We start from the raw sequence: 72,089 nt of genomic DNA, 5'->3' as shown, positions 1-72,089 counted from the left end.
TCACCATATGGCCATAAGCGTAAATGCACCACAAAATGTAAGACGTTCCACACGTTGTCATCTCTAGCGATGTAATCGCAAGCGATGTATATGTCATTGCGACGTTCTAGCATGCGTCCCGATAGCATGTGTTATGAAGCCAGCCGCGATGTAAAAGTCACGTTGCGATAGCACCACGAAGCAATACATTCGTTGTAACGGGTGTTCCCCCAAAAAACTATTTGTTAGAACTGGGGGTCTCTAGTTAGCAGCGGTAGGTACCACTGTCCAAATAGGGACCCTTGCTTCTAGTTAGGGTAAGAAGGATACACTCTTTAGATAACTTCTGCTCACCTCCTTGGTAGCTTGGCATGAGCAGTCAGGCTTATCAAAGACAATGTGCTAAGTATTTGTACCAACACTCACAGTAACACAGTGAAAACACCACAAATTGACTCCACAACAGTTTAGAGAAATAAAGGTATTTAATCTAAATTACACAAGACAAAAACGACAAAAATCCAACATACACAGTTCAAGAATATGGTTTCAAATGAATTCTTAAGGTTGCGTTAAAATAATCCACAGTTGCGTCACTTTTTAGCCAACAGTACCTTTAGATGCAACAAAAGTTCCAAGCAAAAGCTGTAGCATTGAAAAGAAAGCGATGCGTCACTCCTGGGACCCTGGGGAGGCGATGCGACAACCCCGCTGGATGTAGCGGGTGTGTTGCGGTGATTCCGGTCTGTATGGGGAAGGATGCGATACCTTGCATGGATTCCGGTGCACAAGTTTCGGTAGAACCGGCTTGCAAAAGGTACGATGCGACGATCTTCGGGACGGCGACGATCTCAGGTGCGGCGGCGATGCGCGGCGCAGCGTCGATCTTCTCCTCTCACGGCCCCTCGATGCGATGGCTCTGCGACGACTCTCACAGCGACGTGATGCGGTCTGTAAGCAAGCAGTGCGACGATCTCACCCAGTGATGGCAGGCTCTGCGACGATACTCGCTGCGATGGTAATCTTCCCGCACCGGACTAGTTTGACCCGCAAACGAAAGATGCGATGACTCTGGCAGCTGCAACAGGTGCTGTGATGATCTTGGCCTTCGTAGCGGCGGGAATTTCCTCGCATTGAAAGGGATGCGCTCCGCAAGCGAGCGATGCGTTGAACTTGCAGAAAGTTCTTAAAATCATGGTTTCCAGCTTCCCAACACAGGTACAACTTCCAGAGGCACCACAACTGGCCCAAGCACTCTAGGAAGGACAGAACTCTCTCAGCAGATTTCAGGGGAGCTGGGGGTGAAGTCCATTTGTTCCTGGGACTTCTTAACAGGGAGCCAGCTCTTCTTCAGGCCCTTGGAGATTCCCTCAAGCAAGGGGACACAGCACAAATAACAGTCCTTCCCCTCCCTTGGAAGCAAAGCAACTGCAGGTCAGTCCAGCAAAGCAACAGCAGGACAATCTTCCTTCTTCAGTCTTCCAGCTTTCTCCCTGGCAGAGGTTCCTTTTTGATTCTAGGATGATCTAATTTTCTGTTGTCTGGGGTCCTGTACTGTTGGAAAGGCGGTCCCTTGGGGCGGCAGAAGATGTCTGACTGACCACCCCGAGACCCACCTCTCCTTCGGGAGATGGCCGAGCAATCACACCACTACAAAGGGACACCACACAAGAGGATAACTTCTTAGGGTCTTTATCAACAATAAAGATTGGTTCTTTCGGCAATATGTACAAGCGGATCGAGGGATCCTTAAAGTCTCGGTAACTGGGGGAAGTGGTAGCGGGACAGTCTTGGTACCAGCCTGGTACAGGGATACCCTACTCACAGCTCTCAATCCTCGAGCTGGGGGGTTCCGCAAGGTCGAGCCGCGGCAGCGCCAGCAGGGCTCCGAAGATGGTTTCAGCGAGGTTGGGCCGCGGCAGCCCCAGCAGGACTCCAAAGGTGGTTTCAGCGAGGTTGGGCCGCGGCAGCGCCAGCAGGACTCCAAAGGTGGTTTCAGTGAGGTTGGGCCGTGGCAGCGCCAGCAGGACTCCAAAGGTGGTTTCAGCGAGGTTGGGCCGCGGCAGCGCCAGCAGGACTCCAAAGGTGGTTTCAGCGAGGTTGGGCCGCGGCAGCGCCAGCAGGCTCCAGAGATCGTTTCAGGGTTCAGAGTAGTGAGTTCTTCTCGGGTCAGCCGCGACAGCGTCAGCAGGGCTCTCGACTCCAGGATACAACTGCCGACCCATTCCAGCGCTGCCCCAGATATAGGTCTGGGGGCCTTTGATGTCCGGACCCTCGCGCCTGGGGATCAGAGGGGCCGGGATGAGGGTGTCCAGACACCCAGCAGGGGGGTGGAGCCAGCGCCCAGGGAGTCCGGAGGGCGATCGAAACCAGGCGTCCGGGGACGGCTGGAGGGCCATCGAAACTCCCCTCCTCCTTGATTTGTCGAGTGGCCGGTTTACCCCCTGGTCGGATCTTGGTGCCTCGATGTCGGGGCTTCGCTGGGGCTGCGGCCGGGGCCACGTGGTCAGGATGTGGCGGGTCCAAGATGGAGTCGGGGCCTGGGATGGCGGCCCGGGCAGGGCCTGGACCAGCAGAGTGGGGCGAGCAGGGGTCGCCGTGTTCTTGAGGGGGAGAGCCGGGGGTCACCAGGGGTGGCGGCTCTTGTTGAGGGTTTGAGAGGCAGGTTCGTCGAGGAGGACAGGGGTAGTTGCTGTCCAGGGCCCGCCATGCGGGGAGGAGCGGGACCACGCCACGAGGCCGGGTCCAACATGTACTTATACCTCTAAAAGTCTTTGTTCCCTTTGTGCAGGAGGGCACTGAGCCTGGTCTGAACCAGTTCTGGGTGTTCCTTGAGCACTTTGTTTTCCTGGCCTCTCATTTCCTTTCAGAGAGAGGGGCAGGGATGTCAGCCGCCCAGCAGGAGGTAGAGCCAGCATTGTGGAAGGCAGGCACAGCCCTATTCAGGCCAGGTGCTACCCCCTCCCACCGCTCTAGATACAGATGGAGCTATTCAGCCCAGGGATGGCCCACTCAGCCTCTGGGAGCCACCCAGGCCCTGCCACTCTCCAACCAGACAGTCAATTCACAAACAGGGCAAGGCACACAGAAAGGTCACGTATTCATAAAGGACCTACAGAGGGAAACAGGACCCTGGTAGCCCTCCACTCAAAGAGTTTAAATACAAAAAAGACCCGGATCCTTGGACTCTGGAGATTCTAATTATATCGTATCTCCTTATTCTAGTCCACTTGAGAGTTTGTAGTATTCTACATAGCCCTCAAAGTACTCAATTCAGTAGTATATATATATATGTATACCATAAAAACCCTCTCTCACACTTTGTTGACAGTTTTTTAGAATATTAGGGACATATACACTAAAATCTTTCAATTATTTCAGTCCCATTCATACATAGATATATGCGAAAAAATGTGAAAGGAGCGAGATGACCCCTCACGGGCGTACCACCAAGCGGGCCACTGATAGGTACTCACCAGATGAGCCCATTGTTATCATCATCGGCGGTCATTACGCTCAAACAGAAAAGTGTCCAAAGGAAAAATGTGAGTGATAAAGGTGCAAAATGTGAAGTGCAAAGATGAGTCACACCTCACAGCGTGGAAAAACAGGTTTAAAATTGAGAGGATTCACTCAATAGACCACAACTTTATTCTTTTTATATTTTTTATTTAAGAGGTTTTATATAGCGCTGGCTGGACCCAGGAGTATCAGAGCGCTTTACAAGGTGTTTCCATACAGGTACAGTGTGTATAAGCACAGACAACGGAATAATAAAAGAACAAGTCCACATAGGATACATGACATCTAGATAAAAAAGTAAAAACAATTGCTAGACACTATGAGTCATACAAAATAGCGGTCACAGTTTGGCGGGAAGCCTCACAGGTATACAAAAACATGCAAGAGAACTGACTGTCATGAGGAGGGGAGGTAAGGTGATCAGATAGAAGGAAAGGGAGTTGGCCAGGCGGGTGGTCACATGTCATATGCAGAGCAGATAGGTGGGGTGATGCAGAGGGGCGAGGCTACCAGGGAGGGATTAGAAACCCCAGTATTTATTAAGGAGAAGAAGTTTGAGTTCTTTTTTGAAGCTGGGGTAGGACTGGTTACAGCGGAGGTCTTTAGTGAGGGCATTCCAAATAAGTGGGGCATTGCCTGAAAAGGAGCGTGACTGAGTGGAATTCTTTTTCTGAAGGGGGGGGGATAAGTAGGAGGGTGTTGGAGCTTCTCAGTGATCGCGTGCAGCCTGCTTTGGTCAGTTTATTGGAGAGGTATGCCGGTGTGTTTTGGTGGAGGATTTTGTGCGTAATGCAGGCGGTTTTATATGTGGATCTACCTTCAATGGGGAGCCGTTTTGTTCGTGTAGCTGTTTCTACTGATGCCAGGGTCATCGACTCATTGAACTATGTCATCCGACTTCTGGTAGGATTTATATTTTTAGAGTTTGCACTTCCTCTGTTTCTTCACTCCATTCTGGTTGCTGTACTACACATGTGTAAGTAGTGTTAGTAGTGTTAGTATGCGTTTATACTAACAAATGCATCATGGTCCTAGGGAGGGCTACCTTTGAGGCACAGCTCATAAAATGTCCTGGGGTGTGCATTCGCTGGACATTTGTGTTTGCTATTAGAGGGTGGTACATGGCTTCTACCCTGTGATAGCAAATACTTGTTCGACTACTTGAAGCGAGAGGAGGAAAACCTTGTATCGCTGTAATAGAGGGGGTGCCGATGGCAAAAATGGAAAGAAAAGAACAAACAAAAAAAAGTGGGGTCTCACCCATTCTTTTAAATGAGGCCCCTGCTGGGTGGATAATGTTCTGTGGCCAATCCAATTATTATATTGCGGGGCGCTGTAAGACTGGGGATCTTAGTGTCACATGTAAATTAGGCGTGGAAGTGCACAGAGATGTTTTGAAGCCTAGGGAGGCGCCACCTTCCCGGGTATTGTTTACTAATTGTTCGGGGGGTTCGAGGCCAACTGAAGTCTTTGGATCGCCACACTCCGGGTCTTTATTTAAATATGCAGGGTGGGCCTCAGCAGTCCCATAAGCCTCGGTGGTCCTAGGCAGTGCCTTACTTGTTCTGCAATCACACAGGCACTACTTATGGTGTTATAAAGTGATACACTCATAGAAATATTGCAGTTGTACAATTACCCAGGCTTTATTTGTCTAATCGTCAGTTAGATTATGTTTGGTAGGTGCACTCTAATATTAAATACTGTTGTCCTTAAAATCTCCTATAAACAGATGATTTTCACAATAAATAATAGACAAGAGTTGTCAGAAAAAGAAGACCTATACACTCAGGTATTTATTTGAAAAAAAAGTAACCTTTATTAAAACAGAAATAAATAGAAATGTAACTTTAATAGCACAGTATAATATAAAGAAATGTGGGTTGGACTCCAGTGGAAGCAGCGTAGGAAACCTGCAAGACAAAAATGAAACATAAGTATGTGTGCTATGTGGAAGCGGTAAAGAAAGGTAGTCCGAATGAAAGGACCATAGTGAGAATGGAAGGGAGAGGGTGGAAGGGAGAAGGGGAGGGAAAGTCAACAGAAGAGAGGGAGGAGGAGACAGAGCGTTGGCCTATTGCACCCAGCCCTTAGTGTTTACCCTCTGTCACCTGCTTTTCTAGTACACTGGGGTCTGCGAGAAAGAGTGTGGTTCAGCAAGTACTTAAAATTAAATACATGAGGCCAGAGATTATGGGCCATATTGCGAAGGAAGGGCAATAACATTATCGCCGTGTTAGCGGCAGGAAACTGCCGCTAAAGCGGCAATAAGGGGTTGATAATATGCCCTTGTGAATTCCCTTAGAAGCCCAGGTTCTGGTGTGAACCTGGGCTTCTATGGGAATTCACAAGGGCATGTTATCAACCCCTTATCATTGCTTTAGCGGCAGTTTCCTGACGCTAAAGTGGTAATAATGTTCTCTCTGTTCTTTGGTAATATAGTCCTACATTATTAGCTACGTAAAAATCGCTTGCATGCACCTGTGCACCCAGGGTGCTACATCCCTACCCCTTTCCTCATACTGTGCTCAATTGTAGGTCTTGCACACTGAGGCTTCACTGCTCACTGCCACCACTGGTGTGTCCCACGACGTGTTGGTGGAAGCTCCTAGTCCGGGATGCCTTTGTACCGTAGGCCAGGTCTCCGGTCGGGGACAGTGTCTGATACCACGATCGAAGGTGTCAGAATGCCAGAGCATCATTGCGGGGTCAGCTCCCGCTCCGCCCTTCTTGTGGCAATCAATGGAATGTCTGAATAGGGAGAAATATTATAATGGTGGAAACGTCTGGAGGTAAATGAAGGTTTATTTCAAGCTTGATAGAAAATAGGAGTTGAGTGCATCCTTCATTTTTGAAGTACGATCTACCAACTGTTAGTGGCAATATTGGTTCAAAGAGGAGTTGGAGTGCAGGAGAATACACAAGGTTAAATAATAATATGTTAGGCCAACGTTCGCATAGAAAGTTACAGAGAGCATGCTAGAAGCATAATGTGCGCTTGTAATGCAGTGGCGGGAGCCTGTGTGCATGTACACTTAGTTAGGAGCTCACTACAGTGTCCTAAAACCCAACGCCACGTGTCTTGCGGGCAGTGCTTCCCGCTGGCTCAGGCTTACAGTACGTCCAGCAGGTCCTTAAAATGAGACTGATGTGACTGAATGAGGTAAGAGATCACATCATTACGCACAGCAACATCGTTTTTTTGCACGTGCGCACTCAGGGTGATGCACCCCACCCCTCCTGCAGAACCACCCTCAACATGTGTCTGTAGGGCAGTGCTGCCCGTAGGCTCAGGCCTACCTTATGGTACAGGTCTTTAAAATGAGACGGAGATGTGACTGAATGATGTCAAAGATCACATCATAACACATGGCAATATCACCTATTTGCACATGCGCAGTCTGGCTGATACATCCCACTACTCCTGCAGCATCGCGCTCAATAGGTGTCTGCAGGGCAGCGATGCCCGCTGGCTCAGGCCTGCAGTACGGTCCAGCGGGTCTTTAAAATGAGACAGAGATGAGACTGAATGAGGTCAGAGATCACATCATTACGCACGGCAATATCGTTTGTTCACACTTGCGCAGCCAGGCTGAAGCACCCCACCCCTCTCGCCGCACCGATCTCAATTGGAGGCCCTGTGCACCCATGTCGCTCTGCTTACCTGCTGTCATTGTTGTGTGAGCAAACACTACGGACAGCAGTGCTCACAATTCGGATAGAGTGTTGATTGCAGGAGAGTGTACACCTCATGGATCCCTTTCGTAGATGACGGGCAGTAGGGCTCACAATTTAGAGCCTGTGTTGATTGCCAGGATGGTGTACACCTCATAGATCCATTTCTTTTTTTATTGTGCATTGTGATATGCGAGGTGGATGCGGCATATCATTTGAGGCAGTGTGGAAGAAGAGGGACGTGTGGTGTCGTGGTTATCCTATTTATGCGTACCCAAAGTGGGCTGGGCTTGCGTACGCCAGGGCAGCATAGGGATGTGACTAATTATTCCAGGGACTTGGGCGTTCAGTTCCTCCCTGGCCAGGAAGTGTACTTAAGTGTGTTTCTTTTGTAGTTTTGACCTCGCAGAGTGTGCAATTTAGATTAGTGTAGCATGTGTCTGGAGGGTGGAAACTATCGTTAATAAGATGACATGTGATCTAGGATGTGCAGTCTGCCTGTGGCTGAAGATACTCCTTAGAGCCACCAATACCCAGGCCGAAAGGCAGCACAATAATGTGCACACACACACACACACACACACCAGGGGCATCGTGTAACACATATTTGTTTTTTGATAGAATGTTTGAGATGCATGGCAATCACATGTGAAAGGCTAATGTACAGAGCATGAAAATTGATCAAGATGATCGTTGGATGTTGTGTGTAGTATAAGATATCTGTATACAGGAAAACACTTTTCAAAAAAGCTTTTTAAGCAGAAGAGGTGTCCCTCATCAAACGCTGTAGAAATAATGAGTAAAATGGGCGGGGTCGTACAACTGTTACAATGGGAAATGTTATGAACCAATCAAATGCTTTTTTTAAGGTCACATGGCAATCGCGCACCAAGCACGCAAGGAGGCTGCACCCAACGTGATTTTGCCAAAATATATTTCTCATATTATAAGTTTATTACAGTTAGAAATATATAAATGTTTAAAATAATTTAGATTTTCGTGTGCTCTCATATACTGCTTAAAGTTCTTTAGATATACTTTTGAGACAAAAAGAAAAAGGGAATGGCATACCCGTCGTGATATCATACATCTGTGACGTAACACAGGGCCTGGCAGCGCGTACTCTTCGAATACGCAACGCGTAGCAGGCGCGACCCCATACGTACATGACGTAGCACGTGGCTTGGTACTGCGTACCCGTTGGATACCAAAGTAGTACCTGGGGTGACTTCATGCCTATATGATGTTACACGGGACGCAGTGTCCTGAGCTTGTCGGATAGGAAATGCGCATCATTTACGAGTTTAGCAATATGGCGGATAGGATTCGTGTGGTGATGGAGCTTGGTCGGTACCTGTATGGGAGTGCAGTTTTCTCCCCCCCAAAAAAATATATACATATTTTTGGGGGAAAATATAAAAAATTACATGATTTTTAAAGTAAAAAAAAAAAAGAAGTATAATAGAGTTCTCAAATATTTAAAAGTATAATAGAAAAAATATTGGTTTTATAAATATTAAAATATGAAATTAACATTTAAAAAACCTTCGAAATTCACTAAAAAAACATTGGTTTTACAGTCATTATAGTTAGGAATTAGCATTTAAAAAACCTTAGAAATTCACAAAAAAAACATAGATTTCATGGACGTTATAGTTAGTTGAACATTTGACTCATATAAAACCAGAGAAATTCGCCTGTTATAGTTAGTTGAGCTAACTATAACTTGTGCGCCCGCAATGCACTGCTAATGATGCCACATATTACATCACTCATGACATGGTCAGTGACATCACTCATGACATCTCAAATAACATCACTCTTGACATCACTCATGACATCATCCACATGACAATCGAATGCACATACTGATGCTCTAATATAAACTTTGATACACCCATTCTAAAATGATGACTACTATTTTTGAAATCATACACAGAAGAATGCCATATATTCATAGCACTCACTATTTGTTAGGTCTACACACACATCCAGTCACTTATACATGTAGTTACTCATCAATAAAGGACTATAATATGCACTCATACATATATACATGCAGTCACACGCTGCCACTCATCCATAGAGTTACTCACACGCCTAGTCAATAATGCAAAGAATGAGTCACATACCCATTTAATCCTGTATACAGGTATACACACCAACTTTGTTATTTTTAGACGTACCACATCACTTATTTATACAGATACTAACACATATTTACTGTCTTATACAATCACTGACCCCTATTGTCAAAGGGTGGAAAAGTTTTCTGTTAAATGTAAGGTCTCTCCCCAAACACCATGTACAACTTTGGGATACCCTACACAGCACTAATCCTGAGATTTGCTTTATCACCGAAACCTGGCTCAAACCCCATACTATCCCTACCATCACCTTAGGGTTACCTTTGGGATACAAAATCCTTCGCCAGGACCGCATTGAAAAGGTAGGAGGCGGCATCGCTATTATTTACAAAGATACTTTGAACATCAGAATTCTAGAACAGGTACTGCTACCTACCATGGAAGTAATTATCTTCCATCTTAAAATTAGCCCCACAGTATACTGGAAAGGTGCACTAGTATACCGTCCACCTGGACCCAATGCTGGGTTTTCCTTAGCCCTAACTGAGCTTCTAGCCCCATACATTAAAGCCAATGAAAATTTCATCTTACTTGGTGACTTTAATTTCCACATTGACATTACAGATCGCTCTGATACAATAGCACTTGTAACCGATCTTGCTTTATTAGGCCTCCACCTCCGTAATAATGGTTCCACCCATACTGGTGGACACACCTTGGATTTAATTTTCACTTCCCTTCCTAAAGTTTACTGTCACCCTCCTAAATACATCCATTGGTCTGACCATAAAATGTTAGAGTTTTCTTTCCTGCACCCCCTTGAACGCACTACTTACCCTACCACTCAGTCTATTCAACGCAGACCATGGCACAAAGTCACTCCTGCCAGATTCATTCAAATCTGGAAAGAACCAGTGCTTCTGAGCTCGGATGACATAGAAACATCTCTTTCCAAATTTAACTCCTCTCTGACATCAGCCATTAATACTCTAGCCCCTCAGAAAACTATTAAACAGCCAACCATGGCCAAAAGGGAAATATGGTACACTGAGGCCCTCAAAATAGAAAAACAAAAATGTAGGAAACTAGAGAAGTGTTGGAGACGGACACGTAAGGAGGAAGATAAGGAACAATATCTGGCAGCTATGAACTCTTATTATAAAAATATTAAAAAGGCGAGGAAAATTGCGATTCTCCTATTTACATGACCAGAGAATCTGGATTTCATTAAAGACACGGAGGCTAACATTATGCATACAACTTTTAATGCAGTCCAAGCATAGCCGCATATGTCACAAAGCAAAAGTTCCAACTTAGAATACATATGAATCAACAATAGCATGAATCACTAGGCAATCAGCCTCTTTTAAATGTGGTGACAATGAAAAAGGAAAAGTCCAAACAAATCCAATGAAACATCAAACTTGAAGAAGGATGACGGAAGAATACACCATCCACGATTGATCCACAGGTGTGAAATCAAGAAGACAAGTTATCTGCAAGGCAAAGAAAGGTTGTTAATAAATCCCAATAAAAGTATTAAGGACAAGAATAATAAACAATCATCTAAATAACAATTCCTGACAAAGGAAAGGATGTAAGTAATCCTGCAAAGGAAAATAATGTTTGTTTGTAAGTAAAAAATTCAAATAAGCATATCATAACATATATTATATATATATTATATCATTTAATCAACCACCCAGGGAACGGTGGGAGGGATAATGTTAGCCTCCGTGTCTTTAATGAAATCCAGATTCTCTGGTCATGTAAATAGGAGAATCGCAATTTCATTACAAGACCGGAGGCTACCATTATGCATGTTGGTAGCCATGTAAATCAACATCAGACATGTGAGAAACAGGTTTGCAATAATGATGAGCAAAGGTTCTAGAATTAGACCAATCAGAAGCCTTTAGAATATCATCTAACTTACCACCTGAGCAGAATGACTTACTGGCCATTGCGCCTCTAATAGAATGTGGTTTAAAAATATTCATATTGATTCCAGGAAGTTTCATGACTGTTTTAACCCATCCAGCAATAGAGCTAGAAGAAATTCCTTTATGAGGTTTAACAAAAGAGAGGAGTAACTGAGATACATTCAAAGGACGAAGAGAGTTCATTCTCACATCATATTCTTTCATACATTGAACAACACAGAGTTTAGTGCAAGTATCAAAACGAGGATAGAAAATAGAATCTGACATGGTTTTAGTTCTTCTATGTATTTCAAATTTGACTCCAAACATATCGTAAGATCTAAAAGAAATATCTAGAGCTTTAACATCAGAGACTCTAATGCATGAAATTAAGCAAAGAAGAGTAGCTAATTTGATAGAAAGATTCTTCCTGCTGAGAAGAGAATTAACTGGCCAAGAACAAAAAAGGTGAAGAATTAAATTAACATCCCAAAGAGATTGATAGTTAGGTTGAGGAGGTCTTCTAAGTCTGATACTTTTAAGTATTCTACAAATATTAGGATTTTTACCTACCGTTTTATTGTTAATTAGAGAATGTCCTGCAGAAATAGCAGATCTAAAACAATTGAGAGATCTGTAACTTGAACCTCTATCGAATTGTTCTCCAAGAAAATTAACTATATCAACAATAGGTGCCTCCACGGGATCCAAGTCCCTTTCCAAGCACCAACGTGACCAGACTTTCCAAATGTTGTTGTACCCGTAATGTGTTCCAGGGGCCCATGACTCTCCAAGGAGAGTTGAAGCTGTTGACGAAAGTCTAGCGAGATCGTTAGACTTGGGATGGCCAAAAAGGAGTTACTAGGACAATTGAGGATCGTTCTTGTCTCACTTTCTGAAGGAGTCTCTGGATCATTGCAAATGGAGGGAAGGCATAAGCGTTGATCCCTACCCAAGGTTGGAGAAAGGCATTCACTGCTAGAGCACCAGGATCGGGCATCCAGCTGAAATAAGATATCAATTGGGTAGTCAATCTGCTCGCAAATAAATCTATTTGGGATGGGCCCCAGAAATGATTGAGGGAGTTGAAAACAGAAGTGTTGAGCTTCCAGTCGTTGTAATCCAAAATGAATCTTGAATTCCAATCTGCGCAAAGATTGGATTTCCCTGAAAGGTATTCTGCTCTCAGAGAGATTTTGTGTCCTAGGCAGAAAAACCAAAGCTTCTTTGCTAGAATGGAGAGGTCTTCTGTCTTGGTCCCTCCTAGACGGTTTATGTAAGCAACGGCAAACATATTGTCCATTTTCAATATGACTGATCTTCCTTGAAGAAAGCGTTTGAAGCTCATTAGAGCATAAAGTCCTGCAGTTAATTCTAGATAATTGATGTGGTGCAGGGACTCATGTTGGGACCAAATTCCTCCAGTGTTCTGGTTCTGTAGACAAGCACCCCAGCCATGAAGGCTGGCATCCGATTCTAGAATAAAATCTGGTGCTGAACAAAAGATCGCTCTCCCATTCCATGCATCTAGATTGTCTAACCACCATGTAAGGTTCTAAGATTGCATCTGGGTTTAAGGAAATTCGATCTCCGTACCAAAGACCTGACCTGAGAGCTCTTGCTTTTATTCTCTGAAGGGCTCGATAATTCAGTGGTCCCGGAAAAATGGCCTGAATGGAGGAAGATAGAAGGCCTAGAAGTCTTGCTAGTTCTCTTAGGGAGAGATTTTCTTGTTTCAATACATGTCTTATCGCCTTTCTTATTTTGGCAATCTTCTTGGGAGGGAGGAGAAAACATTCTGTTGTGTCTACTGAGAAGCCCAGGAACTCCATCTTCTTTGAGGGGACTAGAATGGATTTTTCCCAGTTTATGATAAAACCCAGACTTTCTAAGAGGTCTATAACTATCTTCAGATCTTTGATGATTTGAGCATAGTCTTGAGAAAGAATCAGGATGTCGTCTAAGTAAATGATGAGACAAATCCCTTTTTCTCTTAGACATGAGGCAACTGCTCTCATTACCTTGGTGAAACACCATGGGGCAGAGGAGAGGCCGAAGGGAAGAGCCTGAAATTGAAAGAGATGGTTTTTCCAAATGAACTGAAGAAAGGGTTGGTGTTCCTTTGTCATGGGAATTGTAAATTAGGCGTCCTTCAGATCTAATTTGACTAGCCAGTCTCCTTCTAGTAAGAGGTCTCTGAGAAGATGGATGCCCTCCATCTTGAAATGACGGTAGACAAGGGATTTGTTGAGTTCCATGAGATTTATAACCGGTCTCCAACCCTTGTCTTTCTTTTCCACAAGGAAGAGAGTACTTATGAATGTCATAAATTCCATGGGTACCTCTAGAATTGCTCCTTTTTTTTAGCATTCGAGGAAATTTCTTCTTCTATGATATTTTCTTGATCTAGTGTAAGGGGTATCGGTCTTGGAAGAGAGTACTGTATTGGAGTCTTGGTGAAATCTATACAAAAACCTTGAACGGTGTTCAGAACCCAGGGATCTTGTGTGATAATTTTCCAATTGTGGTAAAAGAATCTTAGTCTGCCACCTACTTTTGGATTCAAAGAAAGGGAAGGGGAAGGAGTACTCACTTGAGGGGTGGAGTCAGCAGGTGCTCCTCGTGCTCGGATTTCTCTGGAGCGGAAACCTCTTCCTCTGGGTGGATAAAACTGTGGTTAGTTGGGTGGTTGGTACCCTCTACCAAAATTGCCTCTGTTTCTTGGGAAGGGGCGTCGATTAAAGCGGCCGGAAGATTGCCCCCTTCTTCCAGCCCTTCAAAAAAGGTTGCTGTTGTAGTTAAAAACTTTTTTCATGTGTTGATGCGCTCTATCTAAAGCGGTAAAGGTTGATACATATTAAAACTTCTCCAAAAAGTAAACCTTTTGGATTAATGGAGGTTTCTTTTTCAGCCATATCGATTAATTTTGGACTAATTTTATTGAGGACTACTCTTCTTCTTTCACAATTAAGTCCTGCGTTGGCATTTCCTAAGAGGACTAGTGCTCTTTGGCTCCATCCTCGAATGGAGTGTGTGTCAAGAGGGGAACCATTAAGGTAACTCTCCACAGCTGCGTCGATTATTTTAGTAAGTGGACCTAGGATGTCGAGAACTTTATCTTGGCAGAGCTTAAGCGACATTTCCAAGCCTTTGCGTGGGTCTCTTCCTAATTTAAAAAGATAAGTAAATAGTTCAGGAACAAGGTTAGGAGTTTGACAGACTTTACTTTCAATTGAAGGTCTGGTGCATTCTGCCCTCAAAAGATTGCAAGTTTCCCTTTCTAAAGGGTTCCTAATCCATTTAGATATGAATTTAGAAACGTGCTCATGTGGAGTCCACTCTGAGCTTCTAGGATGTTTAATGTTAAAAGGGGAGAACATTTCTTCCCCTAAACGGTCCAAGATACTATCTTTAGAAGATGAAGGACCATTGTCGTCATTCAAGAGAAAGGAATCAATATCTTGATCGTCCTCATCTAGGTCAAGAATATATTCGTCAGGAAATTCTGAGCCATCAATATCACTTGGATCATTATCTAGAGCACTTTGGTGAATTGTGCCGCGAGGGACACCCATCAAATTTGTGCCGCTAAGGACACCTTTCAGATTTGTGCCGCTAAGGACACCTTTCAGATTTGTGCCGCGAGGGACACCTGAGGCAAATGAGGTGCGAGGACCTCCTGTAAAATTTGAGGTGCTAGGACCTCCCGTGCTCTCTGGGGTATAATCAATATTATTACTTTTTTTATGCCTCTTACCCCTTTTTTCGGTGAGATCATTAATCTCAGCTATGTCCAAGTCAGATAGGTCATCATTATCATGGATCAAGGGTCTCTTAGATGACATAACTTGGGAGAGAGTAGAAAACATACATGATCTCATCTCCTTGTGGATAAGTTTTTTGATGGCATCATTATTAAAATCAGATTCAACAGTAATACTGTGAATTGAATCAGAATCTGACTCAGACATATTTTGAATTGAAAAAATAAATATATAAGAATGTCTGAAGCTTATATAGAATTCTTAACCTTTCTCTATAAACTTTCTATATATGTACAGCCTTTTTTTTTATATATATATGTTTATAGTAATCTTTTCAATATATATATATATCCTCTCCCTTTTAAAATTGTTTTTTTTTTTTTTTAATATTACCTTCAAATTAGTTTGTAAATATCAATCCTAATAGACTGATTATGTGAGGGAGGCGAGGGTAACACGGATAAATAATTAGATAAATTCACAAAGCGTCGTACCTCACAAGGTTTTGACAAAGTCTAAGGTATTGGGCACAATTATGAATGTCTGGGAGATTGTTCTGAAAATAAAAGCGGGTCACTGTGTTTTTTTAATAATTCGCGCGCGAGAGGAAAGAATTATAACTTTAAAATAAAGACAACTACAGGAAAGGAAAGCAGAAGCCAACCTCCGTAAATTGGAGGTTGAGGGTCTGCATATAAGGAGTAAAAAAGTGTTACTCTACCTTATAAGATGGTATATAAAACAGGTACATTGTATATATATATATATAAATATTACTCCTGTAGGGATTAAGGGGTTAATCAGTATATAGTAACAAATATAGATTAATAATAAAATACAAGTCTTAAACATGAAATTACAATATTATAAAGAGCTAAGTAAGGAGGTGACTTATCTTGCTTGGAGCCGCATTTAAAAGAGGCTGATTGCCTAGTGATTCATGCTATTGTTGATTCATATGTATTCTAAGTTGGAACTTTTGCTTTGTGACATATGCGGCTATGCTTGGACTGCATTAAAAGTTGTATGCATAATGGTAGCCTCCGGTCTTGTAATGAAATCAGCCTCACCTCTCAAATCACTGAGGCAGGCAACTCCACTCGAGAGCTATTCAGAGTCATAAAGGCCTTCACCAATCCAGCAATGTGTGAGACCCCAGATATTTTCTCTCAAGACCTATGCAATAATATCTCCCAGTTCTTTGAAGACAAAATTGAGGGGATATATAAGAAAATCATGCAAGTCGCAGGTCCCCCAAAGAATGTAGTCTCTGAAACTCCCCTTATGACTACCTCTGGGAATATTCTACATGTGATCCCAGAAATAACCTTACAGCAACTGAATATGCTCATTACCAACATGAAGACCGGTTCCCCTAACGATTTGCTCCCTGCTAAAGTGATTCCTCCTTTGACAGAATCCTTAGGCCCATCCATTCATAAACTAATAAACCTCTCCTTTGCCGAAGGAAAACTCCCACAACATTGGAAAGAAGCGGTTGTGAACCCTATTCGTAAAAACACCACTCTACCCTGGTCAGAGCTCTCCAACCTGCGCCCTATCTCCCTCCTCCCTTTTGTTAGCAAACTGGCTGAGAAACACGCTAACACCATCATTTCCAGTTTTATCGAGGCGACAGGGGGCCTGGACCAATCACAATCTGGGTACAGGCCCAACCACAGCACTGAATCTGCCCTCCTCTCGGTGACTGACAAGATCAAAATGTCACAGGATAGAGGAGGCTCCATGATTCTAGTGCTGTTGGACCTGTCTGCGGCCTTTGATACCGTGTCCCACAACATCCTTCTCAGCCGCTTGCAGGGTGTGGGGATAGGAGGCTTAGCACTATCCTGGTTGGAGAGTTTCCTCTCCGGAAGATCGCAATCAGTCAGCCTTGGCCCCTACAGTTCCATCTCGAGGGTGCTCACAAAAGGGGTGCCACAGGGCTCTTGTCTCAGCCCTACATTATTTAATGTTTATGTGGCCCCCCTCGCTGAGATTGTACGAAAATACGGGTTCACACCAGTCTCTTACGCTGATGACACTCAGCTCCTCTACCCTTTCAATTCCCTTGGCCCTAAAGTAAAGGAAAACTTTGCTGAGGGTATGAGGGCAGTGTCACATTGGATGGCAGCAAACTGCCTCCAATGCAACGTGGCAAAAACAGAGATTATGCTCTTCGGCAAAGCGAATCTTCTGTGGTCTCCCGATTGGTGGCCGCTGGACCTGGGTCCAGCTCCAACATCAAAGCCACATGTCAAAAATTTAGGGGTAAAAATTGACCAAAAACTAACCCTCAAGGATCACACTAACCATATTGCAGGACTGTGCTTTCACACCATTGGCCTTTTAAGACGAGTCTTCCCATACCTCCTTGATACCCATAGGAAGACTCTCGTACAGGCCTTGGTTACTAGCCGCCTGGACTACTGCAACGCCCTGCTGACACTTGCTAATGCGGACGCAGTGGGACGTTTGCAGGTAGTCCAGAATACGGCGGCTAGACTGGTCATGAATGTACCACCTAGGACTCCATCCAAGCCCCTGTTGGAAGAACTGCATTGGCTTCCCATACGGCAGCGAATCAGTTTTAAAATTTGTTGCACGGTACATAAAAGCTTATATGGAGATAGCCCCAAATATCTCTCCCAATCACTAGAGCTGTATCAACCTTGTCGGTCACTCCGCTCCTGCAATCAAGCCCTCTTGAAACCACCAATTACCAAAAAATCCAGACAGGGAGACCGAGCATTCTCCTCAATTGGCCCCGCTCTATGGAACAAACTTCCCACTGATCTGAGACTGACTACTAACCATATGTCTTTCAGAAAGTCTCTAAAAACTCTACTCTTCCGAGAAGCATTCCAACCGTAATACTACCTTCACCATATCTGCTAACTGTGACACTCTGGCCCTGATGAGCAAAGCGCGGAGATACCCTCACGGGATTGATTCCTGCGCGATATAAGAATCTAAAATAAATAAATAAATAAATAAATAAACTGATAGAAGCGGACACTTATTTATACACCCACTCTAGAAATAACTTAGTCTCACGTATAGTCATTCATATACTCCAACACTCACATATAGTGGCTTAAAACAAATGTAGTTAGTCACAGAAATACCACTGAGACATTTATTCACTCACCAACACACCCATAGACACACTAACTCACCCATACAGCCCCTTCCAGATGCACTTTTTAATCCATACAACCACTGAATCACCCACTCAGACATCTATGCACAGACTCATATACCCATCTACCCACACAGACACTCAGGGACCCATACAGATACTCAGACAACAAATCAATAACCTATATAGGCACTCATGTAACTATTCAGCAAGCCATACAGTTGCTTACACACCAATGGAGAGACTAATACAGACTTGTACACAGTTTAGTCACTAACCCATGCATTCAGTAAGACACGTTCAATCACTCACTTATACAGTTAGTCACGCACATACAAAATAATTCCTTTAGGCACTTGTAAATGCATTAATTCTTCAATACACCTTGGCATATATATATAAAACATATTTACATTTTATAGAAACGCACATTCACTGGATGATGTCATGAGTGATGTCGTTTGAGATGTCATCAGTGATGTCACTGACCATGTCATGAGTGATGTAATATATAACATCATCAGCAGTGCATTGTGGGCACGCAAGTTATAGTTAGCTCAACTAAGTATAACAGGCACATTTCTCTGGTTTTAAATGAGTCAAATGTTCTACTATCTATAACGTCCTGAAACCTATGTTTATTTTAGTGAATATATATATATGTATATTTATTTTTTTTGAAAGAACACAAAACCCACATATTGCTAAAAACGACTTCCTTCTCTGTGGGTGACAACATTGTGATTGTACAAATTGTTGTCACTCACATGGAAAGGATACAATAGCTCAAGTGGGCTGGCCTATTGCCCATGTTGTGTGCTTTGGTGGGTGGAACAACATGTGAATGACAGCTAAAGAGACGAATGCATGAAGGGGGCTGTCTGACAGGCACTACATATATGTTTATTATTGATACTGGTTTTAGCAAAAGCAAAAGGTCATGGCTAACGCCAGATCTGAAAAAGTATTACGACTCAAAGTCACAGAGATGTCGGTATTTCATCTGATGAGAGAGTTTCACAGCAGAACAGGGAAGATCAGGCATGAGACAAAATCACATTGCACAATATGGAAGTCCAAATGACTGAGGTGGCAAAATTCAGAAATAAACACATTTTCACGAAATCCAACTGTGGGACAGGAAAGTAAATCAGGATATGAAACTGCCGCTTGCTGCGTAAACACATTTCAATGGTTGGCAAATATCACAAAAATGGGTCATGGTTTAAGCGAAAGTTTCTGCCCCTGGTCTAATGTTCTCTAAATCATTATTTTTACTTCCACTCTATCTCTGACTGCGCCCCTTGAACATAATAGAGGCTTTGGCTCCCGCTGCGTTGTTAAATTCACAGAGCCCAGCCAGCAAAGGTAAGAGTGCCATTTTTATTAAACTTTACCAAAATGTTAATTATTAGAAAAACGGCATGCTTTCAAGATAGACTTATTTTAGGTTAGATGCTTTTCATTGTATTTACTGTGTGTGGACAGGGACACTCAAATTGTGTGGTAATGGAGGATATTATGTTCTAGGGTTGACTGCTTTATAATGCAAGAAAATGAACTATGCAGCACAATATGGTATAGTCTGTAGCAGCATTAGTTCATAATTTTTTTAATCATCTCAAATTTTAATAACATAGAAATACATATCAAGCAAGATAACCGTCCATTTTTCTACCACCCTTACCCTGAGTAAACAATTGGGAGATCATCCTAGGGTTTACCATATTTAGAGTCACTGTCTTTTCAATTTTAACTTGCATCAAACTTATGTTCAAGGTAAGAGAATAAAGGACATTATCTTTATCTACAGCAAGGTTGTTTACTCACTTTTTATCATCATTCATAAGCCCATCTTTATACTAAACTTCAGTGGTGGTAATGTATCCATGTAGTCCAGTGATACTCAAAGTGCGGCCCTCTTGACCTTTACACGCAGCCCCCTGGTCAAGAGCAGCACTGGGCTGCTGTTCACTTGAATCAGCACTAACACTAAAAAGATGATGAATAAAAAGGCAAGCCTATATTTAAAGGTTAATTGAAGTTAAAGAAAGAAAGTAACTAGGTTGTCTTGCACCACTTAACTTTAGGTACACTTCAATTTTCAAAGCCATCAAAAGTGTAAAAATATAAGGCCTCTCTAAATTCAAACAATGTCTATTTTCTTAACATGCAGAACCATTTCACTTTAGTACATCAGAATATAAAAGTGCATTGAGAAGTATTTTTAAGTGATAGTTTTCAAATATGAATTTCGAACCATTTATTTACCCCCCTCCACACTGACAACAATGCTAATAGGGAACTAGAAGGCAAGTCAGTTGTTATGTGCCTTCTTTGAGTGGCCTGGGTTTCTATTACTAATGAACAACACTACTGGTTATTAAAATCAAAAACAGGAGGTTTAGCACAACACCTATCCTGACGTCATGTATTTTGAGCACCTCTTAAATGTAATAATGAAGAAAAAAGAGGAGGAACATTGAAATAAAACAATTGCCTAGGATCACACTATTGGGTAAGGTGAGGATGATGGTTTAACCCCAGGTTTTCTGGTTTGACATTGTCAAATTTATCCAGAGATGTATGCTTCGCTTCCCCTATACGCACCTTACCGCCCCCCCCCCCCCGGACCGCCATCCAGCTGGCATCAATGCGGCCCTCGGTCACATCACATCGCGAACTTTGTGGCCCTTGGGTAAATGTTTGCAAGCACCCCTGTTGTAGTGCATAATTTGTGTCGGTGGTAGCAGGTGGTGGGCACCGGCCCACATTTTTGCTGGACTGGGCTTATTCTTCTCCACTAGACTCTGACACCCAAGCAAGAGAGAGAAAGGGGGATACAGGAGAAAGAAGGAGGAAGAGAAATATAGGAAAATAGAGACAAAGGGAGACATTAGAGATTAAAATTAACCTAAAAGAGTGAGATAAAGAGACAGGAAGTTTACTGCAGTGAAAGAAAGAGGCATGAAGTGAAATCAAGACCAAGCAGCAGTGGAATTAGGTAAACACCTCAATTGGCAGCGTTGATGGTGATTTCATAGGAAATACTCTGGGGCCCTCCACTTATTTGTGTGCAATACAATGGAGGGTGATTCATGATTGAAGCATTTTCTATACCTATGCAGATTGAGTTAGTATGTATTAAAGAGTACAGTGTGGGTGCCTTGGGCCAATGCTCCACAACTGAAGCAGCTTAATACATCTGTGTAGCAGGATGCAAAACAACTTTGTTTTTGTAAAATTAATTTGTGCAAATCATATAATTAGCACCAAGAAGGCAATATAAATGTCAATGAAATCAATATAATTATTCACATAACATAGGAGAGGTGCAAGGTGAAGTAAAAAACAGTATTCCAATGATGTATGGCATTTCACAAAAAATACTGTGACCGTAAAATACCGAGATTACCTCAAGAACGTTCAGTAATGTAGAGGCCGCCACTTATCACACAGAATGTTAGTGAGTATGCAGGACTTAATGTTCTGTTTTTTATCTAGTTATTTATACTTTCTGGACTTCTGCTGCTAAAGATATTCATCTCTACTAAAGGTAATTTGTTCATTTCAGTCCAATGCTCAGATAATATGGGGCTTCAACATAAGTTCTTGCTTTGTACAATCTTCTGCTTATGCATTGAGAATGAATGATCAACAAAATAGTTTGAAAAATATAAAAAAAAGACTTAGCAATCAAAGTTAAACTAGCGGCAGACAGAGTTAGGGCCTCATTTTGATGTTGGTCGGAAAGCCTTCGACCTGCGGCGGAGGTTTTCCGACCGACATCTTCAATTTCACTTTCGACTGCCATATTCCGATGACAGTGGTCCGCAGTGAAATCGGACGGCATTCCGTCTGCCTTCCGACGGGCTCATGGAGCCCGTCGGCCAATTGAAACCTGCACATAATCCCTCAAGGACGGCATTTCCACTGTCTGGATTATGATGTCGGTTTCCCACAGGCTTTTCATGTTGGGCTTTCAGATACAAATAGCCTGTTGGAAAGCAACTTTGGGGGCCACTAGCAGGGCCCCCTTCTCCCTGTGGCCTCCGGTTGGGGGCCGAAGGGGTACCTTAGGTGCCCCCCTGTAACTTCCTGCACCGTGTGGCAGGCACTGTGAGGTGCCTGCCACATGGTGCAGGGATTTACACAAACTCCCATTTCTCTTTTGGAGCTTTGTGCTGCGTGTGAAAACCTCAGTCAGCACAAGCTCCCATAGAGAAATGGGAGTTTGCTACTGCACCATGTGCGGTCGCATTGTAATTTGGTGGTTGGAACCGCTGACCTACAGTCGGTCAGTTCCAACATCGAAATGGTGTTGGGCAGACATAAGTCTGCCCGACATCGTAATAAGGCCCAAAGTGTTATTTAGGTTAAAGTATGCCAAATTATAGTTTGTGTACTTTGTGAAATATAGTGCATTCCCTAAAGAAACAAAGACTAAAAAAGGTGCTAAATAAACAGATCTAGAGTGCCATCGCTCCATATTGTGAGCTAAGGTAGGATCATCAACACTAGGTTGAACCAACCAACAAGGATAAGCCTGAAAGATAGACATTTGTTTAATGGAAAGTGAGTCCTTCAGTAGCAGCAAACTGGCATATCATATCTGGAGCGTCAAACATCCTTGCACTGGGCTTGCAAAGTTTTTATTGGAAGCCTACCAAGCCGAGCCATTTCTGAAAACTAGACACCCAGGGCATCCGGGGGGCCACAGCATACATGTGGCTCATTTTCCTACATTGTGGTGGGCGCACCTTTTAATAGGTGTGTCCAGCGCAATGAAGGAAAATGCTCCGTATTATGATGAATACACTGCCCTCAGGGTAGCCGCGAACACAGGCTGCCCTGGGGCAGTGCATTCATGTGAACAACAGAGGGCCTGCTTTGAAGCAACTCGGTGTTTTCACAATGCAGGCGGCAACGCCCTGCACTTTGAAGTTTGACTAGAGATCCCCTTCCAAGCAGGTGCCGTTAGTGACTGCACCCGCCTGCAAGGAGATGCTTCCCCCCTCCAGAGGGCTGCTCTCAAGGGGCGCACTAACACTGCACCACCTTTTAAGTGGCGCGCTGTCAGTGTGCCTCCTGAGAGCTTCTTTGCCTCTGTGCCCATGTCTGTAATACGGAGTGGGAGCAGAGGAAAAGGGATTACATCATTTTAATGGGGCATGCCCCAATGCAAATGAGGGAACTCCCCTGAAGATTGAGCAGGCGCTTTATGTGCACCAGCTCTATCTGTATTACTGACGGGGCCACACAAGCATCTGCAGTCCCTTCTGTAATACCAAGGTGCCCCGGGAGTGCGCGACGTTGGTGCAAAGGCCCATTGGACACCCGGGGCACTTGTCTAATACGGCACCTGGGTGGTGTGGATTTCATGAATCGTACTGTGTTCCTGTCACAGGCTCAATGCAGAGCCACACAATTGGTGTATCGTTTTTATTGGGAGAAGTGTGCGAACGCTGGGCAGTAGGAATTTTCTGGATCCCCGCAGATTCTGGAACTTTCCCTCATAATATGAGATACAAGTGCATTATTTTAGCCAAAGTTAGGGGTTTGCAGGACATTGTGGGTAAGATAAATATTTGGATCTATGCATGTCACATCACCCTGTTGCCTCATGAGTGTCAAGTTATCAGCAATTTCTGGATTTGGTAGGGTTCACTTAGTGGTGGCCGAGTCTGAATAGTACAGCCATTCAGCATGGCAAGTGAGAGGAGATTTTTATTTCTCCTCACTCTGCCTTCCTACATGTCAAATCGATGTCCAAAAGAATCCAAATTTCCTTTCGGTTGTCTTGGGGATGGGTATGCTCTAGGCCCCAAGTGAGCAGTGCTAACAAAAAATATATCCCTGGTATCTAGTGGGCATTCTGCCCCCTGATGGCAGACCCAGATGGGTCAGAAAGAATGTTGGGCTTGTTCCGGGTTAGGAGCACAGCCCAATACTTGGACACCCCTCCCTTAACCCTACTTTTTTGTAACCATTTTTTCCCTGATGTCCCTTATCCCTGATGTCTATTGGTCTTTCTGTCTGTTCCCGGAATGCCTCTCAAACAGAACCCAGAGTGACAGGAAGACTGGTGGACCAGTTCTGGGGAGAGGGCACAGTCCGATTCCTGGAGGACCATTTTTTCTCTGGTGTCTAGTGGGCCTTTTGCCTTCCAGCAGGCAAATTGGGTAAATCCCCCAATCCGCAATGGGAGGTGCAGAAAGACTGTTGTGCCCATGGGTGGTGGAGGAACACAGACCCATGCCCAGGGGAGCCGCTCCCCACACAAACTGTTAATAGTTCCCTAGTCGTCTAGTGTTCTTTCTGCCCTGCTGGTGGGGGATGTATAACATTACCATGCATGCCTTTACCAGACATGCATTTACAACGCAGCCTTTACCACACATGCCTTTTGCAATGCAGATGTCTTTACCACACATGCCTTTACCACCACGCATGGTAAGTATACTTCTAGGTACAAATCACACATATATATATCTAAATCAAAATACTATGTCCATTTCTAGCTCGGCGTGGATGGCACTGTGCTAATCCTGACCTGTAACCTCGCTAGAAAAACAGACATTTAAGGTGAGTACATTTAGAGTGTCGCTCGTGTTGTAGCATGCTCTATATAGGAACTGCTATCCACCTAAACTTGGGAACTACCCAGAGTTCTCTGCTTCATTTTTGCACAATGTATGCAGCACTCTAAGCCTGAAAGGGTATTTTTTGACTCTTTACTGGGTGGTCCCTTGTGTCTAGATAAAGCTAAACCTGTCTGATGAGCTGCAAGGACAGAGAAACACATGTCAGGAGTTACTTTTATTCATCCCAGGTTAGCTTGGATGGTATTTTACCAATCCAAAACTGTCATTCTGTGCCTGAAGTAGTAAAATGCGCTTGTCATTTTACAGCTTAGCATGGCTGGCTCTAGCTAATCCTATGCTTAAGGACTTTACTGTAAAAAGGACCAAATACCTTTTTTGCCTTTCTAGCTCGGCGTGGATAGCACTGCACTAATCCTATGCTTAAAAACATTGCTAGAAAACCAGACATTTGAGAGTCGCTGGTGTTGTAGGATACTCTATATAGGTGCTGCTCTCCACCTAAACTTAGGAACTACCCTGAGTTCTCTGCTTCTTTAAAGTGTGTGTGTGTGTGTGTATACACAGATACCCTTCTCAGCTCCCTCCGGATCAGAGTTACTTCATATAAGTTTAATATTGCAAAAGAAAACAGTAACACATTTCCACCAAATCGAGGTCTTGATCACAAGACCTCTGGTCCACCTCGGTGCCTTTTTAACCACTTCATGCAAGATGGACACCCATAAACACTATCTCTCAGAAAATATGCATTACAAAGGAAAATAAATGGAAGAAATCAACATCTATTGATCGACTCCTGCTTTCCTAGGGAATCGGAATGTTATTCACATTTCACTGATATTCAATAAATAAATAAACGTTAGTAAGGCTAGCCTATTGTTCTAATACCTGTCCCAATCAATGAAAGTAAATAGGCATTCTTTTATAAGGCTAAAAGTAGCATGTTTCAACTGTGTGTGTGAGCATAAAAATTATATAACGATTTCGATGTTATCACTATCTTAGTCAACAGATAGAAAAATTAAGAATAATGAATTTTTTCTGAGGCTGACAGTAGTCTAGCATACTGATATACACTTCAGTAAATTCAAACAAAACCACTGATGAGTCAAATAAGAAAACAAGTAGCCTGATATTCCAATATATATGTTCCAGCATAGTTGAGGTATAAACAGTAGCACATCTGATGACCTCACCAAAAGGGAGAACGAGTTCCACGACTACGAGGTACATATTCTTTGGTGCAGTTAACTGTCTTGATTGTGGCTATTCTCAAGTCTTCCACGGGTTATGCCCACATACCCTGGTTAGAAAGATTCCTAAAGGGAGTAAGAACATATCTCTGTGACACAATACATCAAAGCTTTAAGGGAGCCACAACCTTCACACACTTTTGTATTTTCCGACATCGTATTAACCTATATTTGAACAAAACCCAAAAATAAGAATCAAAAAATAAACAGCAACATCAAAAAAGTATAAATTGCGGAAGGCTTACTCAATTACCTATCTCATAGACGAGAATGAAATTTCTCATTGACATTCATCCCCACTGGGGTGGTGCAACCAGCCTGAAAAAATTTACTTTGATTCAAGTCTGCATAATGCAGTCACTCTGTTCCCACCTCTCGAGTGTTTGGGCACTGAATCAATGCCCAAAAAATGTGGCTGTCATCCAGTCTCCATTGTTTACCTCATTGAAATGTTTGACTGTGCTGTAACTTTGGTTGTTATTGGTGCTAGCCTTCCAATGCTCCAATATGTGGTTTGTAACTGGGAAGCTCCTCGAATCAATGCGTCATTTGTCACAAGAACATGTAATAGCATATACCACAAAATCCGTTTAGCATATAATCATTTTGGGAATACACCACTTCTTATTAAGTCTTTAAAAGGTAATCTCTTCCACGCTTGTTTTATGTTTACAAGCTTTACACTGGCCACAACGAGAAAAGGCCTTGCCTTGTTTAAGCCAATTAGTTGTTTTAGGCATTAAATGACTGTGCACTAATATGTCCTTCAAAGACACATTTTTAGTTAGTGTGGGGGACCCACCTGTTTTTCAAAATCCTCTTTAGTTTCCCTGCGTTGCTAGTGTATTTGGTGATGAATCAGAGGGGTTCTTCACCAGCTCGACAATTAACAGAAGGGTGTGGGGGTGGGGGGGTGTGTGAAACAATGCTTCTTCTCAATGGATGCTATCAGCTCATACACTTGCTTGTTTCGAAGGCCTGCGTGGGCAGTCTCTGGCTAACCCTTGTATCATCATCTCCCGTTTTATTTTCCGATAGCTGTGTTCAGAATTACAATTTCTTTTCGCTCTGATGTATTCACTAAAAGGGATACGATCTAAAACTGGGTGGATGGCTTCTTGAGGCATGTAAAATGGAGAACCCCTCTGTCTGTTTCCTAAACAGTTCTGAGTTCAAGGTCCCATCTACTATAGTTTAATTTTTTTTAAACACATTTTCATTAAGCTCTACTTCCATGCCTTCTTACAACTCAGATTATACAATAGAGCCTTGCAAGCCTTTCATAGTTACAGTGTATACAGGGTTTCAATAGCTTTAGCTGGTCATAGTATTATACAATTTGGCATATATAAATATCAGTATATTATTGTATTATTACATCCTCTGGGATAACTGGCATTGATGACCTGTCTATTTTCCCTATTTATTCATTAGCTTGGCTAGTATCATCCATCTAAGTCATAACTTCTTGTTCCTGTAAAGTCAATCAACTAACCAATCCCCTCCCCGCCACCCTCCCTCCCCCTAGGTGTGCCTTAGTGTGATGTGTCTCTATAGTTCTTTCCCTATGTAGGATTTTTCTGTGAAGTCGGTAGATAATTGTCTAATGTTGGTTGTGTTGGTTTAGTATATTCATGCTCACACTTGACTTCTTTTTCCCAAGGCCCCTTCCTGCTCTTTGTCGTCAGCTTCGTTGGGTGGGTGCTTCAGTAGTGTCGCCAATGCTTCCCATGCTCTGGCTGTTTCTAGAGATCCCCTGCCCCGTCTGGCCTCGCCCAATCTTACCTCGCCCTCGTATGTCACCCAATTCGTAAATTCCTTCATCCACAGTTGCACCCCTGGCCCCCCCTGGATTCTAGTGATCTCTCTTTTGGCTATCAGGAGATCCCACCTACTATACTTATTTTAAAGTCTAAGAAATCTATGGTGTTCTGGCTGTACAGAATTGTGATATTCAGATTAATATCATTCTCATTTAAAGTGAGTCCAAACGCATTCAAATAATTTGCATCACCATCCCATATAAAAAATACATCATCGACCTACATCAACAAAGTATTATTTTTCTCCTTTCAATGTGTCATATCGTGGCCCCAGAGCACCTGCTCCGGCCACCAGCTCACCGTCAAATTGGCATAGCTGGGGGTGGGGGGCTTTGGGGGGGGGGTGAAGCAGGCGCCCAACGCAGTTCCCTGTATCTGTTTGAACAAATCTTCTTAAACATAAAATTGTTTTCAGACAAACATATCTCAATCATTTTCAAAACCATGTGTGTGTGTTCCAAATAGTTAACACTTCTGGCCCTTAGGAAATATTTACAGGCAAAAGACCATTAGTGTGTTTAATGCTCGTGTAGAGACTCTCTACATCCAAGCATACCATCCAACATGTTTTCTCCCAGTGGAGATCCTGCACTTGGTATCCCTCACACAAGAATTCAGATTAGTCACAAACAGACGTATATTCAAAAAGACTATTTTTAGAAGAAACGATAGGGCATCCTGGGGGATTGCTAAGATTTTTGGGGACTTTTGGGTAACAGATATAAAGCTGTAAACGAGGGTGAATAATTTTTTAGAAATTGTAATTTGGCCCAATTGAGAAGCTGGTTCTCAACCCTGCAGTAGATCTACATTCATCAGTTGTAATTTCCTGAAATATGACCTGTTCACCTTAAAATATCAAGCAGTGTTATCTGTCTACATGCTTATTTTATGTAATCCTCCCTGGTCATTAACACCACATTAACTCCTTTGTCAGAGGCTTTTATTGCCAGGTTTGGATCTTTGTGTAATGCAGTAACGGCTTCCCACTGGTGTTAGATATATATACATACACACACCACACACACATATATATATAAATATATATACACCACACACACACACACACACACACATATATATATGTGTGTGTGTGTATATATATATGTATATGTGTGTAATTTACATTTTTGTTTATTTTTTACCATCCATTATCAATTACCTCCCCTGAAGGTCTTTTTGGTGCAGCGCTACTGCAAAAACTGCTGAATGGAATTATACCCTCTTTTGCAAGATGCTTGACCTTTGTCCAGAAAGTGTGCTTCTGTAGGTCTTGCGTTAGCCAAGACCTTTCGATTTTACAAAACGATATGCATAGTATACTTACAGAAAGGATCTTTCAGCCATCTCTCTTCATACATTGTTCTGTTTTAGTGTCATTCATTTTTTGTTTCACCCCACTACACCATAAAACCTGGAGTAATGGGTCACCTAGTTCAGACTCTGGCTACCTTCATTTTCAGAGACAGCATTTAGCCCTTTCATAACCAGCACACCGTTGCACAAGGTAGTTAACAGTGCCCGTGTTTTTTTAATTTAATTTCTTATTATTACTTTGGTGTTACCCTTGTTTGTAGAGCTACCAAATATGATCGCAGGGCACATTCCAGCGTTACCAGTTCCTATCTCCGCTCAACGCTGTTGTAATTAATTTTTTTTAACGTGGCCTTTGTTTCTTTTTCTGAGTGCTGCTTTTTCACACCATACTAGTAACTCACATGAACTCTGAATATAAGCCCATGAGCTTGCTCCATCTATGCAACCCTAACTGCACATCTGTCTGTCATTTATTCTTTCTTTGTTTTGTTCCTCTTTCTTTTTATCCTATCATTCCATCTTTTTTCTTTTTCTTTCTTTTTTGCATCCTTTCTTTCCTTCCTCCCCTTCTTCCTACCCTTCTTTCTTTCTTTCTTTCTTTCTTTCTTTCTTTCGTTCCCTTCCTAGCTTTCTTTCTTGCCATCCTCTTTCTTTTTCTTTCTTTCTTTCTTTCTTTCTTTCTTTCTTTCTTTCTTTCTTTCTTTCTTTCTTTCTTTCTTTCTTTCTTTCTTTCTCACTATGGCCGCTGGAAGCCCACATTCTTGAAGCCACAACCTTTCCATTTCTGTAAAGCAAGGTAAAACCCATGAGCTGGTAGTAGCATCCCAACATACAGTCTGATCCTGGACAGACAGAGCATGGCCGCTCCTTGGTGGGGGATTCTGGCACACCATCCCAGACATCCCTGCCGTAAGTGGTAGCATTAATTTTTAAGCAATTTTTAACTGAAGTTTTCCATATAAAGACAAATGTAGCTCAACATTGTGTCTGATTTAGCAAAATGTGGCATGCACACAGAATTGAGGGAGTGAGAAACTGTGCTAATGTATGTTATCCATGCCCTGGTTTGTTCAAAAGTTGGGGAGTAAGGTGAGAGGAGAGATGGTGGGGGATGTATTGGGGTAATGAGGTGACATGAGGAGTTAGATGGAACTTGGGAGATACATTTTAATGCATGGGCAATTACCCAAGGCCCCAACATAGAAGGGCCTCACTGGTAAAGTAATTGGAACAGCCAGAAGTCCTCCTGCAGTAGCATAATAATGGTGTGCATCAAAAACACATTATTTCTTAATCTGACAGATGGACATGCACACTTCACAGAAGCTAAGTGCAAATACACGGCCTGCCCAACCTTAACACTTGCGCTGCCAGCCAGTTGGCTGTGAAATTACATCTCCTGTCTCAAGTCACTCTCCTTACTACATTGATCTCTTCTACCTCATCCCTGACTTTCTCTCTACCCTTATCTAGTGTGGATACCAGATAGTAAATTGTGGCTTTCCTATTACCTTTAGAAAATGCCTCAAACTTGTGTGTACTTTGTGCAGGCTGTGACCCAAGGCCCGCCTTGTGTACTATACATGACCAGAACCAAAGTGATAGTTGACCCCAGAGATAATCCCCAGGTTCCCAGCTTCAGGGGTAGTTCAAGGTCCAGACTGGTGACTGACTTAGTTTGGTTAAGCTACACATCAAGAACTGTCCTTTGGATTCGTGGAGGAGGAGACTATTATCAAAATTGTCAAATGATGCTGACAATGATAATACTAATAATGCATTTTAAAGTGCTTCTTATTACACCACTGCGATTCTAATTACGGTACATTACAGATCTTACTATTACCCACCTGAATGGCCCTGAATGGCCCTGTAGTTGTGTTCTGCCTTTTTTGCTTTGATTTTGTTTTTGTTAGGCGCCTTGATGCCTTCGGGTTTTAGTTGCGCATTATAAATTTTATTTCATTCATTCATTCAACTTACTGATATCAGGACAGAAGGCAGAGTCAGTCTTCCCAGGATTCAAATACGGATGCTACATGTGCATAAAGTGTAGTGAGGGTGAATAAAAAAATTAAAAATCGTTTTAGACACTTACAGGCATTTAAAGCAATGATGGCTGTGATATAAAGCATAGATTTTGTTGAACGTTCCAGAAGAAACGCTGTTCACTTTTCTTATTCAATACCCAGATTGCTAAGAATATTGGGCTAGCCTCTTTATTATTAAATGTAACTCATATATTACTAACTACACTCTACATCAGAGCCTACTCCTCACTTCTTTGAATACCCCAGGAAGCTGAAAACCTGCTTTCTTAATGAACCAACCTACCATAGGCAGGGCTAGGCACACAGTGCCAGAATATTCTCGTGGGTGATATTGCGGATCACTGAAATAATATCGACTACCAAAATATCGACTACCTATCGAGGAAAAAATATCTACAACCAAAATATCGAGTTTGTATGTACAAACAGGTAAGTACAAAAATATCGAGAACAAAATATCGTTTACAAAAATATCGTTGTAAAAAATATCGACTTTAATAAAAACAATGTTTAATTACATTAATATAAAAAATTAATTACTAAAATATAATTAACAATACTTAAATTAACTTTTAATAATTAAATAATTAATGAAAGTAAAAAAATAATATTTTTTTAATCATATTTCTTAAAACATATATATAGTAACAAAATTTAATTAAATAATAGCCAATATTATTAACGTACAAATACAAAAGAGTAAAAATTACTATTCCCACTGCAAAGAGTGCAACAATGGATATATGACGTTACAACGCAACTTTTACAACGCACTACCATTACAACGTAAGTATTGGTAAGTATATAATAATTTTTTTTAATTTAAATTATTTAAAATTATTTAAATATAATTTAATTTCATTTCATTAAATTAAATTAATGTAAATTTAATTTTACTTTATTTTTACACTGTACCCCTGTACCCCTGTACCCCAAAACTGACCCTGAACCCTAAAAAAACCCTTTACCCAAAAACCCAAAACTGACCCTGAACCCTAAAAATACCCCTTTACCCACAAACTAAAAACTGACCCTGAACCCTAAAAATACCCCTTTACCCAAAAACTAAAAACTGACCCTGAACCCTAAAAATACCCCTTTACCCAAAAACTAAAAACTGACCCTGAACCCTAAAAATACCCCTTTACCCAAAAACTAAAAACGGACCCTGAACCCTAAAAATACCCCTTTACCCAAAAACTAAAAACTGACCCTGAACCCTAAAAATACCCCTTTAATTTAACATAATTAGCAATTAATCAATTAAATTAAAATGATTACCAATTACATTTTATTAATTAACAAATATTATTTAATTACCAATTAATTAAATATTACTACCAATTAATACATTTACATATTTAATAAATAATAATTAAATTACTTCCCACCCTATTCCCCTATAAACCCACAACCCGCTACAGGAAATACATTATTTTAATTTACATAATTAGCAATTAATAAATTAAATTAAATTAATTACCAATTAAATTTTAAATAATTAACATATATTATTTAATTACCAATTAATTAATTATTACTACCAATTAATAAATTTACATATTTAATTAACTATAATTAAATTACTTCCCACCCTATTCCCCTATAAACCCACAACCCGCTACAGAATAAAATTACACAATAATTTAAAAAAAAATCATTAATTAAAAATAATTATAACATAAAATGACACTTTTCACACATATTATAACATAAAAACACTATAAATAATTACATATTATATAAAAAACGATATTTTTTACTTTCGATATTATTTACAGTCGATATTACTTCACTTACCTTAAAAACGATATTTTGGCTGTCGATATTCTGTCCTGTCGATATTTTCTCCAAACGATATTTAAAACTCGATATTCTGTCCAAACGATATTTTGGAGTCGATATTATGTCTGTGTACCTGATATTGCACTTTACAAACACACATAACATAACATGACATGATATGACATAACAATTAGATCTAAATAAGGCTGTTCAGAAAGCAAACGTTGTACATAATTAGATTCAAATAAGGCTGTTCAAAGAGCGAGCCTTGTAATCTTCTGGAGCATTACATTACGTATGTTCGAATACTTCTACCACACCTTGAAAGTGTGATAAATAAGTACTCGTATCATGTAGCATATTGGTGTAATTCCTTATTTGGCGGTTTTTATCCCTTCTAGGCTATGGGGTAATATGGAACTGGGGCAACTAGCCATGTGTGATGTGTTTATCTGCTGGGGTATAGGACTGCTTTCCCCTAGGCTCACAGGTCCAGCCCATACCTGCATTTTTGCAGCAATGTTCTCTTCCTGCGTCACAGCATGCTCCTGCAATCACTCCAATGAGTCCTAGAGCTTTGATAAACCATTCTCCAAGGAACTGACTTTCTTCTCTAGGCTTCAATTGCCTGTAGGCAGCAAAACAACAGACAGTTCAACAGCCTCAATGATTGTCACCTGGCCAAATCCACAAACTGCCATGTTCTGACCTAGCCTGCAGTGCCCACATTTAAGATGTGATCAGGATCCTACCAACTGGAGATGGCAGGGAATGAGTCCAGATTTTTGTGACCTTGTTTAACCTGTAATAAAATTTCACAAATGTGTTTAATATTTCTGTTGTGTCATAGTTCACGTCCCTGCTGTCATTTCTGATCATCTTAATGTCTGTGGCTTCCAATTGAAGCCTGATTAGACTGACTAGGGTACACCCTGAACTTTGAACCTCTCTGGATGCCCGCACAGCGGTGTATTTGGCTCAGAGCTCAATCTCCCAATTTCCGTTTAAAAATTATGTCTGTGATTCGTGCATTTTCTGAGGTATTTGTGCATTACTTACTGTCATATCATATTTTTTTCCATTTTTTATTGTCTTTTCTAGTTTTGTTAACCTGGTCTCTATAGAATTTAGTGTCCTTGATACCTTGCCTTGTAAAAACATTCACCTCAGATTACAACTTTGAATGCTTCCCAAAGGTTTGACTATGTCTCAACTGAGCGTAGGTTATGTTGGACGTACTCCATTATTGCTTTTTTAATATCTTCACTGCATATGGGGTACAGTAGGACCTCGAGTTAAAGTCTCTGAGCCAGATATGGATGTCACACAGGGAGTGTTATCTCAATGGATACTGGGGAGTGGGATCACTGACATAATATAGCATGACAAAATAAAGACTTACCAAAATATAGTCACCAAAATATAGAATGCCAAAATATCGAATTCCTATCTACAAACAGGTAAGTACAAAAATATCGAATCCAAAATATAGTCTGTAAAAAATATAGTCAGTCAAAATATCGATTTTTTTTAAATGTCTTAAAAGCAATTTAAAATTAATGAAATAATAAATATAATTAACTAAAACATACTTAAAAATACTCAAATAACCTTAAAATTAAGATATAATTAATTTAAGTTATTAATAAAAAATGTACAATATTTTACCGTAGGATAGCAGGAGGGTAACATTTAATATTACCACTCCAGAGAGTGCAACAGTAGGGAAACCGTTGGATAGCATAGGGGTAAAAAATACTTTTCCCACTCCAGTGAGTGCAACAGTAGGGAAAGCGTTGGATAGCGTAAGGGTAAAAATTACTATTCCCACTCCAGAGAGTGCAACAGTAGGGAAAGTGTTGGATAGCGGGAGGGTAAAAAATACTATTTCCACTCCAGTGAGTGCAACAGTAGGGAAAGCGTTGGATAGCGTAGGGGTAAAATATACTATTCCCACTCCAGAGAGTGCAACAGTAGGGAAAGCGTTGGATAGCGTAGGGGTAAACATTACTATTCCCACTCCAGAGAGTGCAACAGTAGGGAAAGTGTTGGATAGCGTAGGGGTAGAAAATACTATTCCCACTCCAGTGAGTGCAACAGTAGGGAAAGCGTGGGATAGAATAAGGGTAAAAATTACTATTCCCACTCCAGAGAGTGCAACAGTAGGGAAAGCGTTGGATAGCGGGAGGGTAAAAATTACTATTCCAACTCCAGAGCGCGCAACAGTAGGGAAAGCGTTGGATAGCGTATGGGTAAAAATTACTATTCCCACTCCAGAGAGTGCAACAGTAGGGAAAGCGTTGGATATTGGAAGGGTAAAAATTACTATTTCCACTCCAGAGAGTACAACAGTAGGGAAAGCATTGGATAGCGTAGGGGTAAAAATTACTATTCCCACTCCAGAGAGTGCAACAGTAGGGAAAGCGTTGGATAGCGTAGGGGTAAAAATTACTATTCCCACTCCAGAGAGTGCAACAGTAGGGAAAGCGTTGGATAGCGTAGGGGTAAAAAATACTATTCCCACTCCAGAGAGTGCAACAGTAGGGAAAGCGTTGGATAGCGGGAGGGTGAAAATTACTATTCCCACTCCAGTGAGTTTAACAGTAGGGAAAGTAATGATTTAATATATTATTAAAAATAAATTAAATATCAATACCAATAAAACATTAATTGAAATTAATAACCAATTTAATATTATGTCATAATTAATTAGAAATACAACCGCATATTAGTTATTAAAAATTAATAACCTATTCATAATTATTTAACAACTAATTAATTTCCAATAACAAAAACGAATTAATAATAAAAATTAATACCAATTAAAAATTAACAGTAAATTAATTATCAATACACAAAAAGTATTTTTAATATGTAATTAATTACAATTACATTACTTCCCACCCTATTCCCCTATAAACCCATATCCCACTACAGAAAATACATTAATACAATTATCATAATTATCAAATATTTAATTAATACAAAATAATTACCAATTAATAAAAAATAATTGCCAATCAATAGAAATTAATTACCAATTAAAAATTAATTAACCATAAATTTAAAATCATTACCAATAAATGAAAAAAATTATTTACTTACAATTAAATTACTTCCCACCTTATTCCCCTATAAACCCACAACCCGCCTCAGTAAATACATTTAGAAAATTAACATAATTAACAATTAATCAATTAATACAAATTAATTGGCAATTAATGAAAATTAATTACCAATTAAAAAATAAAAATAAATTCAAAATGAATACCAATAAATAAATAATAATATTTAATTAATTACAATTAAATTACTTCCCACCCTATTCCCCTATATACCCACAACCCGCTACAGAACTAGAAAGCAAAATGTAATTAAAAATTAGTAATAATTGCTAAAAATGAATATTTAATTTAATATAATTAAATTACTTCCCACCCTATTCCCCTATAAACCCACAACCCGCTACAGAATTAAATTACGCAAAAACTTAAATAACATAAAATTCATTACTTAAAATACATTAAACATACATTACAAAAATTAATATACACTTTTCACACATATACTAACATACAAAACACTTTAAAAAAAATTGATATTATTAAAAAATCGATATATTTAATGCCTATATTGTATACTTCGATATTTTGACTTCTATATTTTGAAAATCGATATTACTTACCTTAAATTCGATATTTTTAACCACTATATTGTTTCCATTCGATATTTTGTCCATTCTATATTTTTACTTCGATATTATGTCCATTCTATATTTTGGAATCGATATTATGACTGTTTACCTGGGGGGAGTGGTCTGAATAGGTTCTGACTGTGTGCTATCTTTCTTATCCATTTACAAAGTCCTTTGTGATCAACCATGAATCAATTCTGGAAGCTGTATCATATACATTTGAGTGACGTTCCCTTAAGGTGTGGTTTCTGGTTCTGCATAAGACAACCAGTCCCTGGTGTTATGAACGATTTGTTAGGGTCTCGTCAGCTCCGGGGGAATGTATATTTCCGTGTTGTGAACTTATATATTATCTAGTGCCACATTTAAATCTTTGCCCCACAAAATAGCCTGTGGACATAGATTTGTACATTTAAACACTGCTTCATGAAAAAAATCTAAATTGTCATAATTTGACCCATATATAATATTCAACATTATGCATGTTTTATTTAGGAGTCCTTGTACTATTACAATCTGCCTTCTGGGTCTTGTTCTGTTTCAATCTGTCAAAACATGTTCCTTTTTTTGATTAGGGTAGCAGTCTAGAATAAGTTGAGTACGAGTCAAATTTTCTCTTGGTGCTACACCATCTAGAGAAATTGCCTTCACTTTCCTTGGTCAGCTGGATTGCCTGTAAAAATGCAATATCTACTTTGAGTCTGTCTAGATATGCTATTACCTGTATGGCCTACCAGAGGTTTTTCAACACTCTGACATTTCATATCATTCTACTCGAGCTCGGCGGAGAAGGGTAGGTCAAGAAGCCAGGACACAAGAGATTGGAGTTGTAACCCAGGGACTCATCCTTGATGTCTAATCCCGCCGACCCCTCTGGTGGCTGTTAGTCCTTAACTTAGAGGCATAGGACAAATCCCACAGAGGTAATACACACACCACTTCACACATGACACCAGCATGTTGTTGTTCACCTTTTTATAGGTCCTGATGAATCGCGGGTAACTATTACCCAGTGCGAGAAACATGTCGACCATCTTCACCCCTAGCCCCATCTAGGGTCACCTGACCTTACTCGTTGACACCTAGTGAGCTAGCCCCCTGTTTTTAATTGCAGCCAGGGGACCCCCAGAATAAAGTTAATTCCGGTACCCTTAGCTACATTTTAACATCCCTTTTCACTACCACACACCATCCTGCCCACACACCCACACCTCACCATAAGGCTGTTGGAAAAAGATCTCCGCCAAAGAGCCCCTCTTTGAGGTGAGCCCGTCGGGGATTGCACCGCCTCCCCGACGAGGAGCAACCGCCGATGATGAAGCATGACACCCTTCTGGGTGTGTGAGGCAAATCCATCCAACAAAATGGATGCCCTAGGGTGTTACTCTTACACCTTTGGTCACGCCAGTTAGATCTTCCCTTAGTCACACATAGGAACAGTCCGGCAACTCCTTTTTGTTGTATTTCATATCATTTGTCATATGATTCCTTAGTTGCATCTTCTTACACTATTTTGCTCTTGAGTAACACTCAATTATCTCAGCCTACATTGAAGCCTACACTTTTTCCTTCTGTTTTTGTATATCGTGTATGTCAACCAAAACAGTAATCCCCACTGCTTCCCTTATTCCACACTTACCCCAACATACGAGCCAATTTCTCACCCTTTTAAACTTTTAACAATGTGTATCTCATTGACGAGGTGTATTATCAGCCTTGGTAACAGCTATGAGCTAAGTCCCAATATGTGGACCATAGCTCGAAGACTGGAGCTATTTCCTTTGATATGTATTTTTGTCTGGCCATCTTAACTAGTTTCTACTTAACATGCCAGTATCATTTGAACCATCCACCCATTGTGTTTTCTAAGGATTTAGGATAGTTATGGCTAGTCAATCTGATATTAGCATGCATAGCTTAGAACTTTAACATAAACAACATGTTAAATGTTATCCTCTAACCATTCCATTTTGCTTGTTACCATTCAATAATGTTACAATTATTATCTACAATAGAGTCCCATCTAATAAATATCAAATGTTCATATTAGTGGTGTGTGTTCCTTTAAATTCCATCATTCAATGCCCCTTAAATGCTGCCTACTTCTGTCTCTTTAATCATAGATTTGTGTTGCAGTGCAAATTTGATGTGTGCATAGTGTGCACAGTATAATATTATGTACAGTGTGTTCTTCTCTTGCAGTTTTATCTTGACTGTAGCAACGGCTATCCTTGCTTTTTGTACTGCTTGGGTAATATCTGAGAAGAATGAGATTTTGGCACCATTGGAGCTTATATCTTTGTTCTTTCTCATCTGTTTTAAAACTGTGTCCCAGTCTCCTAAGTTCATCGGTCTTGCAATGGTAGGGCTCGTCATTGCTCTTAGAATAGGTTCAGAGCCAGCAGTGGGTGTGTATGCTCTACATCACACGTGAAAAAAGTTAGCTGTATCAAACAACCCCATAAGGATATTCCCAACAAAGATCACCATACGTCACTTTGTAGTGGACTCTGGCCATCCTTTTTTTCTGACATTATTTCTTCGTGATCAGGTATTCAGATCTTCATTCCTGGCTTTGATTAGTTCAATGGTTTCCCCATTCTTAGTTGTTATTGTGTCTCGTTGTAGCATCATCCTCGATGCCAGTTATTGTTTGCCCTGCCAGGTTCCTGCAGAGTACCTGCATGTCTAGGCACTGCCTCATTTTCTCCATTTGAAGTGTTAGTTTAACAATTATGACATCTTTTGTGGATAAGCTTTTGTTCATGTTGTGGAACAATATCTTGATGTAGAAAACTTCTGTGCCAATGCTTCTAGTTTTGTTTTGCTGGCTTTTTGTGCTTCAACAGTTTTTAATCTCATTCTGTCGGGCACATTAGTCAGTTCAGTTCATACGTCCTTATTTCGAAATATTCCATCATAAAAGACATCATAAAAATTATTCGGAAAAACACTCTACACTTAGCAATAATAATATACACAATTACCCTTGATAAAACATTAAAACAAAATTGATAAAACCTAATGTACATAAGTTATTATCATCACACAGATAATCACTACATGGGGTGTTGAACAAATCATACATCTCATAAGACGTAATTCAATTTGAAATTAAAGACGTACTAGCTATATTGGAACTAAAAACTGTCAGTTAATCAACTCACATGTGGGTACCTAGCTCTAATAATCCATCCCCACCCCAGAAATTTTGCTACAGCTATGGTCACAAACTCAGATGCATTAGTTCTTAGAAGCCATAGTGCCTCCGCACCCACCCGTGTTCTCATCTTAATACAAATTGGTTTTAACCATTTTCTCCGGGGGGCTAGGTAAGCGGGGCAAACAAAGAAAATATGACCTGTTGACTCCTTTTGATCCCTACACCAGGGGCAATACTCTGAAGTCTGTCCACGCCATTTGTTTGGAAACGTCCTCACAGGTAGCGTCCCAACTCTAAGCTTAGTCTCTTTCGGTCAAATGTAATCTGCAGTAGTCCTAGGTCATGTTTGCCATTGTGGAAGGGTAGCTCTGTTTTATCCAATTTGCACCTGTGGTGTTGTTGAAGTGGTATGTTGTAGGCTCCCCTCTCTGCTGTGATTGCTTTCCAACTGGCCTCTTGTGTGTTTTTAAAAAAAATATTTTTTATTGGATTCACTAATTAAATAATTCATAAATACATAATTACCTAATTACATGTATAAATAAAAAGCAGGATGAAACTTAACATCATTACCATCTTTTTCAATATTATAAAGTGATTATAGAGCATGACATGATTATTATAAACAATCAAATACTTATAGAAAAAACACTTAATCCATATTTGTGATTTCATGTAGAGAAAACCTCTTAGCCCAGTATTACCCATAATTTAAAAGATTTCCTAGATGACCCAGATCGTAATGTGTATCTTTTTTCCAACTCCTTAATCCTATTAAGTTTACACTGTAGATGTTGAACAATTGGAATTTCTTTTAAAAAAAACAACACTTAATTCATATTTATGATTTCACATAGAAAACACCTCTTAGACCAGTGCTTTCCATAATTTCAAAAAATTCTTATATGACCCAGATCTTAATGCATATCTTTTTTTCTGACCCCTTAATCCTATTAAGTTTACACTGTAGGGGCCAGATGTAGGTAGGCAAATACCTGTCGGAAACGGCCGAAAATACTGATTTTCGGCCGCTCCCGAGCAGTATGTGGATATTGAGATGTAGGAGCATGTAAAATTACAGAATCGGTAATTTTACCGATTCTGTAATTTTACCGATTCAGTAAAATACCGAATTGGTGAAATTACCTATTCGGTAATTTTAGATGTAGGTAGCACTGTTTTCAGTGCTACAAGGGTTTCAGAATTCGTTATTTACCACCAAATAGAAGTTGGTGGTAAATAATGAAAACCCTTTAAAAAGCATTTTTTTTGCTTATTAAACAGTGCCATGTTGCAGACATACATGCCCTAAGGGCATGTATGTCTGCAACATGTGCACCCATGCACAATTGAGGGGTGCAACAGGGTGTCAAAGTGACACTCTGCCACCCTTCAATGTTTCCCCCAATTACCGATTCGGTATTTACCGATTCGGTAATTGACATTCATTCCTATGGGCCATCTAAGCTTCAAATTACAAGACACCCCGACCTCTGAGCTAAGAGTTAGGCATCCATTGGTCAAGTACTTTTCATCTTAGTGCCGCATCCTAGAGACATACATCTAAGAACAGCCAGTTCCATTCGAGCTATGCCCGACCGTAATCTACTTAATAAAATCAGGATGGGCTTATTTCCCATTGAGGATGTATAGTATTTCCACCTTAGGCCTTTTTTCAATTATGATCTCGCATTGGGGCTAGGTAGCACAACATGTAACCGCTAATTAAATATTTGTGAAGGGACTGCAGCACACAGCGCATCTGAGGCGCATAAATATAGAGCGAATATAAGTAACTGTTCTATGCCAAATCCGGGAATTTTTCCCGTTCCAAGATGGCCGCTGAGTAGGACTCTCACGTCACGCACGGCACTTGGACGTGCTGCCGCACGTGACCGGGGTGGGTCCAGTGCACCGCGCTTGAAATACACAGACCAACATCACTAGTGAAATCGAAGGGTGAGCGGAAGCCACACTTGTACGCGATACCGGTAAGGACACCATCCTCTATTATTATGTTTCAGGGGCCTGATCTCGGGTGCATCACGCATGGGAAATAGATAGAGACCACAACACAAACCATGAGGGCGGGCGAAGTTCTCGAAGCTACACGCCATGGTGCATTAATATACAAGTGGCTCTTGAAATCATGTGTTTCACCAGTTATATTTGTAAATAACACACTGGGACTCTGGCATCTACCGTTACCACTGATGTACAAGAGGAGGGCAGTATCCGTTGGGACATCGGTGGTAATAAAACCATATGACTTTTTAGAGCGCAAGGCGTAAATATATTCACGGGGCATTACTACTGGCCTTGGTATCTCGTTTAAACTATCCAAAGCTGTGCAACAAAATTACAATATAAGCACAATGCTGACAGTGCTGAAGGATGAGGACGCATGAGTTGGGTATTTAAAACACGATCCCACATGTTTTTCTTGACCTAACCGCATTCATCTTTCCAGATACCGACCAAAGGGCGGTCCACGGAACCCATTATTTGATAAAGGGTCCGAATATCCCAGATTCTTTTACGGGAGCCTGGTAGGCACAACCCACAAGGCTACCTGGTAGCGTATGATTTATACAAGCATGACCAAGTGGGTAGTGGCCTTTGTACCTCTCCATCGAGACACAGTGAGTAAATGTATGTGTATGTGTGTTTTTATCCCATGTGTTACCATAGGTACAATAAAGGGAGAATCAAGACGTGCAGGATTCACGCTGACCCAACAAAAACCCTGATGAAGTCGCCGGTAAAGTAATACACGGCGATGAAACATGTTGGTTGTTTTTAATTAGAGCGGGCATACAGCACAGAATAAAGTTGTAGTGGCTAGTATAGCTCAGTTCTTTTTAACGTGGTGGGACCAGACCTCGAACACTTGAGTTTTGGCATACCGTAGTGGGTCACTAACACGTAGAACACACAGAGTTTTTTCTTTTTGCACAGTCTTTATCCCCATTCTTTTACAGGTTGGCAGGCACTGATGATGAGAAAGTGAGGATCCAGGCGAGTACCAGTCTGCCATATCCTCCCCCGGATGTTGCTCCCGTGAGGCCCTGCCAACCTCCCCTCCCCTTTTTTCACTAGAGAAGGGTAGAGTGAGGTGTGAGGTACACATGGATTGCACACATACACATACCTAGTTTTAGGTGGTACTTTTTGTAATTGTGACTATTAGTAGCACACATAGACAGAAGGTTGTAGCACACCCTCTGTTATGTTGAATGAAACCTACCAAGTGTCTAGGGGTCCTTAGCCCCAAAGTACATAGGGACAGGCGAATGAGTGTTTTTGAAGTAATGAGTGGGGGGTGGCCTGTATAAATCCCTGTCTTATCCCCCTGAGGCTCCTTGTAGTTCAGAGTAAACCCCAGCCCAGAAGAAGAGATGTAATTTTTTGTCTACGACAGGCGCCAGACCCTCAGGCCACGGCCGCCGAGGAAAACAAACACCGACGCAACTGAAGGAGGCGGGAAAGGAGTAAACTCAGAAAAACCAAAGCAAATGAACAAAAGAAGAGGCAATTGGAGAAAGAAATGAAGAATGATTCCAAGACTATTATAAACTTGAGCACAATGAATCTAACTGAAGCTGAAAAACAGCTCCTCGCGTTGGGCCTCACCTTTTGCCCTGAAAGCTCATTTGATCACAGTAACACCCACATTGACGTCTTCAAATTCATTAGGAAATTTAAATTGATTACATTTTTCAAACTTAATCAAAGCAATGCCACCACTAACAACACTACACCCGCTGGTCAAACAGTTGAGCAACCACTCACGGTGGCAGACATCCCAACACTGCGCATCCTGGGTGAACTAGCAGTGCCTTGTACACCAAGGCCTACTCAACAACTTCTACATGATGAGGGTATTGAGGTTCATGCCGAATCCCTAGCCCTTTCAAGCCGCACTCCACCTTTACCCCCATGATGCCGAGGGATGCAATTGATATCTAGAGTGATGTCATCATTGATGAGCTCAAGGGGCTACGCTTCAAAACTAGGAGGCAGGCGACCGCAAAAAGGCATGCGCAGTCTCTAATACAAAGAACTTATGAATAAACTACAAAGTAATAATGAAGTTATCATCAACAAGGTGGATAAAGGAGGGAACATTTTGCTGTAGCCACGCAATTTGTATCTGGAAGAAACTAACAGACATCTGAGCGACAACCTTTGCTACAGGCTCTCAAACCACAATGAAATGGCTAGCAGCAATAAGGAACTCAGGAAACACCTCAACGAGTTCAAATCACAGAGCCAGCTGACTAAAGAAGAATGTGCATTCCTTAACATTGAGACTCCAGTCCTCCCTATCCCATACTTTCTGCCGAAAGTGCACAAATACGTGACCCCCCATTCCTGGTTGGCCCATCATCTCGGCCAGAAAAAGCATCAGCGAAAATATTTTGAAGTATGTGGATTGTTTTCTCCAAGATCTTGTATCCAGCCAGAAAACCTACCTCAGAGAAACCAGTGATTTCTTGTTCAAAGTAAAAGACATACCATGGTACGAGGACTATTTGCTAATTTCCCTGGACATTACATCGCTTTATACCAGCATACGTCACCATGATGGTCTTGCTGCATGCAAATACTTCTTGGGTAAAAGACCCATCAATTGTCACAAACATACCAAACTCATTTTGTTTCTAATTGACTGGTGTCTTACACATAATTTTTTCATGTCCAATAGGAAGGTACACCAGCAACTCAGGGGTGTGGCCATGGGAGCCTGCTTCTCGCCCAGCTATGCATGTTTACATGTAGGCTGGTGGGAGGAGTGGGTTCTCATGGTCAAGCACCAGACAGCTTTCAATAACAACATTGTGTCTTGGCTGCACTACATAGACGACGTCTTTTTAATCTAGCGAGGTGATGTTAACAGTGCTAGAATTTTCATTAATGAGATCAATGCCAATGATCTTAATTTGGAATTCAGTGCTAACATTAGTGCCACCTCTATAGAATTCTTGGACATAAATTTGTACATCGCCAATGGCACTCTGCATTCCAAGCTCCATCGTAAACTTACGGCCGGCAACTCCACGCTACATGCCTCCAGCTTTCACCCTAGGCACCTCATAACCAGTATTCCTTATGGTGAGATGTTACGATTGGCCAGAATTTGTAGTACCCATGATGATCTCCTTGAGTGCCAAGGGGAAGCAGCCAAAAGATTCAAGGCCCGCGGCAGCTGTCATACGTAAAGCCATTGACAGAGCACATGCCATCCCTAGGGAGGAATTGTTAGTGGTCCCATCCACCCCTGAGGTCATCAGCGCGACCAACATATTAACTGAGCCAAATAGCCCAGTCACCCCGAGATTAATTATAACGCACAACACTGAAGAAAGAGCTATCAGAACAGTAATCAACAAGCATTGGGGTATCACCAGTTCTGACCCTACACTAGGACTTGCAGTAGCCCACAAACCAGACAGTACATACAGAAGAGCTTTTTCCATGAGGGATGCATTAGTCAGAAATATTCCAGAGATCGCTACATCACAGAATTGGCTAGCAGACAGAAAGGGTTTTGTCAAATGCCAGAGAGTTTCAGGGCATGCAAGTTTGGTAAGAACATCACGAAGGTAGACTCAACCTTTAGAAACTCGCCACTTACCATCAGACATAGACTCACTTGCAGAACGGACTTTGCGGTGTACATGCTCGAATGTAACTGTGAGCTGCGTTACATGGGGAGCACTAAATTGCAAGTGCACCTACGAATTCTCCAGCACCTCAGAGCAATAGTCAATAATGACACAGCCTACCCCGTAGCTAGGCATTTCAAGGAGGTGCACAATAACAATCTAGAACACCTCCGATATTCAGTCATTGATTGCGTCCCACCGCTTAGACGGGGTGGTAATAGGGAGAAGCTTTTGAGGCAACTGGAGAGCAGATATATCCGGCAATTCAACATTAAGGCGCCCATTGGTCTAAACACCACGGAGGATCTGCACCATTTCCTGTAACACAGCATTGCAGTCACACCCTTAGTGAACATGCCATTGTATTGTAACTATATATTAATGTCATCACCTGTATATATTTCACTGTCAATACAGGGCTCTACCTGTGCACTTTCAGTATCCACATGGAGTTTGGTTTCCTGTCATCAGGCTATGTGCGACCGCGAAGATAACACCCAGTATTCATAGTGTCATTTTGTTTGCCTGCAGTCGGTCTTTAAGCATAGGCACAATTGGCATTTAACTCATTGTATTGTATTGTATTGTAATTGCATTTATATAACGCTTACTACCCCTGACGAGGCGTCGAAGCGCTTTTTCGGCGGGTAGCACGCTACTCCGGGACCCACAGAGGATTAGTGTTGAATTAGTATAGTGAAACATGCAAGTACATTTTAAGTGGTGGATAAGTTAATCAGTTATTTGGATTTGGAATGATAGCAGAAGGATAGAGTAGGACAAAGGTTCGTATTTATCTATCGCTCGCTTGTTGACGCATGCTATTCAGGGAGCCTATAGAGGATTAGTGGTGAATTAATATGGTGAAATATGAGGTAATTTCAGTGGTGGATATTAGTCTGTTACTTGGAGTGAGAAGGATAGCGGATGGATAAAAGGGGAAGAAAGATTTGCATTCATATAGCACTTGTTACCCCTGATGGGCGTTGAAGCGCTTTTCTGGCGAGTAGCACGCCACTCCGGAACCCATAAAGGATTAGTGTTGAAAATTAGTATAGTATAAATATGAAGTAATTTGAGTAGTAGATATGTTATTCAGTTATTTAGGCAGTATATTAGTATAGTTGAATATGGAATTTGAGAAGTGAAACATGTTAGTCTGTTAATTTTTATTGAAAAAAGGATAGTGGAGGGATAAAAGAGTAAAAGATTTTTTTTATATATATATTAGTAGTAGGAAGAGGCTTTTGGATGAGTAAAAAGGAGTTTTGGAGGGAAGGAGTCAGAGGGGAGAGTTTAGAAATGTTTGTTTTAGGGGATCGGTGTAGTAAAAAGGTGTCAGATGATGCATGGAGGGGTAGAGCAGGAGAGAGTCTAGAAAAGGTTATTTTGGCGATCATAGTAGTGGTATGGGGTTTGGGATAAATGAGAGAGTGGATGTAGAGGATATATTGATAGATCTATAGGATGCGAGATAGGGTAGTGCATTAGAAGGAGTAGTAGAAAGAAGTTTGAGAGGAGTCTGAAGGTTGGGCTAGAAGATATATTGAGTGAAGTATAGGCTGAGAAATAGGCTAGTGCATTGGAAATGCTAAATTAGAAGAAAGAGATAAGTATATAGATCCATAAGTACATTAAAAATATATAGATACATAAAAAAGTAAGTATATTTAGATTAAATATATTGATAGAGGGACAGGATGAGAGATAGGGTAGTGCATTGGATATGCTTTTTTTCAGGAGAAAAGTAACAGACACATAGATCCAAGTACATGGATGGTACATAGATGTACAATGGAAGTATGTACATGTAGACCAAAAATGATTTTTATTTATTGATGATTATTATTATTATTTTTTTTCTTCTCTTAACAACATAATTGTTTTACATGTTTTATAAAGTAATACACAAAGATAGATACATATCTATAGTGAAAACAAATGCTTATATACAGAGGGATATGCTGTAAATTTCTATTTCCGTATGGTACCTATGTGGGGAAGAGCCAGATCTTGAGTAGTTTTCTGAAGATAAGGTGGTTGTCGGTGGATCTTATGTTGGGGGGTAAAGAGTTCCATAGTTTGGCTGCTTGAACAGAGAAGGATGTGCCACCCATTGTTTTTTTCTTGTATGGTGGGATTTTGAGGCGAGATGCTCCTTTAGAGCGTAGGTTCCTTTATTGAATGTGTTTGGTGATTTTATTCCTGATGAAGAGTGGTCCTACTCCATGTATTGCTTTGTGGGTAATACAAAGCAGCTTGAACGTGGATCTTCTGGCAACCGGTAACCAATGCAGGGCTTTCAAGGCAGGGGAGATGTGGTCTCGTGGTTTGATATGCAGGAGTAGTCTGGCAGCCGAGTTCTGAATCCGTTGTAGTCTTTTCATGGTCGTTAAAGGTGATCCGTGGTAGAGGCTATTGGCGTAATCGAGTTTGGATAGAACAAGGGAGATGGTAGCTTGGACCTTGTGTGGAAATCCCAAATGAGGGAAAATTCGTCGCAGCGTTTTTATAGTAGCAAAGCTACATGCTACATGCTGCGGCAGGAGTAGCAACACATGTATTTAGACCATCTTCGCGTATGACTATGAATTAGGATGTCACTTTTTCTGAATACGCTGTGCTATATACCCATTTCTTCATTGTAAGGCATACTTCGTATAGCACTGGTAGACTATGTAATATTTTCTGCGCTTTCACATTTTTTCTTAGTACATTTTTTGCATTTTTATGTTACTAAATGCTCTTGAGGAGGTACAAAAGCCACACATATATATTTACTCATATGCGCACTCACGCCTTCCTCAACATGTATATACACACCCATGTGCACATTTCACCCTCACTCACAATCTTAACTTTTGTTGTATTAAGTGGCAGCATTGTTTGCATTTATGCAGTTATACAGTCTGTTCGCAATTTAACTGTACCAGGGTTTGACGCGCACAGCTTATCACTAGCCTGTGTGTATATGTTGCGTTTTCACATTGTATTTCATGAGACGCTCTGAGAGCAAGGAGTAACGGTCTGTTTTGCTAACCACACACTCTGTTGGGCCAAGACATGCGCTTTTAGTTGTGAGCAGTCAGTAAAACTTACATGATTGCTTACGAGGGGCATTTATTCCGTGAATGTGTGTACACACACGAGCGGTTGGCTGCACCTGGTGACGCCGTATGTTCTCGTCTAGCTGCCACGTTACATTTGCGGGAGGACTGAGGCAATCACCGGCTTCATCAGATAGTTGGCACTTTTATAGTCTGTTTACACTGGATTTACTAACTGTAGTAAAAAGTGATGTCACACATGTGCTTTACTGCGTCTTACCCATAGTCACCACACGTTGCAAAACAGCTCAGACACTACACTGCCACTTACATATATATATATATATATATATACCACTCATTCACCAGTACAGCGCTATGTGATCAAGGCCGCATGTCTGGCGGCCGAAACCAGTCATTTGGACACTTGATGCTTGAATAAACCATCATTAACTCTCAACTTTGCTCTTGAAGTCTGTTTCCTGGTGTTGCGCCATTCTTTGGATGGTGGTACCCCTGGGATCCTGTTATGGAATATATATATATCTATATATATTCCATAACATATAATAACATATGCACATCAATTATTCATGCTGACGCGGGAAAGGCCTGCCATTTCATGATTGGTTGCCCCACCAATGGGTGTATATTTTGAAAAGACTGAGCTGTGCAGATTTTCTAAATGATTTATAGCACTGAAGAAGGTAATGACCGAAATTCATCTGCAAAATAAATCGTTTTAAAGACCCCCGTGTGTGCTCCGAGTTGTTGGAGTTGTTGTGGAACAAGACAAACTCACCTGTCGTCTACGGATGCACCCGCTGCTGTGTTCAGCTGCCAGGTGAAGTGGTGTTTTGGAGTATTGATGGTGTGCTGGAACCGCCGCTGCCAGTTCCTGTCGTGAGTGAACGCTGACCATTTGGTCTGCGATGTCTTGACCATAGGAGGGGCATCTATGGGTTCTGTGCCTATTAATATCAGCGGCTGGTGAGGGTGATATGCACAGACGGAAAGGAATAATAGTGGCTGCTAGCTTGAGATGGCATGGAATTAGAAAAATGAAATTGGAATAACGCACTACATCTATGACTGGTGGTGAATTATGGGACATTGAGGCCCTGCACATCAATTATTCATGCCGATGCGGGAAAGGCCTGTCGTTTCATGATTGGTTGCAGCCCCACCAACGGGTGTACATTTTGAAAAGACTGAGCTGTGCAGATTTTCTAAATGATTTATAGCACTGAAGAAGGTAATGACCGAAATGCATCTGCAAAATAAATCGTTTTAAAGTGTGTGCTCCGAGTTGTTGGAGTTGTTGTGGAACAAGACGAACGCACCTGTCGTCTACGAATGCACCTGATGTTGTGTTCAGCTGCCAGGTGAAGTGGTGTTTTGGGATATATAATATATATATATATTCCAAAAGTGCCCTTAAGCTTTGAGAGCGCACTCAGCAACTGCCTCCCTTCGGGTTTAAACATGCACTTGTGTCAGCATTCCTGAAATAAAATCCTTGCCCGACGCGTTTCAGGGTCCTTTACCCTTTAATCATGGGCTACTTGAAACAAACAGTGCTCGAGTGTTCTCCCTTTTAACATGATTTTATTGCTCATTACCATCAGTGGGCCGTGCTTAGTGCCTTGAGCATGCTGGAACTTGTAGTCATATGGAGAAAATAGTACCTTTCCCACAGTGGGTTCGTGCACTCTTTGCAGATTAAAGTCCATTATTTTCCTCTTGTAGGCTTCTGAACATTGGCACAAGTTTCTTTCATCTGGCAGATTGCGCTGAAAACGGCTTGAATACAGTTTCAATCCTCAGCCTCTTGACCTTGGTAGAGGGTGCAGCTCTCCACGGCGCAGGCTGCCGTGATATTAATGTATTCCAAAAGTGCCCTTAAGCTTTGAGAGCGCACTCAGCAACTGCCTCCCTTCGGGTTTAAACATGCACTTGTGTCAGCATTCCTGAAATAAAATCCTTGCCTTGGCTGACGCGTTTCAGGGTCCTTTACCCTTTAAAAAACGTGACTGTGTGAACAGAACCAACTGAAGGATGCAATCGGCTTTGAATAGAACTACTTATTCCAGCATGCACTGAAAACTTGAAAACTTGAAACGCACTGAGCGAGTTACACTGAAGCCTATCAATTAAGAAATAGCATGCAGCTGGGTATAAAGTTCAGCTTCTGGGAACACTCACAATTTCCAAGTCGCCTCAGAAGAAAAGGCAGAAGCCTTGAAACGCGTCAGGCGCTATCAATTTAAACTGGAATGCAGATGCTGGTTCCTGTGTTTGAAATAAACCTCCCGGTTTGTACTTGCTGTCGTGTGCTTCCTTAAAAGCTTCGGACTTTGTTTATAATATATATATATATATATATATATATATATATATATATATATATATATATATATATATTTCGAATATTCCGCAACCGTATCTGATTGAGGAACCAGCACTCGTTCTTGTGGGGGTTCTCTCGTTTATTGCGATGGTTACAGCATATACATGAGCAGGGACGCGTTTCAGCAGTCAAGCTGCCTTTGTTGACAATATATATATATATGAAGAACAAGATTCCTCACCAGCATGAAAGGAACCAGAGGGACACACGGGGAAACTGGAAGATCACCTTTATTTCAGCAGGAGGTATGACGCTTTTCGGCTACGTTTGCCTTTTTCAAATGCCATTACACCGGTTGCTGACATCGTCCGCTTTTTTAAATGTTCCATGTTGGCGCGAAATTACATATATATATATATATATATATATATATATATCCAGGGCTTAATAATTTTCATTTTAAAAGGCCTTTTCACAAGAGGTGTATATATCGTTAATTCATAACATATAAAGATTCCCCCGTGGTCACTATTTACTTTTTCATGTGGTAGTACTCAACAAATTAATCCATTAGCCTTCTATTCAATATAGGTATCACACGAGCAGTAATTTCATTTCATGATTATATTTATTTTTATTTTTTTGTAGTGTATAAAAAGATATATATATTGTTTTCCTTTTTTCTCTTTTTTAACTCATTTCTTCCATGTACAGCAGTATCATGATTAATGGTATAAATCCAATCAATTTTAAAAAGTACAGTGCGTTATATCAGAAACATTTGTGACATATATATATAAATCATCACCCTGATTTGCACACATCAATCATCAGACATACTTATACATTCATACAACTTCACATTCATCCTACCAGCCTGCTTCCAGTCAAAAAAACAATTCCTACGGTTGAGGTAACACAGTTGTTGCTTGTGTGTAGTTGCACGCCAGGTCTACGCGCGTTTCGGTGGGATAGAACCACCTTCCTCAGGACCAAAGATAGAAAGAGTTTTATTCTCACTTCTGCGTGTGTGTACAGGATACCTGGAATTGCAATCAAAGATGACTTGCGGTATAATCTCACCAGGTCTGTGTTTTATTGCGGAGATATCTGCATATCTTTATGAATATGTGTTAATTTTTCTGTTGTTAGTAGGTACAAGGTCAAACCCCTTAATTTATAAGTGCCGTAGTTTGGGAAATATTCTTTATCTCAGTCTGCTATCCCGGGCAAGACATATCTTGATAAAATTCTCGTGACAATAATCCCTTTTATTTAACGAGAGATATTCAATTTCTTTAATCTTCTTTTGTATTTACAGCACGTAGTCCCTTATGTATTTCTTTTATTAGTTGATTCTTTTGGGTGGTGCAACCTTTTGTCGCCGGTACTATCGTGTTGTACGGTCGTCTTGCCACGTTCTGCAATTGCCGCAGCTGAAGGATATCGTTAATTCATTTCAACACACTCTAAGATGGCCACTGCTAAAAAATGAATGAATTGTTGTCCCTTCTTTATGTTAATGTACTAGAGGACGTGACATCATTATGCAACTTTATTTAACCAATTGTTATTGCAATTTGCAAGTAACAGTGGACAAAGGCGAGATGCCGAAACGCGTCCCGTTTTCCTGTGTTTAATACGATGAATAAAATCGTAATGGATTCGTAATAACCTGAGTCACCGAGTGTGGTCCATTCTTTTATCGTAGTAAGGGATTACCGAGCAAGGATATATATATATATATAAAGGGACAAATTGGATTACCAAAATGGGCGGATCTACACTTTTTCCAGAAAATATGATCCACCTAAAGGCAATCCACCACCCCAACAATCACAGGCAACAGCTAATGTGGATCAAACCTCGGTGTCATCTACAGATATTAGTTCAGTACCCAGCAGCGACTCAGAAGCAGAACAACCGGCGGCAACAGGGCAGTTGGGGTTTACAAAACGGTTGTTAGCTCAGGAAGTGGAATGCCTGAGACTCGACCGCAAGCAATCGTTGAGATCCCACGCCTCAAACTCCGGAACAACCAAAGGCGCAACATCAAGCGCAAACAACGGAGGAATTGTAGGACAGCAAGACAAAACTGCCAATCTAACAACAAAAAGAAAGACCTACAAAAGATGGAACCGCCAATGAGGTCAACAGTAAGTGATAAAATGACAATTGTAAACCTTACTGATATTCTGTTGAGCCCGGGGGAATTAAGAACGCTATCATTGGGGTTGTCATTTTGTCCACCAAGTACCTTTAATTATGCACGGACCAGTTTGGATTTGTTTAAATTTACAAGGAAGCTTAAACTGAGAAAACTATATCTGGTCAACAAACATAAAACGCGCAAACCCCCGATCATTGCCAGTACAGAGGAAGTGGAGTCAGGGGCATTGTCAGTAGGGGAGTATGAATTGCAATGTGATCTACAGGATCTCTTAAGGGAAGGCGACATAGAGGGGACTCTGGAGGAAGATGTCTCTATACGAACTAATGCTCCAGGTGATACCGTATTCAAACCGAAATCGACATTTAACCCTATAATGGCACATGATAACATCGATGTATTCAGTGACTTAGTAGTGGCAGAAATTAAGAAGCTTTACAGTAAATCTATCAGCATAGACAACAAACAATCGAAGTATAATAATACATTTGGCAGCCTGATGAAAAAACTTCAGGATAAGAACAATATAGTCATCAGGCAATCTGACAAAGGGGGCAATGTTGTCCTCTGGCCAATGCATATGTACATGGAGGAGGCGCTGAAGCAGCTCAACGATAGACAATGCTACATAAGGAGTGATTGGCAGACCATGCGATCTGCTTGGGACAAGTTCAATATTAAACTGTACTCCTGGAGAGGACAAGGGCTGTTAAGTGGGGATGAATTGAAATTTTTAAAGACAAACCACCCAGTAATCCCGGTGTTCTATTTAATTCCAAAAGTCCACAAAGATCGGTCAAAGCCACCGGGTAGGCCCATCATATTGGCCAGGGGAGGGACTTTTGAAAATGCATCCCGATATATTGACCACTTCCTGCAGGAGTTCGTAAAAACTTTGCCATCTTACATAAGAGACACTACGGACTTTTTGGACAACATCAAAACAACTGTGTGGCACAATGACTACTTACTGATCACACTTGATGTGACTGCTCTTTACACGAGCATCAACCATAAAGATGGTTTGAGAGCAGTTGCACATTTTTTTAACAAAAGACCAGCATGCATGCTTGAGCACAACAAGATGATTATGGAAATGTTGGAGTTTTGTCTCAAAAACAATTACTTTTTGTTCCAAAATCAGGTGTTCCAGCAACTGAGAGGTGTTGCGATGGGGGCCTGCTTCTCCCCTAGCTACGCGTGCTTGCACATGGGGCTATGGGAGGAGCAGGTCCTGGGGACCAAGCATGCAGAGGTGATGGCTAACAATGTTGTGTCACTGCTTAGATTCATAGATGACCTCTTCATAATTTGGAGGGGTACAATTACAGAAGCTGAGCAGTTTATTTTAGATCTCAACACGAATGATTTGAACTTAAGCTTCACCGGAATGATCAGTGCAAACAAAGTCAACTTCTTAGATGTTGAAGTCCAGGTGTCAGGTGGGGAACTTCAAACCAGACTGTATCGCAAGGAGACCGCGGGCAATACGGTTCTCCATGCGACCAGCCATCACCCAAGCCACCTGATCCGCAGCATCCCCTACGGGGAGATGCTGAGGATCAGAAGAATATGCAGCACAGATGAGTTATGCTTGGCATCGCAATTAGACAGCAAGGAAAGGTTTAAAGATAGGGGTTATTCAGAGGCCTTGATTGAGAAAGCCATGATAAGATCTAACAGAGTTAACATCCTGCCCAATACAGAGGGGAAACCCAATGAAGTATTGAAAGTGAAAGACAATGTGGGTGGGCAACCGAGACTTATCACGGCATACAGTCGCCAACACAAGCAACTGCAGAAGATTATTCGCAAAAACTGGCCAATTGTCATGGGGGATCCCGTGATTGCAGAACGTTGACTGGCTATCCGGCAATAACATACAGCCGTGCCGGGTCAAAGGGCGACATGCTAGTCAAAAGTAGTCCGGAGGTGGCAAATAAGAACAACTGGCTCCAGTAAAGCAAGGGCTTTATAAAATGCGCCACTTGCAAAGCTTGCACCTTGGGGAAAAACAAAACAACCTTTTCTTCCCCATTCAGTGAGGTTCCCAATCTGATAGGCAAGAAATTGACTTGTAAATCAGATTTCGTCGTGTATGTGCTGGAGTGTGCGTGTGGGCTACGGTACGTGGGGAGTACCAAGTTACAGGTCCACAAACGCATACTCCAGCACATGCGGGCAGTCATCAATAAGGATGAAGCTTATCCAGTGGCCAGGCATATCAATGCATGCCACAAAGGTGATCTGAACTGTCTCAGCTATTATGCAATTGATATGGTGCTGCCGCTACGCAGAGGAGGAGACAGAGAGGCACGCTTGAGACTACTTGAGACCAGTTATATCCTCAATCTAAACACTAAGACACCTAATGGCCTCAACGCGACTGAGGATTTGTACACATGCTTACAAATTTAACTGAGGGAATAACATTTATGCCTGCGCCACCAGTGCCAGTAATGCACATGACAGAGCGAGTGGGGTGTGTTATATCAACAGAAAACAGCTTTAGAGATTCATTTAAGATTAAGGTTTTATATATATATTTTTTTCACAAGGGAGAAATTTTTATCACTCTTATGAATTTGTGCGTAGGATAATATTTGAGTACGTGGGCTGTATAGACGCAGTTATCCACAAACACAGTGAGCCCACTTGGGCTCTCATTTTCAAAAAACTTTCAAAACTTTGAAAATTCTCCTTATTATGTGACCCTGTTGAAAGGAAAGTTGCTTGTTTTGCACAGATTTAGCACATTGTGCACATCGTTTGATGAATTCATATTAATGAATTTATAGTGCTTCTCTATATATATTTGGATGAATGCATATGTACAGGAGAAATATTAGTCGTATTTTTACACTTGATGTATTTTTGATGAAATGGGCTTTATTTATTATTTATTATGTATATATGGATATTTATTTATTTATTTATTTACTGCAATACTTGCACCTACAACAAATACAGGGTTCGTAATAGAGAATATAATTTATATTATCGATTCGACACTGTGTGTATAGATGGATTAGGCAGAAGTCTGTTTTTCTTGTGTATAGGCCTACGGTCACATGATCAAATTACGCATTTTAAATACACTGGTTACTTTTGGCCAAGTCATGTGATCAAGGGCTCCAGGGCCCGAAACGCGTCATGGTGATCAGAGGTTGCACTAAATAAAGATTAAGCAAAATTACCTGCTTTGGTCCGATTCGTCTTTTGCGTCCAGTGGATGGTGTGCGGACGAAGTTCCTTGAGATATATATATATATATATATATATATATATATATATATATATATATATTATTTTTTTTTAATATATATTCTTCTACTCTCCCAAAGAAGAAAGGATTCGCACTCACGGGTACTTTTCCAAGTATTTGCTTTTTATTTAAAAAAATAAGGTGTCAGCAGACACTGAAACGCGTTGGTTGTGCAAGTTTCATTTGAAATAAAAAGCAAATACTTGGAAAAGTACCCGTGAGTGCGAATCCTTTCTTCTTTGGGAAAGTAGAAGAATATTGTACGGCTGGGCTCCGCCGTGGAAAACGCACCGCTGAAAGAGGCGCCAAGCCCCGACGAAAAAACGAGTCATCAAGGGAACAATATATATATATATATATATATATATATATATATATATATATATATATATATATATATATATATATATATATATATAGATATAGAGATATAGATAGATATATGTCTGTGGGTGGAAAACATGTTTTGTGCTACTAGTGAATTGTTCACAGTTAAATATTCAGAGAATCCTCATTTTCTTCCCCCAAATTAAGAATTTATATCATTGCCAGGTGTAGCCCAGCCAAATATCTCCGATGCTGCTTTTTTCCTGTATAGGTGATATTTTCTGGATGCCACAATGCTTATTTACTAGTGATGAGTGCATAGAATGTTAGTTTATGCTCTTCTGTCTTAGTTCCACTGCATTATCAGAGCATTTTCTAGTATCTGTAGTTTTTTAATGCGCTTGTATGCTAATCTATAGTGCCGAGTTTTCTGTCTTTTTGACTGTGTTGCTTATGGGATGGATATAATGTTGCCTGATCTTCCTGAGTGAGGCCCCCTTGTGCTTATGATTCTTAAGTAATCACTCTTTAATTTTGCTTGCCCTGCTTCAAGCGCTTGTGCAATGTTCCGTTGCAGGGCGTGTTAGAGTTACTTGGCCCTCACATCTTTTGTACTCAGTAATCCTGCAGGTAGGACTCTCATCAGCCTCATGGGCACCCAGGGTATTCCTCAAGAGTTTGGATGCGGTTGTGGATGATCGCTAGACCCAACCTCTTGTGCTTGGGGTGAGTGCAGGCGGTCATCGCTCCACTCACTGTTCTTTTGGGCTCTGCTCCAGAAGCACCTGCGCCCCTCCTCACTGAGCGGCAAGATGCGCCCTACCAAAAACCTCTTGTCTCAGACAATAGACTCAACAGGAAATGGCTGGGGTAGGGATGTCAGTCTCTGGCATAGCTGACCACTGTAACTCTCTGTAAGCTAAAGGCCCAAAGTGGATGTAACCCTCCCCGCCCAGTACTTCAGAAAAATAGATTTTAGCCCGATCAATCTGACAACTGACTTGCATCTGCTGTGAGTGATGGTTCTTCGTATGAAACACACATTCACTTTAGCATTTAATCAAAACTTTTATGACAGTTACTCAATATGGAAATTACAAATACTTAATTCTATGTTTATTTTGTATTTCATTCTGCAGTAATATTTTATTAGGCTGGTACTCGAATCACAAGCTCAGTACAAAAACTTCATAGAATATTTCTTTGCTATCACTTCTACTGCAGTCTCGGTTGGATCTTGTTCCAGGCAGTCCTGACTCTGTGATCGGTGGTAGCTAGTCTTTTCTGGTGAGTCTTGCAGATTGTCTTCCTAGCTATTAGCTTCAAGGAAACCCAGGAACCATGACACATTTCCCAGAGAAATAGGACTTTGAATATAATCTTGAGATTTCCTGGCTGTCCAATCACACCAAAGAAAGTAATTGTGGAATTTTTGGGCCCATTCCCAACCACACATTGTCTAGGAGAAGGCTGCCTTGAGTTGTGGTTTTGGAAGCAACAAAATGTAAAAACAAGAAAGATGGTTGCCCATTAGACAACGCCTAGTGACCTCTACTAAATTTGAATTATGAGGAAGGATTTTGGAGACATAGTTAAGTGCCCCCAGAGGTTTAGGAAGGAAACAATGTTCTTCCTCCATCACACACTTTCTGCCACTCATAGACAATGTCAAGGAAATTGCACCACAACAAAGCAGATGTAGACAATGTTGACTACATCACCAGGCGACACAGAGAGAATATAACGCAATAAATCTTTCAATGGCACTGACGAGGAATTTGTATTTATCAATAAAACAACAAGTCATGCTGTCAGTAGATTTAGGTTAGTGATGCATATTTTAACCAAGCACTGCAAACAAGGTCAACAAACCGAATGAAGGTCACCATGGCATTGCATCCTCAAATATTAAAACAACATCACCGAAAAGCAAAAAACTAAATCTTAGAGAAGTTCAGAGGACAGTGGGTTTCCATTATGATGGGTAAATACCTAGGCATTTTTGAAGGCCACAGACGATGAGCACCGAAGCAAATACCATGCAAAACATCTTCAATTGCTTAGGTATTAAAAGGACTTGTCAACAAACAACATGATTAAGGCAATTAACCTATGATTTAAAAAAGGTTACAAATGCATTGATGCACCACACGTAATAGGAAGTGAACTAGTCATAAACCCAATTACACTCGTCTTTTGCAAATGCCCTCATACGAAATGATACAAAAAGCCCTTGGTCTCAAATGATGCTCAGCCACTGATGACATATAGGGCCTGACTGCGAGTTTGGCGTTGCGGGAAAAGAGAGCTACGCCGGAGTCCCACTCCCGCATAGCCAAGCTCGTGTTTGCACTGCCTGCTTTTTTTGCCAGTCCCACAGCGGCGACTCTGAAAATGGGCACTGCAGTGAGAACGCCAAAAACAGTACCTGCAAGGCTGGACTTTAAAGTCCATGCCTTGCAGAAACTGGGGTGCATGCCCACCTTGCACATGGGCAACAGTGGGGCCTGTAGGGCACCCTTTGTTTCAGGACTGCCAGCCTTATCATGGAGTAAAGACATTCATGACACTGCTGCCACTGGCGGTCCTGAAACTCCTAATATGCATGGTGGTGCCTCAGCAGCACCACCAGCATATTTCTGATTCCCTGACTGCCGCACCACTGCCAGGGAACTACGGTTGCAGCGGTGCAATGGCAATCTGACCGCCTACGTTGTAATTGGGTGCTCGGACCTCCAGTGCGGTGGTGGCTGGACCGCCACTGTCGCATCCTGCTAGTCTGCCAGACCTCGGACTGCCAGACTCATAATTAGGTCCATATAGTCGAAGAGCACAGTGTGGTAATTAGGTATAGAGGAACAGCCACATTTAAAAAGGTTTGGTGGTCAACTTCGATAATTGTTGGGATGGCCTTGGAGATGGACTGCTGAACATTGTTTCTTCTGTTTGATCCATGCAAACCTGAAAGGCAGCAGTCAAGAAGGTGGCATTTCTTGATAAGATCATGACGTTGAAACACATTTTTGAAACTTTTTGCCATTCAGGAAGACTTTTAAAAAAACATTTTGCACTGGTGGTGTCTGAGTTGGGGTAATGTAACAAAAGTAAGAATGGCACTGCCACTCAAATTCCTCAAAATGTTTTTACATATGTTGCGTGAGGGACGGATTTAAAATTCTCCCCCTGAAGTCAATTGACATTGGAAATCTATGCATTTCGTTATGGACACATTTTTCTGATTTTTGTAGTGACGATTTCCTCAAGTGCCATAATATTTTCAACCAAGTGTTGCACCAGTGACGGATTTGTTCCCACTGTCAGTGAGCTTTAGACCTCACCCTGAAGGGAAAAAAAATAGTTGTCACTTGGTAGATTCTACTTTCCACTGCCTCCTGCCAGAAGTCCTTTCCGGAGACTTCCTTCGGTATGGCTTGAGAAATATGTGCACTAGAATAAGGATCCCAGAGAAATAGTATGTCATGAGGGTCCACCTTTTGCCCTGTTTTTTAGCTTCTTCTGCTTTGCACTCTGCATAGATGAAGAAATGACTGCTACCTGCAACACATATAGTTACTATATAGGCGGGAACAGCATACAGTTCCATGACACAAGTCAGCAAAATGAGAAAATGGTCCATTTAAAGTCTTAAGAAAGAATCAGCTGACATTCTATTAGATCTGGCAATTGTGAGAAATGGACCTCTCTTATTATAAATAATGTTACATCCTCTCTGCTGTAAAATGCAGCATGCAATGTAAGTAATATCGAGCAGCAAGACTTCTAACCCTTTCTTCTTGTCTCTGTCAATGTAGCGAAAGACCATGAACATGCCATTCCGTCTGATGCTAGCACTTTTGACTGTGATACCAATGGTCAGTCCTGAAAGCTGCAGAGGTCGTTCCGCCATCCCTGGTACTCCTGGTGTACCTGGCACCCATGGATCCAATGGCATTGATGGAACTGATGGAGATAAAGGCGATGTGGGTAAGAAAGATACTGAGTTCTTATATTGATAATATTCAATGTCAACAAATTAGAGATGACCATGTTGAGACACAACAGGTAAATTCCTGTCAGGTTTTCACAGTGACCAACACATATGCAAATAATCGGCAGTTACATTCATTGCATCTAAATCTGTTTTTATTGGAAAGAGCAGCATGAACATTTAGTGAATACAGGTATTAACATTTCATTCCATACAAACAGATACCATTATATACAGTAAAGTACAAAAATTAAAAAAATGTACAGCAAGAAAATGGCCATTACAGTAATAATAATAATAATAATAATCCACATTTGTAAAGCGCACAATCACCCGTTAGGGTCTCTAGGCGCTGGGGGCCGTCGGGAAGATTAAGCAAGCTATTGCCCAGAGTCACATGGTGCTGGGCTAACCTGCCGCCGGAGCCGGGGATCGAACCCTGATCCCCAGATTCCAGCGTCAGTCGCCCTGGCCGCGGCGCCACACCTCAAGTTCAATTTGTATTCAGATCGCTTCATCCCACAGCCTAATCCACTCTAGGCAGAGTGAGCCCCATTTTGTCCCCATCCTACCTCTCTTATCCCCCCTTTCTATCATGGTAACTTCCATGCCACAAGAGTCCAGAAGCCTGGTCTACCATTGACAAAACTTGGATGGATCTTTTTGACCCATTGTTTGGAAATAGATAAACAGCCTTTAACCCCTTCCATGAGCTCCACACGGAGCTCGTGTGCTGATGGCGGCTGGGGGCCGTCATGGACCCGCCCACTCTCCAAATCGCCCGCACAGGCGCAGAATCGCCCCCGCGCCCAAGAGGTTAAAAATTGCCAAATAATATCCTTTGTACTTCAGCGGGCATACCTTCAATAGCCACGAACATAATCATTTTTGTTGCGGTTGTACATCAGCCCTACTAAACACCTTGGTAATACAGCTATGTGTAGTTAATCCAAATTGATGTACGTTACAGCTACATGGCATTGTCAAATTACCCATCCGAGACACACCGTGTAGACACGTGCTGGTTGATATCCATCATGGGCTTTAGGCACAACTTACAGAGACACCAACATGGACAAACGCCTGTGCGCCTACATGTCCATGGTTGCAAGCTTACCTAGTTACATACAAAAAGCAGCTAATTTGAATGCACTGTTTAGTGTAATGGGCAAATATGGGGGCCGAAGACTACAGAAATGAAATGGTTGGACAGTGGCATGCTGGGTGCTTGACAGAGTGAGGACAATGTACAGAATTTCAGTAGGATCACACTGAGAGCTAATAATGCAGATTTTTTTTCGTTTATCTATCATAAATCTTTTAAGTAGAACATGCTCAGAAGCAGGATCTAGGTAAGGCAAAGGGTTATTTAAATATAAAAAAAACTCGAGCAGCGTCCATGGCATGCAAATGCACCTGACCCCTTATGTACACATTGTATGCACAGAAACATGGCGACACAGAGTCATGAAGCTTTCAGACCTAGACCTGTCAAGTTTTTGACTTGTGGCCGTGCGGCCTGAGTACAAACTCTTGTAGTCCACTCTCACGCAATTTTAATTTGCGCCGCTGGTGACCAATGGGAAGTAGGAATAATTAGTGCTGGCTATCATACCTGGAAGGGAGATTCCCTATAGGCATCAGTGGTGGGAGGAGGGGATGGGGCTGTCCTAATTAAAGGGGTTTATGAGAAAAAGATGATTTTTTTATTTTTATTGCAATAATATCACTCAGTGTGCTTTTACTGAATGTCAGCACATTGTCCTCGCTTTTGGGTCAATTGTCAGGCTTACTATAACACACCTGTCAACTAACCCACATGTGTCAGGTGTCATTCATCATCCATTAAACTTGATAAGCAACTATATATAGAAATCCACTTGAGTTCCAGATGGGACCAACCCAATATTCAAGAAGGCTACACATTGTGGTTTGGTGATCAAAATACATTTTCCCCATTAAAAGAATAACCTGACCTCCTTTTCCTGCCAAAATAAACAGTAGATATTCGGACACTATATCATTCAATATGCATGCCAGACTTTAGTTCAAACATAAATATATTGAGTGTGGGTACCGTCAGTATTTTCTGTACTTTATAGATAAACTGCTTGATAATTGTATGATATTCTACGATATTCAAAGATGCATTATCCACCATAACTAATTTTTGATTTTTATTTAACAAGGTCCTCCCGGACAACCTGATGATCTGACTGAGCAAGGTGAGAAAGGGGAGCCAGGGCTTCCTGGGAATCCTGGAAAAGTTGGTCCTAAGGGTCCTGGAGGTCCACCGGGGCCTCCTGGTCCGTTTGGTCCCAAGGGAACAAAAGGCGAATCCGGTGACTACAAGACTGCCTTGAAATCAGCCTTTTCGGCAGCCAGGACGTCCTCCATTCTTCCAAGAAAGGAGCAGCCCATCCGCTTTGAAAAAGTGATCACCAACAAAAATGACCATTATGAACCGAGGACAGGGAAGTTCACTTGCAAGATAGCTGGACTCTATTACTTCACCTACCATGCCACACAAAAATACAACTTGTGTGTGAACATTATGAAGGGTGTTGGGAAAGGAGAGAAAATCCTTACCTTCTGTGATTACGTGTACAATATTTACCAGGTTACCACAGGCGCAGTGGTACTTCAGTTGAAAAAAGATGAGTCGGTATGGCTTGAAACAACTGAAAAGAATTCTTTTATGGTGTCTGAAGGTACCGACAGTATTTTCTCTGGGTTCCTGCTCTTCCCAGATCCTTCATAATTCATCAAGCTATACATTCTGCTTTTATCTGTGCATAAGATGCTCATCATGCATAGTAGCATTGTATTATTTGCTTACAAATGAGGTGGTAGATTTACAACCCCCTTGCGCCACTTTTGCGTCACTTTTAACTTGAGAAAAGTGACGCAAAAGTGGCGCAAGAGGCTTGTAAATCTGCCCTGAGGTCTTTTCTGTAGGTCTTGCCCCCCCCCGTTTTCCTCCTCAGGGGTATGTGCTCTTTACTCGCACCCCTTTCTATATCTGGGTTCAAAAGCACAGCTATCAACCCGCATTCCTGCTTAAAATATACATAGATTTGGATCCGCTTCTTCAACTTTTTTCATTCTTCTGATACGTCTACTTCAGCCCTTGCTCTGAGACTTTGTCAATCACATCTCGGCTCGCCCCAGAGGACGGTTTCTTTCGCCCCATGCTGTAGGCTCATGGTTGTATCCTTTCAACTCTAATGGATTGTTTCAATGGCAAAGCATGAGGGGCTTTCTTTTTACAACTATTCATCTATCCCTCTTTTGGTCCTCATTTCTCATTTCCTTCTCTTCCAATTTCACCTCTTGCCTCCACCTCGTTGCTTTCTCCCACCCTTCCCTCTCACCCCTATGAGTAACTCCTCTTTTTTTTCCTGCCTGCCCTATCTTCACCTTCCTCCTCTTTCCCCATGTGTTTCCATTGAAGCTCCTGGACTCTAGAGGGCAGATTTACAAGTCCCTTGCGCCACTTTTGTGTTGCTTTTAACATGGGAAAAGTGACGCAACAGTGGCGCAAGCGACTTGAAAATCTGCCCCTAGATATTTTTTTTAATGCATTGCAAGGGAGCTTTCATTATAGTCCTACACTTCTTTCTGCGCCATAGAAAGAAACACGCGAATGCAATGAAGGCTCCCTTGCCTTCATTGTGTCCTTTTTCTGTTTCTATGTGAAATGGAAATCGGGTGGCAAGGAACCCTTTATTTGTTTCTTTCTTTATCATAGAAATGAAAAAAAGGAATATAATAAAGGCTCCCCTATCTACAATCTTCATTTCACATGGAATTAAAAACAGGAGTGCGATTAAGGAAATTTAGGCTCCAATGTAGTCCAATCTTCATTTTTTACATTTATCTGGCCTTAATGCGGTAAAGGTGTTTGCATGTATTAACATATTAGAACTTGCCTATTGGCTTTGCACATGCTTGTTATCTGTTTGCGCGCAGTGTAGTTGCACTGGGCCTCTGTATGTGTGAAACTAGGCGGAGCACAAATAACAAGAAATCTGGCTTGCTGGTACTGAGTAAGAGGTTGGTAACTTGGGCTCTTATATCTCCAGCCATATAGCGGGTTTGCCTTATGATTTCATCCTTTTGGTGCTGTGTTGTCTCTAGGCGTGAGAGGGGGGTCACGCTGCCACACACAATAGACATTTTCTGAAACAAATGGAGAGTGCAAGATTTTTTCCAGATCAGCGGGGAGATCTCTTGGCGTGGAAGTGAGGTTGGCAACCCCCTATGTGCTGTTCAGGAAATTGCTAAAGACTTTCTTATTTTCTCAGTCATATTAGTAAAGTCAGCTGTGTTGTTAATGCCGCTTCCTCTCTTGTTCTCAGCGCCATGAAACCGCTTGGTGTATGTGCGCTTTATAAGCATTTTTAACATAGCATAACATAACGTAACATAACAAAATACATCTTATTCTGTAGCTACTTGGTCCGAGCTTGCTCCAGTAGCCCAGTCAATGCTCCACTTGGTCCAATACATACAGGAGCCACACAAGAACCTCCTCCCTGTTCCCTGGGTTTAGCTGCGCCGTGGAGGTGCTGTGCAAATGGCCCCTGGAAAAGTGCAAATCCCTGTAGTTTATCCAGCCTGGAACATGCCGTCTAACACTCTCACAAACATGAGGAGGGAACAAGTGAGCATGCACCCAGCTAGCACATGGTGAGTGGACATTTTACTGACTTTACAGATTACATTGCAATGCACAACAGCCCTGGATGCACATTCATTATACCACCACCAGAGCATATGGACAATATGAACGTAAACACAGCGTTACCAGGTCTACAATACAGCATCTGCTAGGCGTACTACACTGTAGTCTCTCTTCCTTTTAGAATGCATGGAAGGAGCTTTCTTATACTCCACTTATGTATATTGCAAGTCACCAGCATACAGCAGGGTATTCACACCCCTGTTAAAAAGGGTCTCCAAGACTAAACTTCGTTTCCAAATATCGGAGATATCAAACTTAATTTCACCATACTTATTGCAATGTTAGCATACAATATAGATGCTACCACATTTGGGAAGAATTACCTTTCCTGGATGCCACACAAAATGACCACATTCCAATTGCTGCCGTTGCAGTGCTCTGGTCATTTTACATGTGGGCAACTGATAACATTTTGCACTGCATATATTTCTTATGATTTCAATCAAAGACTCCCTGCTTTTTTCAAAGGTTAAGCTTTTACAAAATTGACCATTTCTCAATTAGGAGCATTTTTAAATTATACACATTTATAAGATGCACATCTTGGGCTCACACTTACTTACTAATGTTTGTACTTCCGGAGTGTAAAGCTATTCAGTACTGTGCAATGTGGGCCTTTGCATTGCTGAGTGAATAGACACAATCCCTTCTGCCTCTTGTGTCACGGAAGTACCAGCACAACACTGTGGGGGATTTGGGCCATGTATTCATGCAAGTATTGTCATACACATTGGCATAGTTGTGAGAGGAGTGGTTTCCATGGTCGACCGATGACTGATAATGAGTCTGTTTATGAAAGCTTTGTCCTGCTCTTCCAGGAGAGATGATCCAGCCACTTTGTTGAAACTCTATTTTCTTTTAATTATTTAAGCGTTCTTTTGGTGTTTTGTATAATGTAAGAATGGTCAAATAATGCATTCCAATCAAACTAAAGATGCAAAAACAATCAACAGCTCAAAACAATGTGTCTCTATTGTTTTCCAGCTAGGTGGCACATAGATTCGATTTTCTAATCAACTCCAATCTCATGATCTCATTTCATATGTATCATATTACTATCTCTACTATATATTGTGCATTAAACTTTACACTGTATTACCTGCAAACAACTTTGGCATTTTATGTATAGAAAAAATAGGGTATGTTTAATTCAAAACAGATTTAAGTTCAACATATTGATTTCTAGTATTGGGCATATTTTCACTGGGCTGGACTGCGAACCAAAAGCAGCACCAGCAAAAATGGTTGAACCACCCCTGCTCACTTCCTCATCTCTCATCTCTCTTTCTCCCTCTCTCCCCCTGAAGTCCACCCCCATGACTGCTGTAATTATCTGGAGAAGCTGGAGAAATGACAGAGGTACCAGCAGCTGCCTCCTGCCTTAACAGACATTTGCAAAGCTGATAGGTCTGGCCTATGACAGAGCTATTGGCTTAGTCATTTCTTTTAGCCATGTTACACAGCAGCACGGCTGAAAAAAGCACTATGATCCAGTCAGCGCTGACCATGAAGGGCAGTGATCAATGTTCTTAGTATTGGATTATTCTCTGCCTTCAAAAAAAAAAGAAAAAGGTTTAATGATCTTAAGTCCGAGCTAAAGTTCTCTGTGGCGGCCCTGCATTTAGACCACCAAAAAGGCCCTGCATAGTAGAGAACACAGTGCCATCTGCATCTTTGTAGCATCTTGAAACCAGTTGCCACAACTTTTGAGTGCTTTTTTCTGGCCAGGCGGGAGGAGGTAAGCAATGGACTGGGAGGGTGTGGGTGGTGAACGGATCAAGCAACAATGGGGGGAGGGGACAATGGCAGACCAGACAAGTAACAACGCAGGAGGAAAATGGGATGGAGAGGAACGGCAAGCATCAATTCTGGAACGGAAAAGTTGTGCAAGAAAAAAGCGGATAAAAAGTACATAGAGAAGGGCATAAAACAACTAACAGTGCCCCAAAACATTTAGGGGTGCTATGGTAAAGGCAGGACAGTGTTTAAGGAATGTGATGTGTTCTTTTTGAGGGGAAACAGCCTTAATCATGCAGCCTTTACCATGCACGACCATTACCACACAATATTTATCATACAAGTGAGACCCACGCAGGTAAGGATTTGTACCTTTACCACACAAATAATTGTTTTTAAATAACATACTTTTAAAGTTATTTTAAAAAGTGATTTTAGGGTTTAGCAATGGGTAGACGTAAAGGGAGGCACTTGTGACATTAGGATTCAGGGATGGATAGAGGTAAAGGGAGGTGAGGTTGACTTGATTGTTCAGGGGTGAGTAGAAGCAAAGGGAGGTGAAGTTGACTTGAGGGTTAAATGGTCAGTGGAGATAAATGTCGGGGTTGTTCCGCAGAATCCGGATGACGAAGATAAGGGACCACCTCCTGACGTTACCAACACCCTGAATATATAACACAGGGTACTCGAACTATCAGGCGAGGGAAAGGATCAGCAGGGACAAGAACCTGAAATGACAAAACAACAGAAATATATGAACAAAGCCAACAGACTACTCTCATGAATTCTCACTAAACCCTGAATACCTGATAGAAAACGTAGCCATTCATTCTGAGTTCCGTTTGCTTGAATACTATCTTGAGGCTCCTGAAAACAAACACACCACATAAATAGCTATGACTCATGAATTGCGTATGAAACTGAATATAGGGAAATTGAGCAATCAACGCACCATTCCGTAATTGAGTAATATTCTTGACCCTAATTAGGGTAAGTTTCTGATTATCCCAATCCTAAAGGAAATCAAAAGTTCGGGAACTAATCTTCGTCCGAAGCGCTCCCCTTTGTTGAACCCAAGACTTAGCAAAGTCTGAGAGTCTAAAGCACAATGAAAGGAAAATAAACAGAAGCATGTGGTTGCGACCACCACTACGCTCCGCTATTCATAACCATAGAAAGTGAACAGTCACACATTCCAGGAAACGGCAGCACGTGGTTGAGACCACCACCGTGCTCTGCTCAATGAATTTCCAAACAATAAGAAGTAGAGTAGTACCGGCAACGGGTGGTTGCGACCACCACAACCGCCCCGGATAAGAAAACTCTTTTGCACTAGATCATGCACACGGAAGCATGTAGTACCCCACCACCGCGCTCCGCTGCATAGAAATAAACCAATCCTCAATTCGTTCTTAATACGGCAACACGAGGCAGACCACCTCTGTGTTCTGCATTTAGTCAAAGTTCAGCAGGAAAACTGCAGCGCGAGTCATACAAACACTCGGCGCCCCGTTAAACCGGCAACTCGGCAGCCAGTTTCAGAACACACTGGGAAAACTCCTCCGATATCCAACCATGAAGCCCCTCTTACCGGAATCCTAAATATATGCCAATTTCCACCTTGAGAGACACACGACAAGGATCCTGGCTGGGGAAAATGCTCCTCACCATGGACATCGGCAGGCAACAACAAACAGGAAGTAGAATTACGCGCACCAGCCAATCGCGCAGGTTAGTGACATACTTCCTCATCGAAGAGGCTCATGGGATTTGTAGTTTATAGTCGTTTAGGCAGGCGCAATACGATAAATCCTGACAATAAAGGGAGGTAAGGGTGACTTGAGGGTTCAGGTGTGAGCAGAGATAAAGTAAGGCAAGGGTGACTGGTGATGGGGACCTGGGGTGGGTATCGATAGGTAAAGGGAGGTGAGGGTAACTAGAGGGCTCAGGTGAGTAGGGGTAACGGGAGGTGAGAGTGATTTGAGGGCAGGTGGTGGGTAGAGGTAAAGGGAGGAAAGGATGACTTGAGGGCTTGGGTGGGTAGAGTTAGAGGAGGTATGTGTGACTTTTGTATTTTCCCATACATTTGTGTGAAATTGTGACTTTGTGATAATATATGTAGCAAAATCTAACTTGTTGAATAAAATTCTGCATGTATTTTTCTAGAAAACTCTACAAAGGGTACATCTGCAGAGAAAAGAAGAATGCATAGTTTTCAATCTGGACTGGGTATGGTTAAAGTGAAAATTATGTAAAAATCTACGGTCTACTACAATTAAAGATATATATATATATATTCCACAAAAGTTGCCTGTTGTTAAGAAGGAAGCCGCACCAGAAGATTCGTGTTCAGCCACTTTTCTTCAAGGAGGCAAACAGCGTAGGGGAAGACAGCATGCAGCAAATTGAACGTCCTGCCTGACGCGTTTCGTGCGCAAAGCACTTCCTCAAAGGCACTGGACTCCACAGGAAATGACACGGCGACTTTCTGGTACCACTTAAACAACCTGCCCAGGTGGGCGTGGCCACCCCGTGGCCTGATGGTACATGTAGTACTGTCTTTCACTGGTTTTCATAGAAACCCCCTAATATTGAAATAACATTCTTGCAATACAACCTCGTTCATTATTTCAATCTTTTCCGTTTCCTTCTAATAAAGTGTCACTCAACCCATATTTGTCCCCCTACCAGGGATCGAACCCCCCCCGTTGCAAGGCACTTTGAACTCACACAGCCACCGTACTTGTGACTGTCTCCCCGGCGCTCCTAGCAACGCCCCACGTGACCGGGACTAAACTCCGCCCACCGCGGAAGTGCACCGGCCATATCACACTCCCCGAGCGCCCGGCATCACAATAACAGGGCGGCGGATGGAAATAGGTTAACGTCCATAGACCTCGCTTTAAAACTGTAAGTAGAAACCCAGCCAGACGTGCCTAAATTATACCCACGGGCACTACAAGTCTGCCGAGCTCAGATACTCGGCATGTATCCCAGATACGGCTCAGAGCCCTTAAGCCGATATCTCTCTCCCCACGCCATTTCTGAAACTGCTCATTGATCTCTTGTTTCAGAATACGTTTCGGAACGAGGATAACCTCCCCTGCCCTATGATGTCAATCATTACTCCATTGAGAGTAAGCCTCATCCCTTGTGTGTCCTACATGTACCGCTGTCAGTGTGTCTGTTTTGTGTTTATAATGTAGAGCATGGCAGGGTATGCACCATCAAATTGATATGACCTCGCCCTCACGATATGGTATGCGAGATGTTACCACGCCACATTAAATGTTGAGAAGCGCGGCAGTTGTGTAGATAAATAGTCAACACGCAGCACTGATAATTATAGAGTTTGCTAGTTGTGGTTAATACCTACCACCCTCTTTCGGCCATGCACATCCACATCCTCTCACGGATAATGATATAATTGGCTATCCTTTGCGCCCTGACTTTGGTTGACGCCAGAGAACATAAATCCTAATGGGAGTGACAGCATGCAGACACGATTTTGAGGCACTGCTCAACGTAACAGGCATGTATAATGTTTAATATCTGACACTTGTCTTCACCTTCCTTTACAGGTATTTTGACTTTTTAAGCTTACCCATTGAGGTGCAAGCTGATACCACCGGCACACTTTTGCCATTCAGTGGTCCCAGAGAGTAGGACCGGGTGCGTCTTTTAGGGGACGCAGACCATCCACTCTACTGGTTTTTGGTCCTGAAGAAAACCTGGTTAATCGAAACCTTCATGGTTGAAACATGTAGACCAGACACATACAGAGATACACGGGTTCATAATTACCCTCACTTTATCTCGCCACGATTTTAACATTGTCCAGTTGCTTGCAAATAAAATTTTATTTTTCCCAAGTTCAAACCAGGACAATTTTTAACACACTTATCATTTTTTCTCACGCACCTTCACTCACAACCAGCTCCACTGTAAACAGGTGTTGTAGCACACCCTGATGACGCTAGGTCATTAGGGTGGACCCCGATGATGAAGCATGTCACCACTAGGTGGTGAGTGAAGGGTTTTTTAACAAAAGGAGAACTTCCCTCTTTTTGTTCAACCACACACCCCTTTAGGAATCTGTGATTCCACGTTGGTGGTACTCCTTCTTTTGTTTCTAGCAACACTCACAAGGTGACACAAAGGGTACGGTGCCGGGCCGGTTGCCACTGATCAGCTGTGCAGTTGCAGGAAAAGGCCTATTGTAGCTTGTTGTGTTCAGGTAGCTTTAACTGGAGTTTAGTCTTATGACTCTTGGAACCCACTTCTATTTCCTGGGTAAAAGAGAAAAAGCAGGTCCAGTGTTCCAGGACTCTTCTCATGTTGGAGACAGCAGGTTCAGTTCTCTGCTGAACTTCCTCTGGTCCAGGAGTGTTCTCAAGTGGGTGCCTGGAGATGCCATATTTATGCCTGGCATGAGCTAGTGGGTGTGAATGATGCCTGGGGATGCCCCGGCCAATGGGGGAAAGATTCCAGGGGTGAACCCTACCTATTTTGGGAATTTTCAAGATGGCAGAAGTCTTCAGCCACAATTAACGTGGGCTCTGAGGGCTGAGGGTGTGTGTGGGGAGTGTAATTGGGATTTCATGGTGCCCTCCCACATCTAACACTAAAATCCAGTTTTATATAGTCCCTGTACTCAGAGACAGAAGTCTGGTAGAAGAAAGCTGAGTTTTCAGGAACCACAAATTATTTTAGCATTTTGTTTCCCTTCTGTGAAGTAAACACCAAATGATTGCCTGCATATTACAATGAAAATAGCTTTGAGGTGCTATTGTACCAGTCCGGCTTTACCAGTGAATTGGGTTTGAAATAGATATTTTTTTTAATTCCTACAATGGACTTTGTAGCTGATTACAAGGCAGAGATAAAATTAGTAATTTTAATATTATATCCAAATTGAATAGCTAACCCTGCTACACTGAAAATAACATTTAAGGCCTTGCCACTATAAGAATATGTTTATCATTAAAAGTTTACATGGTCGACTTA

General features: G+C 41.6%; 1 protein-coding gene across 1 annotated transcript; it reads left to right on the top strand.

Annotated features, from left to right (window-relative positions):
- The first annotated feature begins 19,284 nt into the window (after positions 1-19,284).
- LOC144754811 (complement C1q subcomponent subunit B-like) lies at positions 19,285-66,451 on the top strand. Its single transcript, XM_078643041.1, has 3 exons — positions 19,285-19,459; positions 60,423-60,594; positions 62,788-66,451. Exons 2-3 carry the CDS (start codon positions 60,432-60,434, stop codon positions 63,357-63,359), a joined length of 735 nt encoding a protein of 244 aa, XP_078499167.1. The 5' UTR covers positions 19,285-19,459; positions 60,423-60,431; the 3' UTR covers positions 63,360-66,451.
- The last annotated feature ends 5,638 nt before the right edge of the window (positions 66,452-72,089 follow it).

This window comes from Lissotriton helveticus, chromosome 5_1, assembly GCF_964261635.1.
Source record: "Lissotriton helveticus chromosome 5_1, aLisHel1.1, whole genome shotgun sequence".
Taxonomy (NCBI): domain Eukaryota; kingdom Metazoa; phylum Chordata; class Amphibia; order Caudata; family Salamandridae; genus Lissotriton; species Lissotriton helveticus.
Note: the sequence above shows the minus strand (reverse complement) of the source record. Positions and strands in the feature narration are given on the sequence as shown.

What these genes read in the sequence shown, in the direction of transcription:
- LOC144754811 (XM_078643041.1), top strand. Translation starts at nt 60,432, where the DNA reads ATGAACATGCCATTCCGTCTGATGCTAGCACTTTTGACTGTGATACCA. An exon ending in TGGAGATAAAGGCGATGTGG is followed by an intron (nt 60,595 to 62,787) that starts GTAAGAAAGATA and finishes TTATTTAACAAG; the next exon opens with GTCCTCCCGGACAACCTGAT.